We start from the raw sequence: 60,948 nt of genomic DNA on the forward strand, positions 1-60,948 counted from the left end.
TTCTGTTTTAAACCCTTCAAGACTAGCCATAATAATAGAATTAACTTACAAGTTCCTTGACTTGACACACGATGGTCTCCGAGACCTGTCCTCCTTTTAGCTTCAGCTCTCAGCACTCTGTCTTGCAGCTTACACTCCAGGTCACTCAGTTGTTTACCTTCCACTTTGGGTGCATTTGCAATTCTCATCTCTCTGTGTTTGCTATGTATAACACCTGCCTGAAATGTCTTTCTCTCCAGTGTCACCTGCTCTTTCTTGAAGATTTCATTCAAGCACCTTCTTCTCCAGGAAAGTTTCTTTAATCCTCAGGGTTATGATCCTCTCTTTGGTGATCCCATATCCCTGTGAACTCCTGTGAATAGCTCTATCTCCCCCATTGCTACCATGTGCCAGGTACTGTGCTAAATAATTACCCCATTATTTCATTTAGATCTGCCATGTTAGTCATTTACCTATTTAGAAAAGAGGAATCTGGGGCTAAGAGAAGTTAAATTACACACCAAATATTATAGGGGCTTGTAAGTAACAGAGTCTGGACATGAATGCAGGTCTAACTGCAGACTAAAGCCACTAAAATCTCTGAATCTTCCTAAAAAACATTAAAACCCCAATATAATTTAAAAGTACAACACTATTAAGAATTAGAGTATGTGGCATATTTAAAATACACCTTCAAAATCCTCTTTTACATATCTAAGATAACAGGATAAAAGTGTTACAATACCAAAACCAAAAAGGAAAAGTATTAAATGAAATGACTGACAATGTTAAGAAGCCATAATTCAGATGCTCCCTGACAGCTATGAATATTGTAGCCAGTACTAACTAGCTTCAATTCTGAGAGTCCCCTGCACCTCCCCAAAGGACAGGTAGGGCAGCCCCTACGCTCATATCAAAGGGCTTCTCCACTTGCCTGACGTTTTCATGAGTATGTCCCATAAGAAGCCATGCCTGAGGGTTGGCACAGAGTAAATATCTGTCTTTAAATTATACATTGTGGAGACTTGGTGGTTTAAATGAGAGGATTGTAAATTAAGAAGGTTTTCCTAAATAATATCTACGGTCCCTAATAATTCTATGATTATATAAATCTGAACATTTTAATTTGCCATTAGTGTGACGCCTAGAGCATCATGATTAGTAAAGGTCAAAAGGGATAAAAATCTGAGCATATACTCGACAAAGGAAACCAGCATTCTTTTTTTATTTTTTTTTATTTTTTATTTTTTATTTTTTTTATTAGTTTCTGCTTTATAACAAAGTGAATCAGTCATACATATACATCTGTTCCCACATCCCCTCCCTCATGCATCTCCCTCCCTCCCACCCTCCCCATCCCACCCCTCCAGGCGGTCACAAAGCACCGAGCTGATCTCCCTGTGCTCTGCGGCTGCTTCCCACTATCTATCTACCTTACGTTTGGTAGTGTATATATGTCCATGCCTCTCTTTCCCTTTGTCACAGCTTACCCTTCCCCTTCCCCATATCCTCAAGTCCATTCTCAAGTAGGTCTGTGTCTTTATTCCCGTTTTACCCCTAGGTTCTTCATGACATTTTTTTTTTTTTAATTCCATATATATGTGTTAGCATACGGTATTTGTTTTTCTCTTTCTGACTTACTTCACTCTGTATGACAGACTCTAGGTCTATCCACCTCATTACAAATAGCTCAGTTTCATTTCTTTTTATGGCTGAGTAATATTCCATTGTATATATGTGCCACATCTTCTTTATCCATTCATCCGATGATGGACACTTAGGTTGTTTCCAGCTCCGGGCTATTGTGAATAGAGCTGCAATGAACATTTTGGTACATGTCTCTTTTTGAATTATGGTTTTCTCAGGGTATATGCCTAGTAGTGGGATTGCTGGGTCATATGGTAGTTCTATTTTTAGTTTTTTAAGGAACCTCCATACTGTTCTCCATAGTGGCTGTACCAATTCACATTTCCACCAGCAGTGCAAGAGTGAGGAAACCAGCATTCTTAATTATGAAAAACAGAAGACATTGGTCTCACTTTTTTTGTTTGTTTGTTTTTTTTGTTTGTTTTTTTTTTGTTTTTGCGGTATGTGGGCCTCTCACTGTTGTGGCCTCTCCCGCCGCGGAGCACAGGCTCCGGACGCGCAGGCTCAACGGCCATGGCTCACGGGCCCAGCCGCTCCGCGGCACGTGGGATCTTCCCGGACCGGGGCACGAACCTGCGTCCCCTGCATCGGCAGGCGAACCCTCAACCACTGCACCACCAGGGAAGCCCTGGTCCCACTTTTATACTGTTAAGTGTGATACTTTCTCTCATCCATCTTTTTTTTTTTTTTTTTTTTTTTTTGCGGTACGCGGGCCTTTCACTGTTGTGGCCTCTCCCATCGCGGAGCACAGGCTCCGGACACGCAGGCTCAGCGGCCATGGCTCACAGGCCCAGCCGCTCCGTGGCATGTGGGATTTTCCCGGACCGGGGCACGAACCCGTGTCCCCTGCATCAGCAGGCGGACTCTCAACCACTGCGCCACCAGGGAAGCCCTCTCTCATCCATCTTTTAAGAACCATTCAGAAATAAGCTGAACAATCAGAGGTCATGATATGAGAAGTGAGAAGGTGGTCAGCCTAAGGACCTTCAAACTTTGTACTGGAGATCCTGTGACTCTATGATTAATTTCAGGTTAATTTAGGAAATGTGTTCTATTTGCAACCAGAAGCAATTTTGTCTTCTGTATTTTGTCTATTTTATTCTGGTATTTCGGTCTTCCCCATGGCACCCCCTACCTCCGCATCTGTTTTTTGGTTTACTTTTTGCTGCAATAAATGGACCAAAAATAACATCCCTGTTTAGGTAAGAGAGGCAGGGAAAGTCCTTTGAAGATAACGTCAACAGTAGCGTTTCATTATTGAATGTCAGGTGGCGCAATAAGTATACACAGATTAATTTTCTGTTAACTTATTTTCAATACTAAACTTAAGTATCACCAAGAACTAAACTAAACAAACTTTACGCAACCACCAAAAACCTTCCCTTTTAATATTTTTTCAAGTAAATTTATGGTGGATTACATCTTGTAGCAGAGAAATATTGAACTATCATTTGAAGCTATGGGAATCCTACTAGAGCAAGTAGTGTGTTGGTTCATATAAATAATGGGGATTTTAGGTCAAAATACAGAATAGGACAGCTGAGATTGATTTTCCATAAAAACAATCCCTAGGGGGAAAATAATGTTCTAAAGTATTGCTTCACAGGTGTACAAATAAAGAGGAAACAATGGGCCAAAGACTGACTCACATAAGAAAATAAGCAAAAATGGTTATACTCAAGATCATAAATAAAATGCAATGTGGTATTTTCCCTGGCAAGATTTTTATTCTATTTGAGCATAACTGCTGGTGATTAAAGGATGTGCTGAAAGACATTTTCTTTGTGCCTGGAGCTTTGCAGCAGGTGATTTTCTTTCTTGCCCCACAGTGGTGAAGAGTGGATGGCTCAGGGTGAAGGAGGAGGAAGCCACAGTGCTGGATCCCCAAGGGGGTCATCTGCCCTGGACTCTTCCCACTTATCAAAACCGCAGAGAAAACTGATGGGCCCTGCTGTGGCCCCACCAACTCAACTGTCAGAAATTCTGTGTGGGGCTAAGGTGGTCCCTGCCCACTGGGTCCAGGATATCCAGCATCACCCAAGGGGCAAAAGGAGGGGAGCCCGAGCTCTGCCATCGGAGGCCTGTTTAGCATCCTGGTTGGCTGGAAACCCAACGTTTCAGAGGCAGATGAGCACAAAGAAGGAGCAGTCTCGAGAACAAACACAAAGAGCCTCACCCAGATGGAAGCAAGCCTGTCAGGAAGGAGAGCATACGGTGTGTGGAAGGGCGGGTAGGGCAAGTCCAGGGAACACCCAGACTCCAGAAGCCTGGGTGCAAGACTACATTCTAGAAGGGACTTTCAGGTTATGCTGCTCTGACCAGGAACCACCATACAATACATAATACAGGACATAAAGAGGCAGCTCCCAGCAAAGGGTCGTGAACAATCAGTCTATCTCTAGTTCCTTCTGCCTTGCAGAAATATTCAGATTTATAAAACCATTATCAACCGTGAGCCATAAGTCAGGCACTTTCTCTTGTGTTATCTCATGTAGCTTAATTTGAGTTAATTATTATGATTCTCAGTTTTTAGATGAGGAGGCAGAGCCTCCATGTACCACCTCCCAAGGTCTCGAAAGCCTTCAAAGACTTCCTAGAAAACAGGTTTGGAGACAGAAACATCTTGCTGCTGTACTAGGCTTAGATTAAGCGTTGTTCCATGAAGATGCCAGATTGGACAGACCATGGAATTCCAAACAGGGACAGACCTGAGAGGTTTTGTTCAAGGACAGGGAGCCCCTCCTAAGCCACTCCCGAGTTTAATCCAGCCCACATCCTCCAGACCTTCGCTGCCAACCCACCTCTTCCTGGGTTCGCAGAGTGGCTCTAGGGTGGAAATGTGCTCTTGTTTCCCCTCTCCCAGGTTACCTCACCCCGCACAGGCTGTTTGGGGCTGTCCTAGGTAATTTCTTCGCTGTGTTGAACCAAATCATTCATAGTCTGCCTAATGGATCCTGCTTCACAGTTATATTTCACACCACTCAGATGTGCGAAATGGTCATTTTATTTCTTTTTAACTAAACTTAATTTCTAATTGCATGCTTACCATACCTACTGTCTGATGTAACCATTTGATCTGGTTCTTTGCAGATGGATTTGGTCAATTCACTCTTTTCTCCATCATTTCAGCGTTAGACTCTGTGGGTTCAGGGCTCAGCCCTGCTGCCTCCCAGAGTGGCACCTAAAGGCCAGTAGGTTCCAGGGAATCGCTAAGGAGGGAGTCTGTCCACAGCTCCCAGCTGGAGCTGGCTGACGTCGTGGACCCTCTGGTCTGGTCCCCGCCTCTGTCCCTGTTGCTCGCCGGTGACTTCAGTTGTCAGGCCTTGCAGCACGCCCGCCTCTGATTCTGCTCCCTGCTCAGCCCTTGGCAGCTCACTTTACTCTCACTGAGAATCAGCAGTAATTTCCTGAAAGACCCCGCAGCGTGACCCTGAAGGGGCTTGGTATCCTGCTTCCATGGGGAAGCCACAGTGGTGCCCACCTCCCTCACCACCTGAGAGGCCAGAGGACGGGCCCCCAGGCCCACCGTGAAGCCACAACCCCCATCTCCACCGTCTCTGGGTCTCAAGGCCTCCCATTCAAACAAGACAGGCAAGCCACGTCTGGCAATGAAATCCCTCTGCATTCCTTCCAAATGCCGTTATTACCACCATTACTGATTTGATACAATTTTCCAGCTGACATTTACAGCAAACATTATCCAGTGAGCCAACTATTCTCAGTACCTTGTCTACGACTGTTCTCAGTACCTTGTCTACACGGCTTTGCCACTTGGATTACGCACCTGAGCAACAGTTGCACTTATCCCTGGCCTCTGTGTGAGGCTCACTGCAGACTCTCTAACAACTTCAGTCTGCTTTGCTCCCTGGGGAGAAGCAGGCCAGTCACGATTACCAGCTCATCCCACCCACTCACCACACTGGACCCACGGGGAGAGCCATCCAGATAAAACCCAGTGGATCACTTGGAACCGGGAAGCGAAGCCATCCGGCTTTAACTGGGACACACATCGTCTGTCTGTTCCTGCCTTCCTGCGCCTTGAATGTCAAGCCTGGGATGACTGGACCTGACCAAATCATTTGCTGATGAACTACAGTGTCTGGAATCCTTGCTATAATATCCATCAATTCAGAGTTTTCTACATATCAAGCTCTTTCAGATTTTACTGTATTTAACACCTACAATGACAGAGGAGAAACTATTTTACAGTGTAAGAAACTGCATTTATCTTACAGATGAGAAAACTCAAGCTCAGGAAACCTTTGCCAAGTGCACGAGGTCTTAGGGCTGGCGGGTGGTGGGTGTGGAGTCTCCTTCATGGCAGCATTTGGACCCCAGGGAGACCAGCTTTCCCTGGATTGTTTCTTTGTTATTGTTTTGTTTTTTCCCTACAAATTCAAGGGAGTGTATTCAATCTTCTACCTTCTATGCTACGTTTTAAAAACTGTGTTTCAGGGCTTCCCTGGTGGCGCAGTGGTTAAGATTCCACCTGCCAATGCAGGGGACATGGGTTCGAGCCCTGGCCCGGGAAGATCCCACATGCCACGGAGCAACTAAGCCTGTGCCCCACGACTACTGAGCCTGTGCTCTGGCACGGTAGCCACAACTATTGAGCCCACGTGCCACAGCTACTGAAGCCTGTGCGCTCTAGGGCCCGTGCTCCACAACAAGAGAAGCCACTGCAATGAGAAGCCCACGCACGACAAGGAAGAGTAGCCCCTGCTCTCCACAACTAGAGAAAGCCCGTGTGCAGCAATGAAGACCCAGCACAGCCAAAAATAAATAAAATAAATTTGTTAAAAAAAAAAAAGGGACTTCCCTGGTGGCACAGTGGTTAAGAATCCACCTGCCAGTGCAGGGGACACGGGTTCTATCCCTGCTCTGGGAAGATCCCACATGCCATGGAGCAACTAAGCCTGTGAGTCACAACTACTGAGCCCACGTGCCACAGCTACTGAAGCCCTTGCACCTAGAGCCCGTGCTCCACAACAAAAGAAGCCACCACAATGAGAAGCCCACGCACCACAACGAAGAGTAGCTCCCACTCGCCGCAACTAGAGAAAGCCCACGCGCAGCAACGTAGCCAAAAAATAAATTAATTAATTAAAATAATTAAATAAATAAAAGAAAAAAAAAGAAGGAAGGGAGGGTGAATGAGAAGGGATGGGACAGACACAGCAAGTTGGGATCTGAAAGATCTCTGGAAAAGGACAGTAAGAGTTACAACCAATCGGAGGCCAAAAACCCTGACGTAATCTCATCGAACATAATGTAGGCAGATAGAAGCAATCAGAGAGACCCCCTCCTTCAGTCTGATTACCTGCTCACACCTCGTCCAGGCCCTCAGGCCTGCACCCCGCCCAACGGTGACGGCTGTGTCCCACCTCTCCAGGCAGTCACTCAAATTTGTCAGCAAACTGATTGAAACACACAAATTTTATTGGATCATGGCCATATGTTTTAAAATAGAGAAGAAAAAAAAGAAAAACTTTCAGTGTCTCTCTAGTTTCTATAAACCAAGCGTAAAACAGATTCTTCTCCTGGGCTCTCAAGTCCCACATAATCTCACCTCTATAATTTCCAGCACATTGGAGTGATTTTCCACTTTTGCCCCAGCTTATACCCTTGGCTCTAGCCAGGCTGTTTCAACGCTTACTCGAGTACTTTCCCCTCCTGTGCTGCCCTATCCTCCACAGCTGTGCAGACCCAGCCCATCCCGCAAGGCTCTATGTAACACGCACATGGATCATCTCCCTTGACTTTATGAGTTCTCATATTCCCTCTCTCAAATGTTACACAACACTGAGTCTCAATGGGGAAGGAGGAAGGGGCCTAACCCCCTCAGGAGCTTTTCCAAACTCACCCCTCATGTGTCCCATGTGCCCCACAGCCGCCTGTGGGTGTCAGCACTGCTGAGGGGAGAGCACAGCCCCGCCCCACACAGCTGATTCTGACACCAAGTACCATGTGGGTATGTTTTCACACAGCACCAAGCAGCTCTCTGACACCAGCTAGGTGCCCTACAATTCAACCCGATCCTGACATGATGGACCTGGAGGTAGCCTCAGAGCCCACAGGGTGAGGACTCAGTTCTGCAAGACTGCCCTCCCCAACTTCAGATACAAATTGAAAGTCCAGTTGTCACCTGTGCTTCTGACCCAGCGGCTGTAAATCAGAGGTTCCCAGTGACATCCCCTGTCTAGAAAATTAATTGAATTGAATTTTCTAGAAAGTCTCACAGAACTCAGAGGAACATTTTACTTACTAGATTGTAAGCTTATTATAAAAGGATACGACCCAGGAACAGCCAGACAGAGGAGACGCCCAGGACAAGGTGTGTGGGAAGGGGCATAGCTTCTGTACCCTCCAGATGCCACCAAATCTCCACATGTCCTCCAGCCCAGGAGCTCTCTGACCCTGTCCTTTTTATGGAGGGTTTATGGGTTTTATGGAGGCTTCCTGACACAGGCATGATTGATTTAAACCTTGGCCATTGGCAATTGAACTCCATCTCCAGCCGCTCTCTACTCCCTGATGGTGGGAGTGGGGGATGGGGGGATGGGGCTGAAAGTTCCAACCCTCTAATCATGTGGTTGGTTCCTCTGGTGACAAGCCAGGTCCTCAGGTGATTCCAACTCCTTTAGGGGCATTCCAAAGGTCCTCTCATTAACATAACAAAAGACACCTTTATTGATCTCCTGACTTAGTAAATTCCAAGGGTTGGAAGAGCCCTGTGCCAGGACTGGTGACAAAGGCCAGATATATATTTCATATTATACATCACAATATAACTTCGTGCCACACAAGTTCATTTGTAGTTACACGGAGTGTACTTGCCCACGGACATGCCTGCTATAGTGGTTCTTGGCCTGTTAGCTCAAGGACAGGGCACTGAGAGGCCACATTCCTGGCATCGTGAAAGGTGCTGCTAACCCCTGTCCAGTTCACCCCCTTCCAGCAGAGCCACAGTAGGGTTGATTTCTCCAACTCACTTTGATGTTAGATCACAGACAATGAGCATGTGAGTAGAAATAGAAACTCACAGGTAAGTATGTGTCAGAAAGGGGGTTCCATCATCCTGGGTCCCTGAGTAACTATGAGACTCCCTGCTAATTCGTGCTGAGCATGTAACATGATGAAAACTAAACTTTTGTTAAGTCGCTGAGACTTGGGAGCTGTTTGTTTCTATAGGATAACCTTGGTTCTCTAATTGGGGCCCTTTGACCAACAGTGTCTGGGAGCTTGTTCAAAATGCAAAATCTCAGTTCTTGCTCCAGACCCACCAGATCTGAATCCGAATTTTAACAAGCTCACCTCATGTTTCATGTAGCTATTCCAGATTGAGAAGCCCTGGCCTAGACCATCCTGACAAGTACAGAAATTGTTACTTAAAAGTGGCTGAATCAATACCGGAAATGGGTGCTCAGAGAGCACAGAGGGCAGTGCCTGTTATGTGGGGAGAGAGCTTGGCTGACAGGTCATCTATGTAGTTATACAGGGAAAGGTCGGAACAGCTGTCGTGTGTGCTGGCTATTGTTGGCTGCATTTAATGAGATCCTACAAGAAAGAGATGAGCAAAGGAAAGAGGGACCTGAATGGCAGCAGGAGTGAAAGAGATTCAAGATGGTAGCACAACAACGTGAATGCACCTGACACCCCGAACTGCAGGCTTAAAAATAGTTAAGATGGTAAATTTTATGTCATGTGTATTTTACCACAATTTTATAAATAAACAAATATGATTCTTCAGTGATACAATTGAAACGATCATTAAAAAAATTTTTTTTCAAGAAAATCCAGTCAGGGGCTTCAGAGGGGGAAGATACAGCTCTTCTCAACCCAATAAGTAAAAGATAAAATTAAGAAAGTTGAATAATGTAGATCAATTAAAACTCAGATTTGGCACAGGATCAAATCAAGGGGGCGGATTTCACCACCATCGCAAATCCTCTGAGTGGCTCCAAGGAAGCTGTCTCAGTGTGAAGTCCTAAGGGTTTATCAGAAGGATCTAGTGAATCCTTTCAATTGCGCAAAATGGTTCCGGGAAAAGAAACTGAAAGCATGACTCTTCCCCTGAGTTGGATAGACTCAAGCATACATATTTAAGATGAGAGCAAGAAAAAGTCTTGGGGGCAAAAAGGAGAAATGCACAGCAAGCCTAGGAAATAAACAGGCTGAGGCCTGCCTTGAATGACATGGCAGCACCGGCTGTGTGGCCCCCTGTTCCACTGTCGTTATATTGGGGAAAATATCAGGTAAGTTGGCCTTTTCGTTTATTGGTCTCCAGATCAAGAGAAGCCACATCTGGGCCTGATGTAGAAACTACCTACTGTTTCAAAGTTATCCCCTCCCTGGAAAGCTCCAATACGCACCCGCCACCCACCTGTGAGAACTGCAGTTACAGCCCTTGTTCTACAACATGTATATTCTGTGCCGCCTAAATTTGTATTTAATTGTATGTAGCAACTTGAACTTTGGAGATTGTTTCCACACACCTTGAAATATTCACGTCTTGAAATAATTCATGCTCCAAAAGCTCTTTTATGGCAGAGATCCTCTAATGGCACTGCCTCTAGCCCCTACTGAGTACAAAGAGTATCCCCAAAATACTTGCTTACTGAAAGACAAAATTTGGGACAGGATATAATGTCAAGTGTACAATTTTATTTTATTACCAGTGTAAGGTCGGATCTTAACAAACGGCATCGCGAAACAGAGGAAAGCTTCAAGTGAGCTTTCTTAGGGGGCGCTCCCGGGCGAGGTTCACTGGTCCGAGAGAAAGGGGCCAGAGAAGTCGCACCCGGGCGAGGATTGGGCAAGATTTTATAGGGGAAGAAGGGAAAGGGGTGTGGTGAATCTGGGAGGGCGCAGGGTATTCCTTATTTGGTGGTCTCTTCGGGTATCATGGCAATATCTAGTGCCGGTTGCATCAGTCTTGGGACCGCTAGTCCCGCCCCTCGAAAGGCGGGAAGGCTGGGCCGGGTGAAAGGTCCCCAGGTCGGTTCCTGGAACTGGGTGGTCCGGAAAGTCTCCAGGTCAGTTTCTGGAACTGGGTAGTTTCTGGAACAGTTTCCGGAGAGTTTCGGTCTGATGCAACCTGTGAATCTGATTGTGTTCCCCTGCCTCGGGCCAGTTGGCCTTACATCCAGGAGTTAAATCATTTTGAACTGATAAATGGCCATCCTATAGGTGATAAATACCGTCAAGAAAACATCATCCTGATTCACCAATGAATGTACCTCCTTATTTTGCAGCAGCTGCTGACAAATTGGCCAGAAGACCAAAGACCCTATGAATATCACAGGTCAGAATGACCAGTTCAAATGGGTCGTCTCGTCTTTCCATTTTATTAACCATTTTTTGAACACATATGTTTACATCAAATACAGTTTCTACAGAAGGAGAAAGGGTTAATATACAATACCGTACAACAGTTTTTGGATTTGTTTTGCAGGGGAGCTTTGTGTTGGGTTTCCAGGGGTCAGCTTATTTACAGATATTTACCGAGTCTCTGTATACAGGTACTACTTCTAAGTGAGGACTTGTCAGAACACTTAGGCTTTTTCTGCAATAGTTATATAGAGATTAAAAGACCTTTGAGCATTTCCTTAAGGACCTTTGTAGAGAAGGTCAGACCTTATCTGCATTCAGGACACACAAAGAGCAGTGAGTCAGCCTGATAAGAGTGAGGCCCCAGGTGGAGCCAGCACAAACCATGAGGGCTGAAGTGTGATTCTGCCCGTGGGATCTCGGCCCTGGTGACCTCAGTCAGCACTCAGAGAGTGCTGTCGGGCAGCAGGCTAAGTACACATTTGGTTAGCAACAGCGACAAACCTCAGCCGAGCACCAGAAATTGCTGTGGCAACAGGGCCACCGAGGAGAGCCGGGAAGCGAGAGGCCAGCTTTCACAGAGCCGGATTCCTGACATGACACACATACCTCGGACTGTGCTTCCCATCACAGTTACGTGGAGCTCACTCATGCCCATGGATACACATGGGAATGTCAGCTAAAAGGTCAGAAAACATTTGAAGGGCTAGCTGCCCCTTTAAACCTCAACCATCAACAACCTGCCAATTTGCCATTTCCCAAAGTTTCGGATGTCTTATTCACTTTCCTGCTCATGCCGGCACCATTTTTTTTGGACTCTGAGCTGCCGGGTGGGGGTCGTGTCTATAAGTTGTGCCTGTGCAAGGCACCCAGGAAGGACCTTCCACACTCATCACTGTGTGACCCTAATGGGCCACTGCTCTGTTTATGTGTTTTCCTTCATTGGGAGCTGTCTAGACATGAATATCCAAAACAAAAGAACCATCCACATGGGGACATCCAGTGGCCACTGGACATAGAGGTCTCCGCAGAGAGATGAAGGATGAGGAGAGCGCGAGTCGTCACAGGAGGGGCCTCTGACTCTAAAGAGGAGCCAGGGGAGGAGCAGAGGCCTGGGGCCAGCCCCTTGAAGAATGCCGATGTTTACCATGGGGGCAAAACGGGGGAGAGAAGTTAGGAAAATGAGGAGAAGCCAGGAGAAGGAGGTGTCACGGAAGAGGGAAGGCTCACAGACCAACCCCCCAAAAGGTCAGCAGGATGCAACCAAGAAGGCGCTGCTGGTTTTGACAGAGCACTTTCTGTGGCACATGCAGGGGAAACCAGGCTATGTGGCTGAGACATGGATGGAGGCATGGCACAACATGTGCGGCCAAATCCCACACCTTCCCTTCCTTCCCTCTTTATTAACAGAGACCAATTTTATTCATGCAGCAAGTTCTGTCCACAACTCTTGGCGATAAAGGAAAGGAAGTGATTGAACGAGAGCAGGGTGGATCTGTGTGGCCGAGATGAACTGCCACGGGTAGGGACGGCACGAAGAGGTTGTCTGTCTGGGTTTATTGTGTGGGGATCAAGGAGTCTTGAGGGATGAAGGTTGACAGCATCACGTACTAAAACCCATTCGGGAAACTGGCGAATACTAGGTGGGTGTTCTGCAAACTCGGTGGGTCCCTCACCTTTGACCACTGTCTGGTGTGCTGATAGGAACCCCTCTTTCCTGTGTGGGGAAATATAGTTCCTGTTCCTTTGTGACCCTTTGAAAAAAATCATTGCAAAAAGACTGACTCTCCTGTCTGAAACCTCCATGCTATCGTCTTGCCTGTACATTATGAAAAACAAATTTATGTCGCTTCAGTGAAACAGCTTCAGAATGCATAGTCTCTGCTGGTTAACTGGACTGTATCCAAGGAACTGATGTAAATATCCCCCCATTCCTCTCCTTTCAGACACATGCAATGGTTTAAATATGTTGAGCATTTCCTGCCCGCAAGCCTCAATAAGCTGCATGCTAACCAGAGCATTCCATGAAGGCAGGAGAGACATACCTGGATAATTAATATTTATTTTTCATTTCACTAGATAAAAAATACTTATTTCTCCCGTGGTAGGCAAAAATTTCCAAAAGTCCTGAAAAAACACATGTGCAGTGAGGCTTCTCTATTCAAATATTCAAACGTCTTTTTAAATTATAAAGAGAAATGAATGGATTTATACAGCTTAGAAGTCTCCCTAGAATTGGTAAAAATTTTGACATAGAAAAGCGCCCTCCTCCCCCCACTCCCAATCTGACATTTTCCAGACTAAACCATTTCTGTTACTAGTTCAGGTCTGCGCAGTAAACTTGGCACGAGGTCAGGTCTGGGCATGATGCTCCCCTGGTGGGGGCAGGGGATGAGAAACAGCACATGATTACATGCATCAAATGTGTATTGATCATGTAAAGCATTGTTCTAGGAACAGCAGTAAAATAAACAAGAGTTCCTGACCTCATGAAACTCTCATGCTATTGCAGAGACAATTAACTATGCCATATACTGACAAATCTCAGAAGAAAGCCAGTACTAGAGAGTGGAGGTAGAGTTCCACCTTATAAAATCGCAATTAAGGAGTGAGGAAGGACCATGCAGACCAAATAGCCTATTCACAAGAAATCCTGCTTGTAATCTGAGGAGGGTCACAGATCAGGCGGAAGATTCTCCCTGGATTCACAGGTCAAAAACATCTCTTTAGGATTGACCTCAAACATTTCCTTGCACTTCAGCAGTCTAAAGAGCTCTTGTGTTCCATAGCTATTCTTATTCATTTGTCAAGATTTATTAAATGTCAAATTAAAAGGCCAGGCACTAGAGTCACACAAAATAATGTATACCCCCAACTCCCTCAAGGAGCACACAGTCTAATGAGAAAGATACACAAGTAAACAAACAAATCACACACACACACACACACACACGTGCATACAATCATACAGTTCCATGAGTACTAAGACGGAGCTTAGTCTCTAAATTGGAGATCAACACCCCCAGGAAGAGTTGACTTTTATGCTTGAAGAAAAGGAAGTAGTTAGCAAGTCAACAGAAGAAAATACTAATTCCATGAGATTTAACAAGTGGTTTTTAAAAAGAATTCTTTCTTCAAATAATTTTCTTAAGCAGAGGGTTAAACAAACTTTCTTTAATGTAAAATTTCATTGATTTTTAATAGGTAATGTATTCTGTGAATCTCTAAATGGAAAATTTAATGTATAGTATTTCCCAAACTTGTTAGACTGAGAATACTTTCTTCACAGGGCACTTATATTTATTAGGATGTGTTTGGTAGCAAGTAAAAAACAAGCCAAATAAATATAGGTTAAACAATAAGAGATTTGTTATTTCATGTAAAATGAACACTACATTCTAGGAATAAGGATAAACTAGAAAGAAATAGACCAGCAAGATCTTAAACTCACACTTGAATCATCTCAAATCCTTATTGGATTAAGAAGATTTGGAATTCTTAGTGCCCCTAGACAAATAGACCATCAGAAGCAAAAATAAGTTTTCTCTGGAGGAAGATAACATCATCAGGAGCCTTGAATTATTTCTGTAATTTTTCATACACAATGTCCAACACTCAATCAAAAATATCCAGCAGACAATGGAAACAGTCCAGATGGGATCCAATGGTGGAGTTATCAAACAAAGACTTAACACAGGAAATACATTAAGTGTAAATTAAGCAAATGCTTCAATTAAAGGCTAAGATTGTCAGACAAGATTTTGAAAATATACTGCTTAGAAGAGACACACCTTAAATATAAGGGCAGAGGAAAGTTGAAAGTAAAAGAATGGAATAAATTATACCACGGTAAATATAAAGTAAAAGAGCTGGGATACTTTAAGGCAAAAAGCATAATTAGAGATAAAGAGATTTACTTTATAATTATAAAAGTTCAATTCATGGAAAATACATAACAGTTCTAAATGTGCATATACTTATACACACGCACACACAGATTCTTCACTGGCAAATTCTATTACATTTAAAAAAAATTATTTATTTACTTTTGGCTGCTTTGGGTCTTCGTTACTGTGCGCGGGTTTTTCTCTAGTTGCGGCGAGTGGGGGCTACTCTTCATTGTGGTGTGTGGGCTTCTCACTGTGGTGGCTTCTCTTGTTGCGGAGCACAGGCTCTAGACGCGTGGGCTTCAGTAGTTGTAGCATGTGGGCTCAGTAGTTGTGGCTCACGGGCTCTAGAGAGCAGGCTCAGTAGTTGTGGTGCATGGGCTTAGTTGCTCCGCGGCATGTGAGATCTTTCCGGACCAGGGCTCGACCCATGTCACCTGCATTGGCAGGCAGATTCTTAACCACTGTGCCACCAGGGAATTCCCTCTATCACATTTAAAGAAGTTATAATGCCAATGTTTCATAAATCTTAAGGATGATATAATGCCAATCTCTCACAAACTTTTCCACCAAATAGAAAAAGAAAACTTCCCTGTGAGTTTTATAGAGCATGTATAACCTTGATACCAAACTTGAAAGATGTTACAAGAAAGGAAAACTACAAATCAATATCAGGTATGAACAAAGATGCAAAAATCCTAAACAAAATATTAACAAACTGAATCCAATAATATATAAAAATGATAATACATTATGTAAGTTGGGTTTATCTCACAAATGAAAGATTCATTTAATATACAAAAATTAGTAAATGGAATTCACTACATTTACAAACTAGAGCAGGAAACTCCTATGATTATCTCAGTAGATCAAAAAGTACACTTGATAAAATTTAACACAAATTCGTGATGAAAACTTTTAGGGAACAAGAACTAGGAAACAAAAACTAGAAAAATTCCTTAACCTCATATCTTACATAATGGTGAAATATAAACTGTTATATGCTCTCACCACTTTTGTGCAGCATTGTACTGTGCACCCTAGATGGTATAATAGGGTGAGAAAAAGAAATAAAGATCAGAAAAAAATAAAAGTGTCATTATTCCCAGATAGTTACTCCTGGTAGTGTGTAAATCTGTACAATCACTAAAGTTAAATATATAATATTTTTAATAAGAAAGTTGAATATATCTATGTACCTATATCTATCTATACATATGTATAACAGAGATCGCATGGACCACACAGCTTGTAATATTTACTACACTGCTCTTTACCGAAAAGGTTTGCTGACCTCTTCTCTACAGAGGTCATTCAGGTACATGGAATCAGACAATATATAATCTTTTGAATCTGACTTCTTTCATTTAGCATACTATTTCTGAGGTTCATTTATCTTGTATCATGTATAAGAAGTTCATTTCTTTTTGTTGCTGAATATTCAATTGTAAGGATAGACCACATTTTATTTATCCATTCGCCAGTTGATAGACATGCGGATTGTTTCCATATTTTAGCTGCTACAAATAATGCTGTGAACATTCACATACAAGTCTTTGTGTGGACATATGCTTTCATTTCTCTTGGGTGGACAGAAGTTCTGGGTCATAGGGTGAATTTATGTTTAAATTTTAAGAAAATGTCAAACTGTTTTCCAAAGTGGCTGCACTGTTTCACATCCTCACCAGCGACGTTTGAGACTCCATTTTCACCACATCCTCCCCAACACTTGTTATATTCTGTTCATTTTGGTCATGCCATTTTAGTGGATGAAAAGTGGTATTGTGTTGTGGTTTTAATTTGGATTTCTGAATGACTAATTATGATCAGTTTTTTCCCTGTGCTTTTTAGCCATTTGTCTGTCTTCTCTTGTAAATGTCTATTCAAATATTTTCCCATTTGTAAACTGGATTGTTTGCCTTATTTTTGAGTTTTAAGAGCTCTTTGTATATTCTGGATACACGTCCTTTATCACAAATATGATTTGCAAATATTTTTTCCCATTCTGTATGTTGTCTATCCATTTTCTTAATGGTGTCTTTTAATGCACAAAGTTTTTAATTTTGACAAAGTCCAATTTATCAATTTTTTAAATGGATGCTTTTGGTATCATATCTAAGAAATCTGACTAACCCAAGGTCATGAAGACTTTTCCCTATGTTTTCTTCTAAAAGTGTTATAGTTTCCGTTCTTAAATTAGGTCTTGAATCCATTTTAATTTTTGCATATTGTGTAAGGTAAGGGTCAAAATTGTCCCATCACCATTTGTCAAAAAGACTCTTTTCCCTGTATATCTTGGCACCCTTCTTGAAAATCAATGGACTTAAATATGAGTTTATTTTTGTACTCTACATTCTGTTCCATTGATCTGTATGTCTATCTTTAGGCTAATATCACCCTGTTTTGGTTACTGTAGATTTATTGAAAGTTTTGAAATCAAGAAGTGTTAAGTCCTCCCATGTTGTTCTTTTAAAAAATTGCTTGATACTGGATCCTTTGCATTAATATATAAATTTTAGGATCAGTTTGTCAATTTCTACAAAAAAACTTGCTGTAATTCTACAGGGACTGTGTTGAATCTATAGATCAATTTGGGAGAGGTGACATCTTAACAGTAGAGTGTCCCAATCCATGACATGGAATGTCTCTCTACTTAGATCTTTAATTTCCCTCAGCAATATTTTATAGTTTTCAGTGTACAAAACCTATGCTTTTTTTTGTTAGATTTATTCCTAGGCATTTTATTATATTTTTTCTTAAGATCATTTTTGAATTGTTTAGTACTAGCACATAGAAATATAACTGTTTGGACTCCGGCACGATGGCCACGATCAGAGAACAGAGGCAACACTGGTTCTCCAGGGCTGAGGTCAACCGACAGGAGCGTGGTCTGACTATGGGGGTGTGAACTTGAAATCAACGCCTGGCTCTGGCTCAAGGGGCGTGGCCCTTCCCTTAAGGGCGTGACAGTCCAATAGAGGGCTGGGCTCATGGGTGAGGTCAACAAACGGGGGCGTGGTCAGACAATAGAGGCGAGTCTAGGCCTGAGGAGCTCATCCAACGTTCCAGGTATCCGGCCTGGGCTGGAGATCAGAACTGTTTGGATTTAACAGTCCGTGGACGGCCAGAGTCTTGAGAGTCAGGTGACCGGGCTGTGGTCTAGTATAAAGGCGGGTCCCAGAAGAAGGGGCGGGGCGTGGGAGAAGCCTCCCGGCCGGCCCCACAATGTGGCACCCACTGGTCTTGTTGCTGCTGCTCCCCTCTGCCTTGATGCCCCCCTCCACTGCAGCCCCGATCCGCGATGGTGACGCCCAGGAGAGCTCCTCGGGTTTTCTAGGTCTCGAGAGTCTGCTCCAAGGCTTCATCCGGCTTTTCCTGAAACCCCAGGATGACCTGCTGTGGGTCATGGACAGCTTCTTCTCTGCTCCTATGGACTTCCAGGGCCTCCCTAGGAACTACCACTATGAAGAGAACCAGAAGCACAGGCTGGGAGACAAAACTCTCTCCGGCCACCTCCAGACTGACAAGGTGACCAACAACGAGACAGGAGAGGTGCTGATCTCTGAGAAGGTGGTGGCATCCATTGAGCCAGGAGAGGGGAGCTTGCAGGGTGACTGGAAGGTACCCAAGAAAGAGGAGAAGGAGGCCCTTGTGCCTGTCCCAAAGGCCGTGGACAGCTTCCACCTGGAACCCCACCCTCGAATGGCCTTCTGGATCAGGAAGCTGCCACGGCGGAGGTCCCACCAGGATGCCCAGGAGAGCGACCACTGGCTCAGTGAGAAGCGACACCACCTGCAGGCCATCCGGGATGGGCTCCGAAAGGGTACCCGCGAGGACGTCCTCGAAGAGGGGACCCAGAGCTCCTCTCATGCCAGGCTGCCTGCCCGCAAGACCTACTTCCTGTATATCCTCAGGCCCGCCCAGCAGTTATAGGGGTGGGGACCGGGGAACACCGGCATGTACCCCCCGACCAGACCCCACCCCAGGCACCATATGGAAATTAAACATTTTCTTACATCCAGCAAAAAAAAAAAGTAACTGTTTTTTGTACATTGATCATGTATTATGTAACTTTGCTGAACTCATAGTTTTTTGATGGATTTTTTAGAATTTTCTATATATAGTTATCTGCAAGTAAAAGACAGTTTCACTTATTCTTTTCCATCTGAATGCCTTTTATTTCTTTTTCTTGCATGATTACACTGGCTAGAACCTATGTAGCAAGAGTGAACATCAGTGCCTTATTCTCAATTTTCTTTCAACAAGCATGATGTTAGCTGTAGGTTTTGGTAGATGCCTTTTTTTGTGTGTGTGTGTGTGTGCAGTACACGGGCTTCTCACTACTGTGGCCTCTCCTGTTGTGGAGCACAGGCTCCAGATGCACAGGCTCAGTGGCCATGGCTCACGGGCCCAGCCGCTCCACGGCATGCGGGATCCTCCTGGACCGGGGCACGAACCCGTGTCCCCCACATCGGCAGGCAGACTCTCAACCACTGCGCCACCAGGGAAGCCCTTTGTAGATGCCTTTTTGATCACAGTGAAGTTTCCCTTCTATCCCAAGTTTGTTGAGAGTTTTATCACGAAGGGATGTTGGATTTAAAATACTTTATCTATTGAAATGTTCACGCTGTTTTCTCCTTTATTCTATTAATACAGTGTTATATTGATTTTCAGATATTAAAACTTCCTTGCATTACTGGAATAAATCCTACTTAATCATGGTGTATAATCCTTTTTATATGCTGCTAGATTCTGTTTATTAGTATTTTGTTGAGGATTTTAATCACTATATTCATAAGAGATATTGGTCTGTAGTTTTCTTTTCTTGTGATGTCTTTTCCTGGCTTTGGGTGGTATCAGGGAAATACTGGCCTCAAAGAATGAGCTGGGAAGTATTCCCTCCTCCTCTTTTTTTTAAAATATTGATTTATTTGGCTGCACCAGGTCTTAGTTGCAGCATGCAGGACCTTCGTTGCAGCATGTGGGATCTAGTTCCCTGACCAGGGATCGAACCCAGGCCCCCTGCATTGTGAGCTCAGAGTCTTAACCACTGGACCACCAGGGAAGTCCCTCCTTTGTGTTCTGTAAGAGTTTGTGAAGGACTGGCATTATTTCTTCTTTAAATATTTGATAGAAATCACCAGTAAAGTCATCTGGGCCTGAGTTTTTCTTTGTGGAAGATTTTTAAGTATTAATTCAATTTCTTTACTATTCAGATTCTCTATTTCTTCTTGAGTGTTTCAGTATTTGGGGTCCTTTTGTCTTTGTAGGAATTGGTCTATTTCATTTGTCTGATTTGTTGACATAAAATTGTTCATATTATTCCCTTATAATCCATTTATATATTGTAAATTTGATAGTAAATTCCTTTCATTCCTCATTTTGGTAACTTTTCTTTTTTTCTTGGTCAAGTGTGTCAATTTTGTTGATCTTTATAAAGGATTTATTTCACTGATATTCTCTCTTGTTTCTCTGTTTTCTATTTCATTTATTTTCCCCTCTAATCTTTATTTCCATCCTTCTTACTTTGGGTTTAGTTCTCCCACCTCCTCATTATTTAAGTGGAATCTTAGGTTATTGACTTGAGATCTTTGTTTTCTTTCCCAATATAGGTGTTTACAGACAAAAATTTTCCTCTAAGCAATGCTTTGGCTTCATCCCACACATCCTGATGTGTTTTGATTTTCATTCAGTGAAAAATATTTTCCTATCTTCCTTGTGATTTCTTCTTTGACCTACAAGTTATTAAAATCTTTTTTGGTTTAATTTCCAAATATTTGTGGATTTCCCAAATTTTCTTCTGCTGTTGACTTCTAATTAAATTCTACTGTGGTACGAAAAATACTTTGTATGGTTTTTTTTTTTTTTTTTTTTTTTTTTTTGCGGTACGTGGGCCTCTCGCTGTTGTGGCCTCTCCTGTTGCGGAGCACAGGCTCCGGACGCGCAGGCCCAGCGGCCATGGCTCACGGGCCCAGCTGCTCCACGGCATGTGGGATCCTCCCGGACCGGGGCACAAACCCATGTCCCCTGCATCAGCAGGCGGACTCTCAACCACTGAGCCACCAAGGAAGCCCCTTTGTATGGTTTTAATCCTTTTAATTGTATTGACATTAGTTCTATGGTCTATTCTGGAGAATACTTCATATACACCTAAGAAGAATGTACATTTTGCTGTTGTTGGGTGAAGTGTTCTATAGATGACATTTAGTTTAAGCTGGTTGATAGGGTTGTTCCAAGTCTTTTATATCCTTGCTGGATCAGGGTTATCTTTTAAAAACATAAAATAAATGACCTCATTCGTATAATCCTCTTGTGGCTTTCTACTGACTTTAGAATAACAGATTTCTCCCACTCCTACCTATCTCTATGCATTCATCATGTACCACTCTCCACTTTGCTCAATTAACTCAATTAGCAAGCTAAAGCTATCCTTGTATTCTGTTATTGATAAGATCCATTATAAAGATACAATTAAAATGGTGTGGTACTGGTACAAGGAAAAATAAACTGATCAGTGAAACAGAATAGAGTCTAGAAACAAAATCACACATATATGATCACCTTTTACATGACAAAGGTGGAAAACTGGTATCGTAAGAGAAGGATGGTTTTTCTCAATAAATAATGCTGGGACAACTGGAAATCCATAAGAGAAAACTTCTACCTTAAATCCTATTTCACATTATTAACAAAAATAAATTCAGTAAGATTTCTGATTTAAAAGTGAAAGGTAAAACAAAAAAGATTTTAGAAGAAAACACAGAAGAACATCTTCATGATCCTGGTTGGAATATGCAAAGACTTCTTAAACAAAATATGCCGACTATAAAGGAGAACATTGGTAAATTGTATAGTAAAATTAAGAGCTTCTTTTCACCAAATATATTCTCACAATACGATACATTCAACAATGGATTCATATCCAGAATAAACATATTTTAAAAACCAACAAGTCAATACAAAAAAGATAGTCTACCCAATATAAAAATGGGCAAAACTTGAACAGATATTTCACAAGAGGACAAAGCCCAATAAGCATATGAAAAGTGCTCAGTCATTAAGAATCAGTAAAATGAAAACTAAAGCCACAATGAGATACCACTATGTGACACTACTGAGTGTTGGTGAAAAGTGGGACAACTGGAACTTGGAAAACCTGTTGGGTAGAGTCCAATAAAGCTAAGCATGATGTCTGTACTATGACCCTGCAATTCTACTCCTAGGCAGAGAGGAGTACCTGTGCCCCAAAGTTCACGGACTAGAATATTTGAAGCAGTACTATTAATAGTATTTCCCAAACTGGGAATGAACCAAACATCCATTGGATAAATAACACGTGGTTTATTCACGCAATGGAATACTATACAGCCATGAAAAAGAACCATGTACAAATACATGCAACAAAATTCTCATATACTGTCGACCAAATAAGCCAGTACAAAAGAATACATACTGTTTGATTCTTTTCATATAACATCCAAAAACAGACAAAAGTAACCTATGCTCTTAGAAGTTGAGATAGTGGTTACCCTTGGGAGGCAGCTACTGGAAGGGAGCAGGAGGAGCTTCTGTATTGTTTGATATGGGTGCTGACTATATGCGTGTTTTCCGTTTGCGAAAAACACCAACTTTTTAATATATGTGTTACTCTTCAATAAAAAGTTAAAATAATGTGCCTCTGCCTGGATAATCAGCTCAGACTGAAGAGATGATTCCTCTCGCCATCCTCTCAACTATTTGCCAATCCCAAAGTGTCAGCCCCTAACATACAAACTAGATTTGCTCTAGGTCTGGCTGCCAAAGGAGTAGGCCTACCAAAATGTGAAATCCCAGTTTAAACCTTTGCCTTCCTGCCTATGAATTCTTCACTTACCCTCCTCCCTAGTACACTCAAGGGCCCTCCTGCTCTCTCTGCCCCAAATCCTTACTCAGGAGGAAATGCTCCTCTTAGGGAACATTTAAATAAGTATCAAAGTTTTGCACCCAAAGGATGGAGCTCCAATAGTTAATGTTTCCAGTTGCAGGTAGCGGATGAGCAAGGAGTCCTCTAGGCCTAACACCCTGGAGGCATGTAACGTGCAACTGGAGTGCAGGCCCGACCTGGGGGTTATGGGGTGTTCAAATCTTGGTTTTGCCTTGGGCAACTTTGTGTCCTCTCTGTCTCTCGACTTCTCATCATTAAAACAGGGATAATAGTGCTTACCTCATACAGTTGTTCTAAGGATCACATATAATACATTTAGAAAAGTGACTGACATAAGGGAAGAACTTAGTAAATGTTAGCTGTCAACATGGCTTTACCCAGGGTATACTGTCCCCAAGAACACATGGCCTGGGGTAAGTCTAGGTAGCAGAGGGCTTTGGAGCTCACCCAAGTCTTGCCAGGCAAACCCAGGAGAGTACTCCTGTGTGCCCTATACTTGTTAGGTAGTGCAGTGAGAAGCAGGCACACATGCTCCACGGCTAAATGGGAATGGAGCAGGAATTGGGAAGGACATGAGGTGGAAGAGTTGGCTGTCCCCCAGCCCCAGTCCCACGTATATCTGCTAAATAAGTTTATCATTAAATAAATGCATGCATCAGTCACTGTTATCGACTGCCTTCAAAGAATCAGAAATGCTGTTGTCAGAGGGTGAGAAATGAAGAAACTTCCTATCAGGTGTGTAGCATTTGATGTAACATCGACCAGGGAGGTGGTGATATCATACATCCATGCTTCCTGTTTGACCAAACGGCCATGGGCATTATGGTACAACTGTTATTACAGGGCCGTGGTCCCTGGGTCTGGCCTCTACTTTGAAAACCTGAGGTAGACAACAAAAAATCAGTTCCTATTAATCATGTTCAGTAGCTAGAATATTTACACTGGCAGTTCTTCCCCACAGGCAGATTTGCACAAGAAGCCAAATCCTCATTAGGATACTTGAAGACTTACCAAAATAACATAATGCAATAAACTAAGACAGGCTGAATAAATACCCAGAAGAGCTAAAGGGACTGCAGATCTGGACAGCTGACAGCTGACAGCTGACAATGCTTCTGTGGTCTCTCCTCTGCTGATCCACATCACTCCCACCTCCAAGCCCATCTCACTTGTACCCCTCTGCTCTGATGCCCTATAAATACTATCAATGTGAATTTAGGGAGCAATCATACTTCCTCAATTTCCAAGTTTGGGGAGGGGTAGGCTAGGAAACCCTGTACTAATAATCTACCTTTCAGAGTCATCACAAAGATTAGTTAATTTAAGTCACAGTCTCTAATCAATCCTTCTCTCTCTGAAGGCAAATTCCTCTGGGGAGTCACAGTGGAGTGGAGGCTTGGTGGCCCAAGTGCACAGTCACCACCCGCAGGTTAGGACACTCCCCTTAGAATGCAGTGGGAAACGGCCAGGTTCTCTCCCTTGTTTTATTGGATTCCAGGCCCAAAGAGTTCCATTTGTGTGCTCTCAGTTACACCACAACCAGCCAGGTTCCCAGCCCATTCCTCACGATTTCTTTCCACAAATGCTGTAGCTGATTCTCACTTCTACTTTCATCCTCAGAGGACAAACTGGAAATGCCCTTGAGCCACTTCCAAGAGCAGCTTACATCACTGGCTTGACAATGAAAAGCCATCCTACCTCTCCTAACAGTTTCCACTAGTCTTGGATAGAAAATCACCAAATATTTAGACTGCAGATGTGTGTGGAGGAATCCCACAAGCTTTTACCCTGGTGATGGCAGTTCTTCTTCAATCACTGCCCAGACACCTAACTGCAGCAGGAGACGTCAGGGAGGAAGGGCAGAGAAGGCAACAAGGCCACCAAAGCTCGAAGGGCAATGGCTGGGATGCCGCACCCTCTGGTGAGGCTCCACCCACCCCTCCACACATGCCAGCCCACTCAGACCAAGAGCCCACTCCAGCTCTCTGTGCACCTTTCTATCCACTAAAGGTCTGGGGACCCCACCTTCCTTTCGTCTTGGTTTTGCCATCACAAATTACTCCACCATTTGGGGATTCTTCTCTCTCCCAAATTACCCATGGAGTGGACAGAGCAGAAGGAGGTTAAAAATATGCCTTATGACTTGCTTAGAATAAACTAAGACCATTACATGAGGACAGTGGTAGGAAATAACAGAGAAGTTTTTCATACTCTACCCAAACTATCACAATACTTTCTGGCACCTCCCCCAGAACTGAAATGAACCTAGGCATGTAACACCAAGAGCTCACCACCCCTACCTCCCCAGCACCAGCACCAAACCGCAGCTGGCGAATGGCAGCCACCAGGCCGAAGTGCTACTACTTATTTTCCCCAATGACTTATGGTGAACCACCACTAAGGCAAATTACCATTTTTGTAAACTAGTAACAGTCTGGAGATGGACAGATTGTGGAAGGAACAGAAGTTAGGTAACCTGTGTTGGTCTGCTAGAAGGTCTGCTACTCTAACACCATGAACAATCAACACACATAAACAAATTAAGAGACTACAGTTTTTTAACAAGTTCTCTGGATAATTATAGAAAGAAATGTCTTTTAAAACCATGCATGAAATAAGTGATTTTTAAAGGAGCATGTATAAATTGCTCTGCTTTGCTCTTAAAATTTTTCACTACATATAAAAAACTGGCAAGTTTTCTAAACGGTGATAAATTAAGGACAATTCACACTGGTGTCAGTTTCCGAAGAGTCACACAAGAAGCCAGAGCTGACAACTTTAAGGGTTCTAAAATGGCACATGCAAATTGTGAATGGGGACGAGACGCCAGACCCATTGTGCCAAGTACAACGTGGTGACAGAGGAGCAGGTACTGGTTGTTTCTGGGCCAAAGCGGGTAACGGATCTACAGCATGCAGCACCCGTAACCCAGACCCATCATCAGGGTGAATTCCTACGAAGTCTCTCAGTCAGCTTCCTTTACCACTGCGTTGCCGCCCGCTCCTCATCCGCCACCCCAACTGCAGTTCCATATATAAAGCTGAAGAAAATGTGCAAACAGGTTCACATGGGAGAGGTTCACCAAATGTTGAGAAAAGCACCTATGGCATTTTGGTTCAGTAAATATATGAATTACATCCTTGATAATTAGAAACATTAATTGCTATTGTAAGAAACTCTTAAGAGAAAGCTCCCCAAATCCAAAACAATTTTATGCTGGAATTTGAAATGTTCTATCTAATTCTAAAACTGCATCATATTGGCAAATAAAGTAGTTATTATTTATAATGAAATTTAATAACTGGTTAAATTTCTAGGTAATTAACTTTTATGACCATCTAAAATTTAGTTTTAAACTTATAATTTTAGCAATATATATTGAACACTTACATTCAATTGTACAGAACGCAATTAATTTAATCTTGAAAAACACTAACAAAACTAAGGAAATAAGCACACACACCTCCGAATCAGTACACTCTCTCACCAATTCTACAACTGCAATAAATTTAATACTGTAAATAAACACTGGACAAAGCAGATCACTGGCGAAAGAACTCAGAGGCTTTAACAAGTCATTTTATAATTTTTATGAGCTAAGAGAGTGGAGGCAAATGGAATTCTTAGAACATTACTTAAAAATAGATTTTTAAAGACAAAGGTCCTGACTCACTCTTATATACACACACAAAGTTCATCTGTCACAGACAGCAAATGTTGAATTTATACACTGTAGTTTCCAGCAGCATCCTGCACGTTGAGAATAATTAAATTAAACAAGGATGTCAGATCTATGGAAGATGGACCATTCAAATCTGTACAAGAAAGAACACAGCTGTTCTGGTGCTACTGCATATGTGATGTGCTCACTGCTGCTTCTCAAACGCAAAAACCAAGTAAATACCTGAAAAGAAAACAAATAAAATTTAGAGCTTGGTTTCTCACATCCTCAGGGCAACAATCTCGGTCTTGTTCATAATTTGGTGAAAATTCTCAAGCAGCTTTTGAAAAGGAAAAATTCCATTATTTCTAGGAGTTCTTCAATAATTTTGAGTCATACTTAGGCAGATATGGGATCATATCTGCTTACTTGAAAACAAATATCCACTTACTGTAATAGTGACATCACAGCCCTGGAGAAAACTAATTTAACAGCTCTAAAAATCTCTACTGACCGTTTGAGGAAAAAAAAAAGTATAAAAGCAAAGAAAATGAAAACTGGAAAACCTTATGATTTAATTCTTTTTACCTGGAATAACTGCACTACTATGAGTGCAGAGGTAATCTAAGTTTGCTACTCAGGAGGGGAAAAAAACCCTAATAAAAATGGTAAGGAACACATATAATGTGCATGTTAAAATTCATCCCATTATCCAGTTGTTGTGTTGTAGGGCCTGGTAAGGAAAGTGAGCCAAAAGACACATGATAATCAATAGTCCCAGCCCCAAGAGCACGCTCCCTTAAGTAAGGTTTCCGGCTTTGATGTGTGTTCACTCAAAGACATCTAAATGCATCTATGGTTCCCCATTCTGAACCACACTGAAGTTCAAACTTATTATATCTTCTTTTAAGATACTGATAGATTTTATGATTATGAAAACGACTGAGAAGACAAATCCTCAAAACATCACAAAAATGTTCAGGGTGTTCACTAGAACATTCACCCAGCAAGTCGAGATAAGAAGCCATGTGACGAGGAGGCGTCGTCCCTTGGGTCAACTGTAGAACAGGGGACGGATGAAGGACAGCAGACCACATAAGGGCCTCCCAATCCTCAAGTCCTCGGCCTCTCCAACCCAGCCTGCACAGGAGCACCACGGCAGTCTCCCCTAACATCATTCTGGTCATGCTATTCTTTACTCATTCTCTAGCTCCCGAGTCTTTTAGGAGAAATAAATATGGCTGGCAGCAGAATACACAGATGGGGGGAAAATAGGCAGGGTGATCATCAACACTGGATTCTTCTTGAGCGGAAGGAAGCAGAGCAGCCTAAAGCACTCACTGGCAAGTCCTGAGGCTCAGGACAAGCCGGCATTGCTGAGCTTGCCGTACAGTCCAAGTGCTCTTTCTGCAGCAAACCCTGCCAAACCCACCCCAAACACATCTATACCCACTGCAGATAACCTGGCAGTCCTGACCTGCCCGGATCTAGGGTCATATAAAACCAGTGCTTAATTCCAGATCAGCAATGAATAACTTTCTCTCCTTTCTAGCTCAAAAATTCTGGAAGTCTCACTAATTATATAAAATACCTTCTGTGCCAGCATTTCAACTGGGATTTAAACAAAAGAAACTTAAACCACTTCTAAAAGCAGATCAGCAACAATTCTCTTTTCTTCCACATTTAAAGCATCTTCTAGAGGAGCAGCAGGCTCTGGTAATACGAGCTAAATGATTAGACCAGTAGGAGTCTAAAATATAGCTTCTTAGACTGTGGCACCAGCCCACAAAGCCCTCCAGGTTAGAAAAATGTAATTCATCACAGAGCAGATGGACCCTGACACACTAATCCTGGCTGCCCTTTGGCCATTGTTCCTTTCCTATTGCTTTTCTCCTCTCTAACCCACCTCTTCTTCAACTGCCTGGGGGCATCTAATTCTTCACTTGTATATTACTGCTAAAGTCCATGTTTAATATAAAAATACAGTGCTGATCTGCAGCCAGCACCACCATCACGACCTTTGACCAAGGTCGTTCGGTTACACGGCACTTTGGGATTGGTGGGACATCTAAGGTAGCTGGCATATCTCCACTCCAGGGAAACCAAAGAAATGTGTCGGTTTCTGCACATATTTCTACGTTTGTCAGAGATTACGTCTCTAATATCTTCCAATCCCATTTCTACCAAGGTCACCAATATTCTGCAACTGGCTCAAAGTGTGCCTTCTTCCCTTTTCCTCTCTCTCCAATTCAGCAAGTCCTAAGAATTTTCCTTTCCGTGGGTGTCCATGAGGCCATGGCTGCGAGTGTGGAGCACCTGGGCTAGCTCTCTGACCTCGGCCAAGCTACTTGCCTGCTTTCCTATCTGTGAAAAGAAGACAGAATTAATAGCAGTCTACTGACAAAGCTGTGAGGATTAAATGAGGCATAACACAGGAAAAGTTACGAACAGCGACTGGGCCCAAGCTAAACACTCAGTAATACCAACTATTATTATTTTCCAGATTTCACTAGTTTTTATTAAGCTCTCCTTCATCTGTTTTCCCCATTACAGGAACTTCAGCATGTAAAACAGTGTGCCCAGAAGTCACTTATTTATATCTGTTTCTTCTACTGGATAGTACACTTCTGGAAGGCAGAGAGGTAACATTTTTTTTTTTTTATCCTCCAAAGCCCTTTCATAGATCTTTATGTAAGTTAATATTCAAAATGTTTATCAAATGGGTTATCTCTGATTACCTTTGATTTTTCCTTCAACATAATCAACAAATATTTAACCAAGGAGTGGGAACTACCTTTTAAGTTGTCAGGGCAACCATATAAGGGTATCACCATCCTGGCAGGGAGGCTCTGGGACTTCACAGACTGGCCAGGCCTCTGACCTCTCCTCCAAAGACAGGTGCCTCACTTCAGAATGTCTCCACATCATGGCTGTTCCCAACCACACACCCTCTAAAACATCCTGCTCAGTGCTGCTTCACTAAATGTTCTAGTATTTATTATGACTTCACTGTCAACGCCAGAGAGGCCAGAACCAAATAAAATATACGGAACTGCTCCATAAGCCAAAATTTCCAGCAGAAATGTAAGGTAAAGACATCAAATACAGATGGCTTCATAGTAACAAGCAGACAATGAAAATGTTTAAGAATGCTCGTCAAAGTTTACGTTAAGGAACATCCTGCATATATTTTCTCTTGGCACTAAATAGCCGTGCAAGACGGGGAATTAGACATTTATAGGAATTTTGTGTATAACACAATCACCTCCTCACACAAATTAATATGTGTCAGAAAAATTCTGAAGTTTTCAGATTTTAACAATCACTTTGAAGCAATTTTTGAAAATGTCAGTAAATCTACACTGATGATATACTCACTTGTAGCTTCCCATTCTGATTTACTTAAGGTTCCCTAAAATTTTTAAAAAAGAAAGAAAATTTCAGATTGAATATGCAAGTACATATATACTTATTTTTCAATAATGGACAGAGGTCTCCAAAACCCTAACTTCATTATAAATACACATACAATTTACTGTTAATATTATTGTGATCTGAATATAAAATAAATCAATGAGATTAACCTTTAATGCCATCTTCTCACCACTTTTGAGCTCCTGCCAATTCTCTAAACCACTGATTCTCAACCAAAGGGTGAATCTGCATAAAAAGGGTATTCATGTGTAACTGGAAAAATTATCTAGCTTACATTTTTAACTTGGAAAATGGAAAAAGAAAAAAAGAGGCCTATCTTGAAACATCAAATAATATTGCAGGAGGGAGTAAGATTTTTGTGTTTTTACAAAGGAAATCACAAAATAAAGTATGTATCATACAAAGGAAATAAATTGTATTTAGTGGTGTACTTGCTACTTTGCAAAGGCACTGAGTAACAAGATATACAGTGGTAAGTTTAGTAACTAATATAATTTTGAAGAAGTGATAATTATGTAGCATTCATAATTAAGGAAAATGTGAACTTCCACGTAGAAGTCAGAGAAAATGAAGATGTAATTTTTCCCCATCTAAGTTCATAAGCCCCTGAATTTTATCTATGGAACACCACGAGTCAGTAGTGTCCAGGTAAAGATACAATGGTATAGCAAGAAAACTCTCAAGCCAAGCCTATAACTTTTCTCCCATCCTTATTTCCTCCATTCTCAGTTCATTAGAGTACATTTTATTCTATATTCTACAGTTATAAAAAGTTATCACAACTTAGGGGAAACAGACTACTGTGTATCTGATTTGTAACTCAGTGAACTCAAGTATTATAAACCAGTGAAATAATTTCCTAAGTTTCCATTTTTCTATAAAGCATGTTAAAAAATAAAAACTTACCAATGGCAACCTCACTTGACTGTTCTTCATGTACTTTGCTGCATGTTCATAGTCATCTGCCTTCTCAGATGCAAGTTTGGAATTCTCATTTGCAGGATATGGCTAGGGAAGCAAGTGAAATTCCTAGTTGAGACATTACACTGAAATTTACAATTCAGAATTAAACACACAATCACTGAAATAAAATAATTAAGACAGTAATCTTTAAGTATTACTTCAGGAATACAAACTACACATACTTTTGGAATATGAAAAAAAAGGAGTGAAGGGAATCCTCTCTGAACAAAGCAGCTGCCATGGTCAACACTGAGCATGATCAGAGTATCTACAATCACAGACAGTCTACACAGGGACTGAATAGCATCCTGAATTGCCACCAAGGACCACTGGCTGCAAACACCTTTACCCCCCTGACTCCTGGTCAAAGGCTTTTTCTGTTATGACTCTAAGCTGAAGGAAGTTATCAGAAGAGCTAAACATTCATTTGAACATTATGGTGACTTAGCAGCCATGGAAGTATGAACAGCAACTGGAAATAATACAAACAAAATGCTCAGTCAACAGAACCTTGGGAGTTCCAGAAGAGAAGGAAAATATCCAGCCTCCAATACAGGTCGTCTCCATATTTATATAAAATCTGAAGAAGGGCCTCAAAAAAATGCTGTTTTTAAAGGTATGCTGGACAAATGTTTATTCAAATTACTTTGAGCACTATTTTTAATCAATTTTAACATCTCTTTATACTATAAAGTGCTTTGTAACGCATGTAAATAAAAACAATGAATTACACACTCATGTAGTAACCATCTACTCTGTAAAGGTTATATACTCTTTTAATTCCTTTCTTTGCCCTGTTACAACAAACTAGCTAGCAAGGAACCACTTTAGATGTACATCTTCCTGAAGAATTTTTAAGAAACTGATCCAGGAATGTTTACTTTGCTATCTTCTTTTTCCCCTTTGTAAGTATCCTACAGTAAGATCAGACATTAGAAATTTAGCTATGTGTTTGCTGTTTAAAAAAGTATTTAGTTTTTTGGACTTCCATAGTGGGGAGAGGCCAGGGTTCTGCTGAACATCCTACAGGGCACAGAGCAGCCCCAAATGCCAACAGTCCTGAGGCTGAGAACTCTCATGTTAAAGCTCTGTCCTAGGTGCTAAAGAGTCTAGAGTTGGCACCAATAAGCTGTGTAATTTATATAAATACTGAGTGTGTACATGGCCTTGAAAGAAATCTCAGAGACAGCCAAACAAGTTTACTATGACCTGGAATTTTTACACCTTTTCTAAATACTCACCTCCAGGGCCTGCATTCGTTTTAACAGCATTTTATTTTCACTGTTCTTAATCTTTTCCTCATAGAATTCCAGAAATGTTTTTTTGTAGACTAGTTTCATATTGTACTTCTTCGCCATTCTGTCCAAAAAAGATTATTTAATGAAAAGGCTTCCAAAATATTTGTAATTCCACACACAACAGTAACATCTTCTGGGCTTAACTAAAAACATTTACAAATTCACAAGAGGACCATGGAAAATGAGTGAAGGGCAATACACCACTGACCTGAAGGAAATGTGCAGTTAAATCTCACTGGGTCACAGGGAACTCCAGTAACGTAACAGACAGGCCAGGAAATGAAATGAAAGGCTGTGAGATGGGGACCACAGGCTGTAAGGAACACTTTTCTACCAACTACATTTCATTTGACTCGATCCCTCACGGTGGCATTGAAAATAGTGGCCAACTTCCTTCTTAAAATAGTCTCTTTCATCTACTGGATTCCCTGGCAAGACACACTATTAATTTTTGTTGTTGTTGTTGTTTGCAGTACGCGGGCCTCTCACTGTTGTGGCCTCTCCCGTTGCGGAGCACAGGCTCCGGACGCGCAGGCTCAGGGGCCATGGCTCACGGGCCCAGCCTCTCCGTGGCACGTGGGATCCTCCCAGACCGGGGCATGAACCCGTGTCCCCTGCATTGGCAGGCGGACTCCCAACCACTGCGCCACCAGGGAAGCCCCACACTATTAATTTTTATCCTACATCTTGAACTGCTTCTTCACAGTTTGTTTTACAGGTTTCTTTTCCCAACTTCCAAATGTCAGGGTTCTGAAAAGGGTGGCCCAGAACCTTGCTCGCTGTCACTCCCTGACATATACAGCTTGCCAACAGCAACGGTAGCTCAGTCCTGGCCTCTGTCACTGCACTGCTCCCTAGAAATCTCCACCAGGACTGTCACAGGCGTGCTCTAACTCTCCACCTCCAGGGCTGAATCCCACTAGCCTGTTCTTCTGCCAATCTCTGCTATTTCAGTAAATCCATCTAACGATCCACGCCTCCCCCTCTCTATGCCCAGTGTTCAGCACACCACCATGTCCTCTCCGTTTACCTATACAACATACTTCAAACAGGCCCACTTTTGACCACATCACTCACCACCATCCTGCTCCAACACCATCACCACACAGCTGTACCACTTCGCTCATCTCGCTGCTATTCTTACCCTCCCTCAACCAATTTTCCAACTGCAGCCAGATTATGCTTTTAGCAGTGCACAAGTCACATCCCTCCTTCACATCCTTCACTGGCTCTCCAGCACACTTAGGGCACAATTCAAAAGCCTTTAACATGGGCTCTAAGGCACTCATTTATATAGGAGTGCTGCCTCATCTTGAGCCAGCTGGGCCCTGATTTCTTAAGGCCCAGTCACAATGGCTTTCCTTCAGCTCCCTGAACTAGCCAAGCTCTGTCCGTCGCACTTCGGGGCCTTCACCCATATCGGCCCTTACGCCTGGAACACTCTCCCTTCTGGTCTCCAACTGGCCAACTAGACAGCCTTTAGATGTTGACTTAAACATCACTTTTTCCAAGGTGGCTTCCTTAAATCCTCAGTGACATTAGGTCTCCCTGTTATGCTTTGCGTGTGTATTTTTTCCCAGTGCATTTGCTGAAGTTGATTACTATGTAGCTGTAGACAACAAAAGGGAACCTGAGGATGATTTCAGGTAGCACAAAAGGAGGAGAGGAAGAAAGGGAAAAAGTCTGAAAGGGGACTTGTGAAGTGACAGATGAGGGGACAGAGTGAAGGAAACATTTGAGGGCCACTTGGATTTGCATGTAAGAGGCATACATAAGGCAGGAGTCCCTGTAATTAGCATTAGCCCTCCTTGGAAAGACCACATGAGTAAATATAAAAGCCTCTTCTATTCCAGGCAGTTCATTTTCTATCATAAATATCCAAAATGAGCCTTTACAAATGAAACCAAGCTTTAACCCTAAGAAATACCATAATTACAAAGAACTGAGACTCAATTTGACCAATCTGAATAGGTTTGCCATGTAAAATCTAATTAACGAAATGGCAGAAGGGCATCTCAAAATCCCCATGCATTTTCTGATTGTCTCCCTGAATGAATACCTGTCTTAATAAATAATTTTAAAAATTTAAAAATATTAAAGTGATACTTTATGACTTTATATGTTTATAACCATTAGGCAATATAAGCAGAAAAAATTGTTAGTGTTTGCCTAGAATTTTTTTTAAAAAACTTCCATTTTATTCTTTATCTTTTGGCGTATACTCAAATCACCAACTTTGTCAACCCAAAACACCAAGCTAACATACCAAACATATAAAACAACATACTAAAAACGCTTATTTTTTTCTTTCATAAAGTTGAAGAGTATAACATTTCCCCAAAGTTTGCTAATTATAAGGAAAATGTGATATAATTTTAATTTTATAGTTCATATTTATAAATTGTGCATAGTATTTTCCATGTTTAGTCACATGCTACTTCATTTTCTCATATTATTGTATATAATTTTTATATATTGTAGAACTCCTGAAAATCCTACACCCATAATTTTACAAGCTGCCTGAGACACAATTCAAATAATCACCAGCCAAAAATAAGTAAAAAAATAAAGCTCTTCCTCTTCCTCAGTTAATAAAGGCTTTGTTTTAAAAAGAAGGAAATGCAGTTTGGTCAGCTGTGACATGGCCTGCATTTAACTGGACTCTTCCACGTTCCCTATCAGGGAGACAACCAAGACCAAGAAAAGGCCTTGGGGCCTTACCTGAAACCCCAGTTTTCCCTGTGCCTGTGGTGTGCCAGGACTCCTAGGAATTCAGGTGCATGAGTGAATACATTCCTGAATCAGTACTTTATTATTGCCAATGCCCGTGAGACAGAGGCAATTTCATAAGCTATAGCGAAATATAAAACAACTTTTAATACCTATCCCTGTGAAAAGGAGGATCTCTACTTTGGGAAGACTCATTTTATGTTACCAAAGTACCAGCAGTTACTTAAAAATAAGTCTTTTGCTATTTATAGTGTCAGTTATTTTCTTCCACAACTTGCAGGCAACAGGCTCCCTTTCTTGCCTACAGGATGAAATAATTCCAGGAATAAAAGAAACTAAATGAGTAAGGCTGCAAGAGACCTATGCCACCAACCCTGGGTTTGAAGTTATTCTTTTTTTTTTTTTTTTTTTTTTAAATAAGGCTATACTTCTTCTTAGGATCCCACTTAAAATAAGAAACAAACATAAATACTGATTTTTTTTCCTTTTCTTTCTCTCTTACACAAAAAGAGAATAGTTAACAGATTAATGACATTCTTACTCATTTAGCAATGGAAAATAGACCAAGAATTCAGGGACATCCACAACACCTTCCAAGTTGAAGTCATATTTGCAGCCAAATAAAGGATAAGCTCCTTTCTTCTGAAATTTCACAGTATATATTTCATTTCCAAATGATTCTGTTTCTGAAGCTTCAAGGCGTCTTCTATAAAAGTTATCCCCAAACCAAAACAAAAAGATTAAATTTGTTATTAGGTCAAATTTATTTTGATCAGATTAAATATGGGAGGCGGACACACACGATGCAATTTTATAAAGATTAGCTTTTAATTGGATTTGAGCTACTTTTAAGAAGCAATACACTAAAAGGTCATTAACAATCTCACTAATAAAATTATGCTGGAAGTAGGTTTCACTATCATGACAGCTGGTTAAGTCCCAATGCCTCACATCTGATCTGGAGTTTGTCTAGCAATACCACCTCTGGCTTTTTGGCTGGAAGTAACATCAGTCTCCAACTTACACAGAAAGATGTTTTAAAGGTTCATCTGCAAATCTGACTTTTTAACTTAAAATTTGAGTATCTACTCAAATACATTATCAAAGTGCTCAGCCCTTATAAGATCAACACGGCATGTTCTATAAACTTTACTCCTAATAAACACTTGCTATTCTAAAATAAGCTTACTTTTGAGTATTTTATAAACCACAACATATAAAAGTACTTACATCAATTCAAAGCTATTGGGAGTGGTACCAATAAAATAGCCTCCAGGGCTCAGTCTCTCACATGCATTTCTGAGCATGACGTCAGCCTGCTCATAGGACTCGAATGAGTAATGGCAGACAAACTGACAACTGCAGATGTCAAAGCACATTTCTGGGTCACGAAACTTATCAATCAAAAGTTCCTGAAACAAATTAAAATGGGTCAAGACTTTGAAGTTGGCTGTGACATAAAAATTTAGTGAATTAATTTCTAGAATTAGGATCCTTAAAATAAAAGTACACATGACCTCCCACCAACCTACCCTTTCTCATTACATATCATAAAGATCATAATAAAAACGTTCTTTCTTTCTGATTCAATAGAATTTGATTCCCATTTTCATAGTAATTTTAAAAACTAGAGATTCTGAAATAATACTAAAAAATATATCAAACATGACATTTAAAGGAGTTGAACCTTTAACTGGCTTTACTTGAAAACTAAAGTAAAATGATGTTGAACAGTAACTTGGGTTTAAAAAAAACCACAAAGCTGGTCTTTGGGACATTTTTTACTTTTTAGGCTGTGCCATGCAGCTTGCGGGATCTTTAGTTCCCTGACCAGGGACTGAACCCAGGCTATGGCAGTGAAAGTACTGAGTCCTAACCACTGGACCACCAGGAAACTCCCTGGGACATCTTTTTAAAACGCAAAAGTGTTTTTTTTTTGTTTTTTGTTTTTTTTTTTTGTGGTACGCGGGCCTCTCCCTGCCGTGGCCTCTCCCGTTGTGGAGCACAGGCTCCAGACGCACAGGCCCAGCGACCATGGCTCACGGGCCCAGCCGCTCCACGGCATGTGGGATCCTCCCAGACTGGGGCACGAACCCATGTCCCCTGCATCGGCAGGCGGACTCTCAACCACTGCGCCACCAGGGAAGCCCGCAAAAGTGTTTTTAAAGGTTTCCAACTTTCTAGCACTTTTCCTTCCCCTTTCACAACTGCAAACAAAATGTGTAGGGTTACAGGTATCGGTAATAGTTCAATGAGCTAAGGAGTCAGAAAAGAAATGTTCAAGGGGGAACTTCCAACATTTCGAGTGCCTCTATAGTCTTGAACTTCAGCTGTTAAAGAGATTCGGAAACAGGTGTCACCAGACTCTGATATGTTGGGAAACCACCCAAACAAATTACAAGGTAAACAAAATGAAGTGCAGATCTATTTCAAAATACTAGAAAATAAATCGTGTCCAAACAGAGAAGCAACAAATGATTTCCAAAGTAAAAGTATAAAAAGCTAAAAATTCCCAGAAGTATTCACTGGGTCATTTAAGGAAATTTATCATTAATGGAATTTCTAGTTGAAACTGAAAATCCACATCCTAAAGATTTTTAATGTTTCAAAGCAAATTTTTAAAAAAATGAGCTGATTTTTAAAGCAAACCATTTACTCATACTAAGAATATAAAAACAGACAAATTAAAAAAATACATACCTTTGAACAATCAGCAGTTATAAATTCTGCACTGAAAATATATTCATTATCACGACAACGATTTTTCATGTCCTCATACCGTTGCTGACACTGTTTGACAGAAACATCAGCAATATCTGGAAGGGGGACGGGTATTAGTAATGTCAACAAAGGCCCACAGAGTTAAGACGGAAATGCAAATATGGCACAAATCTAGACTTCATCTCAACTTTTAAACTTTGGCAGGGAATCTAGCCTTAGAAAAGCAAAAAGGTTCTATTTCCTTCAAAACAAAAGACAAGAAAGCCTTTTGTTCCAATGGAAATGCCCTCTTATTTTTCAAAAAGAATTAACCACCTTTTCAATAGGTACTGACAACAGAAAAGTTCTACCATGATTTTTAAATGCTTATTCAAAGTTAAAAGCACAAAGTTTAAATTCCAATTTGGATTATAAAACCTAACACTATACGCCCAGCTCTTTATAGTTTCTTAATAAAATGTTATTTGCCTTTTCCCAGTGTTGAGATTTGCACTGCAGGTACAAAAGCAACGGTGGGTACCTTGTCATGAATACAAGGTAGAGGCACCACTGGTACTCGTAATACTTGATATATTTTTCACTGCTATAAGCCAGCACAGAAAGAAAATAGGGGGAAAAAATCCAATTTCATTTAAGAATGTCCTTGATAAGCAGTAAAAATTAATTTTATGAAATCTTCAAAACATTTCTGCTACATAACAAAGTCTGCCTGAACAGGACTGGTGTGACAGCACTGTAAGCTGTACTGCCCATTTTTTCACACAAAATTGTTTCACTTAAAGAACCACTGACAGACAAACTGGTTATTCAGACTTCGTAATTTGGCAGACCTTTTCTTCATAGTGAAAAAAATGAGCCTGCCATTTCATGAAAACTACGGACTGTATTTGTTACCAATGATAAATTTGAGCTTTCAAGTGAAAGTTACAACTCTGACAAACTTGTATCTACCACCACCGGCTGGGCATCTTCCCAATACTTAAGACTTTTCTGATCGATGGTGATATTAAACAAATGTGATTTCCTGATGTCAACATTTAGAAGATTTGCATAACTTTAGTGAACATTATTTTCCAAATATTACAAAATCTTGCAGGACGAAGTGCAAGATAGACCAATGGATTTAAATATAACAGAACACAAAAAGTTCACCAATGTGGTTTCAGATTCCACGCTGTAACTACCTTTAAAGGAACTACCACTTGTCGAATTTTGATGAATATCCTCAATTATCTGAAAAGGCTATTAAAATACTCCATTTCACAACTACTCATCAAATACAATAACACATCAAAACATATTGATGCAGAAACAGATGTGAGAGTCCAGTTGTGTTCTATTATTCCAGACTCTAAAGGAATTTGCAAAAGTACTTTTAAAATGCCAGTCTCCTCACTACATTTTATCTGTAATAAATATTTTTTAAATTCTCGGTTTTAATTTCTATAATCAACAGATATAACCACATATGCAAAAGCTTTCTGGGGTCCTCAATCATTTTTAAGAATGTATTGTGGTCATAAAACCAAAAACTTTGACAAGTGCCGATTTAGGCAATACTACAACACAGGTGGTGCTGGGCACTTCCCACAGGAAGGAACATGACATCATCTTGTCCCTCTTCAGGGTTAAGACTGACCAGCAGATTCAGGCACTTGACTCATCCAGTTAAGTTCCTATCAACTTTTCACCTAATAGCTTAGATCTATTATTTTACCAAGCGTGGAAAAATTTATTCATCATGATTTTTCAATAAAGAGGAGTTTCTCTTTTCAACCATTTGGTTACGTTGAAACATGGTTTATACGGGGTTAGAGAAGATAAATACTCACCACCTCCTCCCTTAGTTTATGAATTTCAGAATAATGAGTAAGTTTCCTTGCTCCCTCCATGTGTGAACAACGAGATTTTTTCCTTTATTTCATGTTTCAATCCACTGTAATCACTGTCTTTTTAAAATAATTAATTAATTAATTAATTAATTAATCAATCTTGGCTGCGTTGGATCTTTGTTGCTGTGCGTGGGCTTTCTCTAGTTGCGGCGAGTGGGGGCTACTCTCCGTTGCAGTGCACAGGATTGTCATTGAGGTGGCTTCTCTTGTTGCGGAGCATGGGCTCTAGGTGTGCGGGGTTCAGTAGTTGTGGCGCACGGGCTTAGTTTTACTTTGTCTGCAGCATGTGGGATCTTACCAGACCAGGGCTAAAACCCGTGTCCCCTGCATCGGCAGGAGGATTCTTAACCACTGTGCCACCAGGGAAGTCCCCTGTAATCATTCTCTTTTTTAATGAAGAAACTATCCTATCTTTGACCAGTGAAAGCCTTTCCAAGTTTGTGCTTCAAACATGGAGTCCGACATGACTCCAATCATCCTTGTTTTTAACACCATCAGTAAAGTCTCATTACTCATTTTAGAAAACACCCATCTCATGCCTAGCCCCCAGACATCTTGTGGTGAGGTATTTTGTATTATGTCCATAATGAGATCTTTCTTATTTACATTTACCTGACAGACCACAAATTATTCTTTCCCATGCCATTATCTGTCTTACCAGTACAAACTAGCTTGTCAATTCTTCCCTTTTTCCACTTGAGCAAATCTCCACCTTTACCACATCCCAGGTCCAAAACAGTGATATCACGTTTTTTTTTCAGTCGCACCTTTTCTAAAAATTCTCCTAAAAGAGAAAATTAAGTCATAATAAATTATCTCTTCTCCATTTTTACTAAAGCATAAACTGTTACCCCTAATAACCTACTAACTTCTGCCTGACACATACAGTAAGTCTCCTACATATAAACTAGACAACTTTCAAAGATGTGAATATGTGTTCATTATGTCCAATCACGTAAGTTAGTTCATGTGTCTGGCATACATTGTCACATGCACGCTCTACAAGTGGTTGTGCTTTTGTGTATTTTACGGTACAGTACTGTACAGAGTACAGTAGTACAGTATTATTTCAAGCCCCGAAGGTCCAGAAGCTAGTGTAAAAGCAGTGGTGATGTAGCTGGTACTGCTAAGAAGTGTGGGTTGTTGTAATGTACTACTGTACTTTTCAAGGAACTGTACTGTAAGATTAAAAATATTTTATTTTGTGTTTGTTTTTTATGTATTATATGTGTGAAAAGTTATTATACCTATTACAGTATAGTACTATAAAGCAATCGTGTTAGTTGGGTACCCAGGCTAACTTTGCTGACCTTACAAACAAATTGGACTTACGTACGTGCTCTCAGAACAAAACTCATTCTTGTGTAGGGGACTTAGTGTAATATAAACACATTCACTTATGTAATTAATTCATAACTTCTAGAAAATATTTCAAAATTTGACTAAGAGTTAATTAACTTGGTCCTTCAGCATTAAAGATGAAAGAGTATGTGTCTGGTATTTTAGAAGCTAAGACAGGTTTTTGAAGGTTATTTTCAGAATTGGATTCAACATTAAATAGCAAACATTTTATTTTTTCTCTCTCATTTTATTAAAAAGAAGTTTAATAGTACAAAAAAGCCACATGACCTTGGTGGGTCAATAGCTAACATTTTAAAATTCTAATTAATACAAGAATACCCAACACTTGCTCATGATAAGAAAAAAATTATTCATGATTTTTTGTAGTTCTCTTTCCAAAGCTAAGTGTTTAGCTTATTATACACGTAATAATTATGGGATTACAAGAGACCTTGATTTTGATAAAAGATGCCAAGCTTACCTCTAAACTAGTCAAAAAACTATACATAGCTCTTAATTTTACCATCAACAGAATTCTTAAAAACTCTGAAATAAAAATGCAGTCTTTTATCCCAATCTACCAAATCACATTAAGATCCAACGAATAACATTAGCATGTCCCTTACATCAATAGCCAAATGGTTCAAACATCAGTTAAAGGCATATTAATATTCTTAGACAATGAAATATTCAGCAATTCTAAAATTGGATGAAATACTGAATCCTAGATCTACTCCTCCTGTCTTTATCATTCTGAGTTTAATGTTTTCTATTTCTTATGTGTACTATTTTGACTGCTAGAATATTCTGTATAAATACTTCTGCCTTTCACTGTCACAGAAGTACAAGTGTTCCATATTCAACTTTCTGCTATGAATCTTAAAAAAAAAACAGCATAAAATACGGAAAGAGTGAAAATAAGAATTATAAAATCTCTTTATTTTCACATAAGATTAATGAGAGGGAAAATCTTCATGAAACATTATTCAAAGATATCTTTATCACATTCAAGCATCGTACTCAACTATCACTTAGCTATAAGCAGCAACAAGGAAGCGAAAATGAATGACAAAGAATGGGTGTTGAGAAGAAAAAGAAATAAGGCAGCAAGGGAATTTGGCACAGACCACACTGATTACAGCAGGACCAGAAAGACAGGTGCAGATAGCAAAGCACCCATTGAGAGAGTTGCTGGAACAGCTGAAGAACAAATACTATCATAAATATGCTGAGAGATAAATTTTTGCTAAGTCTGACATACATGTTTTTAAAAACTACTCGTTTCCCTGTTTATAAAAATAATACAACTAACGATGTGAAAAATAGTGCTGAACTTAAAAATATTTATTCAATGAATAAATACATGAGTAAACAACACATTAGGAAAAATACTCAATGATAACTTATCTGCATTACTGAGGATGAGGAAAGGAAGAGAAAAACTGAAAAGAAATTAGGAACAGCATCCAAAGATTACGAGTATAGAGTAAAAATGCCATAATAAGTAACCTAAAAAAATAAAAAAATAAATAAATAAAAAGAAGTTCATTTATTCATTTACCCTGGTTGACAAGTAGCAGTCAAATAAGTCTTATTTTTATAACAAAACAAAGAAAAATATTAAAATGTGTTCAAAATAATGAGTCTAGTTCCCACTCCTGACTTCTCAGAATGGATAATTTATCTTTTAAAATTACTAAATTATCGTTAAAACTAGTAGAAAGTAGCCATAATTAGCACTTTATTCTTTTCAGTGTAAATATGAAAGCATTCTCACTTTTTCTGAGGTTGGCTTTTAAAAAAACAAAAACAGAAACCAAAATTTTAAAAAAACCTTTTTATGAAAAACTTCAAAATCTACTGGCTTTTAAAAATTCTCTAATCTCAGGTAAGTGACTATTTAATGTACTTGATACACAAAGCAATAAATATATTCTGAATCATATTTCCTCCACTGACTTCCATTTTAATATCAAAGGTGAGTTTCCATAGATAAAATGCTGTCTATAAAGCTGAATGTCTTCATCAATCCTCAAAGTAAAGTTTATTTCTCCCCAGAAGAAAAAACAAGTTCAATGGACAATCAATACACATGATGACCTTTGCCAACTCATTAAAGGCCTAGAGATAAAAAATCATGGCACTGCCCATTTTCTTGACCTAATGGAACCCAAATGTTTAATTCAACAATATATCATTGCTCCAAAACTATTAGAGTAAAATAGATTATTTAATAGCACTAGGTTAGCTTGATTCTAAATGTAAAAGCACACTGCCTTCTGAAAGCCTGATTAACTCATCAACTTAATATTAATTAAACACTCATTGCTATCTTATGTAGTCAATCGTAAGTAAATATGAAACGAATTTACCTAAAAGGCTTAGTTTCAGTTTTGGCTCCAGTTTTATAAAGCCAAGCTTTGATGATTAAATGAATAGTAACTAAAGACCTAGTAGCTTTGTGTATGATTAACCATATGGGGAGTAAAAAATGAGACATAAGCTGAAATTAAAAATTCAAAACTATAAATCAAAAAACAAACATACCAATGAGGACACTTTTCATCCAATTATTAAAGTTTCTTAGGTAAAAAATTCTACTTTGGCTACGCTTCTCCAAACCAACTTCCTGGAGTTCATTGTAGTGAGCGGCCACTGCTGAGCTGTGTCCTTCTTCCAAGTTCTGAAAATAAAAGAATGGAATAAAATTAAGAAGCTGAACATGAAAAAAATTAGTCTAAAAGATCATCTGACCTATATACGGATAAAATACTACTGAAATTGGTAAACTTCATTAAGCAATGGCATAACCACAGAAATCCTAATTATAATCACATGGAAGATTTTCCCCTGTTCCCTATTTTTAAGAACATCTCCTGATTTAAAAAATTTTCATCTTGATTTTCATCTATAGAATTTTGGTGTTAATGTATTAGTAAAATCAGTACTCTTCCAGAGTTCTGATTTATTCAATTCAGTAAATGTCAGTCAGTGGATGAAGTTCCTACAAGAATATAAAATAGAAATAATACATTTATTATATTACTATAAAATTGTTGGGGGCATTAAGTGAGATAATATACACAAAGAGATGGGAACTCAACAGGCTATGTTCAGTGTCAGTGATTTCTATTATTTGCTATTAACCTAATCCAAGTTTCAATTTGTGCTCTCTATCTAAGACCCTAAGCATTCTGCAAAAATGCCAGGAAGGTAAAGGGCTTCAGATCCCCCCACTCCCCTGCTCAACCAAAGTGTTTCATCTGACATGTAAAATAGGTAAAAGGTTTAAGATTTTCACTTGAAAAAAGGGTTCCACTGCTAGTAAAAGTTTAAAAACTACATTTATGATACAAGCTCCTCTCTGTTACAAAGATTTGCATTCCACCAATGACAAACATGTTGGCTTATCTGCCACTTTCTTCCTGAGGAGTGATGGCAGAATTTTACTCATTCATTGAGTAATCCAGATCCCAACTCAGATCCCGCCACAATATAGTATTCCCAGATGAAAATGACTTGCTATCCCTTGCTTTATAATATTCTTGCTAAATACCAGGCTTAGCTAAAATTGTATGTAACTACCTTAATAAGAAGTGGAAACACCATAGTTTAAGGAGTTACATTAAGAAAAGAATGTAAAGCTGGGTATCATCTTGATATTTATCATTGTTAGTGATAATCTCAAATACTTCAGACACAAAAGAGATGAACACCTAATTACAAAGGAAAAAAAGAGGATGAACACCTAACTAAAAGAAAAAAAAAGAGATGAACACCTAATTAAAAAGGGAAAAAAATGAACACCTAGTTAAAAGGGAAACAAAATTTAAAAATTAATTAGGAACACCTAATTAAATCTTCTGGACCTTACACTGTTGTGTTTTTGAAAGTACTAAGAAAAAGCAAACTATAAAAACTACCTTTCAAGTTTCTAGTCAAATAAGATAAAAATTATCTCATTAGCAGAAGTTGTACCTACATAGAAAATAACTAAATTACAAGAGTTAAAACCCTACTCTATCTTAAGACGATGTCTATTAAAAATAGAACATTCCTACAGATGGTCAAAAAGCACATGAAAAGATGCTCAACATCACTAATTATTAGAGAAATGCAAATCAAAACTACAATGAGGTATCACCTTACACAGGTCAGAATGGCCATCATCAAAAAGTCTACAAACAATAAATGCTGGAGAAGGTGTGGAGCAAAGGGAATCCTCGTACACTGTTGGTGGGAATGTAAACTGGTACAAACTGTACAACAACTATGGAGGTTCTTTAAAAAACTAAAGATAGAACTACCATATGATCCAGCAATCCCACTGCTGGGTATATATCCAAAGAAAACCAGATTTCGAAAAGATACATGCACCCTAATGTTCACTGCAGCACTATTTACAATAGCCAAGACATGGAAGCAACCTAAATGTCCATGACAGAGGAATGGATAAAGAAGATGTGGTACACATATACAGTGGAAAATTACTCAGCCATAAAAAAAAAAAAGAAATAACGCCACTTGCAGCAATGTGGATGGACCTAGAGGTTATCATACTAAGTGAAGTCAGAGAAAGACAAATATGATATCACTTATATGTGGAATCTAAAAAATGATACAAATGAACTTATTTACAACACAGAAATAGACTCACAGACTTGGAAAACAAATTTATGGTTACTGAAGGGGTAAGGTGGGAGGGAGGGATAAATTAGGAGTTTGGGATTAACATATACACACTACTATATATAAAATAGACAATCAACAAGGACCTACTGTACAGCACAGGGAACTCTACTCAATATTCTGTAATAACCTATATGGGAAAAGAATCTGAAAAAGAATGGATATATGTATATGTATAACTGAATCACTTTGCTGTATACCTGAAACTAACACAACATTGTAAATCAACTATACTCCAATATAAACTAAAAATCAAATAAAAAAATAGAACACTCTTAAGTTATTAAAATTATGTAAAAAAAAAGGTACTATTTCACAACTGCTCCAGATTTCAATCTGACATATTCCATTATGAATAAAAGAAAATACACTCAAAATACCTTTTGCTTTTCAGGAACATCTTCAAGTTCTATTTTTCTCCTTTTCTGAGTGCCATCTCCAGTAGGTTCATCTTCTGGAAAACCATCAGTTTCCATTCTTCTTTTCCTTGAAATGCCTTCATCATCACCAGAACCTTTTTCCTCTGGGGCAATATCAGCATCAAGTTTTCTTTTCTTGGATGGAGTGTCTTTCCCACAACTAGAACTTTCCTTTACAAGATCATCTTCAAACTCCATTTTTCTCTTTTTTGGTGTGTCTAATTGCCCGCAAGTAGGAGCCTTTTCAGAAAGCCCAGTCCCAGGAGAGGTTGTGTTTTCATTAACAATGAATGAAGATTCTGTTTCTGAATCTACTGATGTTTTTGCCTCTTCATGAGAGATCTTTTCACATTCCTCTGCTTTTGCAGAATTTTCCATTTTTGATTACTTAAATAGATGGTAAAACTTCATGAACTAACACTGGAATGGCAAAAATTTCATATTACTTGTAAACGTAATGCTAAGACTTTAAAAACAATTTAAACCAGAAACTAGCCATTTAATTTCAGCGATCAACTAAGAGTTTAAAAAACCTCATTAAAGAATATTGAAAACAATATTGATATATATTGCATATGAATTTCTGAAAATGCTAATGTGGAAGTACTAATTATAATCCCGGAACACTTCTACAATCTTGTCCATAAAAGTCACCATTGGCATTAAAACTAACAAATTAAGTCGTGGTAAATGAAGTCGGTTCCATTTCTATCCTGATCCTTACCCTACAGCCTTGGTTCCCCATATGTGCGCTGGACACTGTAACAAACTGATATGGGCACAGGAGAATATTTCAAAATTTAAGGCAAAGGTAGTGACATCTGACATCTGGAAGATATCACCGATACAGCTTCAAGTAGAGCATAGTTTTAACTGAGTAGATTGCACTACATTTCTTTAAATGACACCAGAACCTTGTGAAGCTGAGACTGGTGGTACCACAGAAAATCAGTGTAAAACAGGAAACGAAGTTGGTGTCAAATCCGATCTCAAGGCTTGAGAAGATATCCAGTACTCAACAGATGTACATATTCCACTAGTATGCATTCGTGGTTAGCTGAGAATTAAACACAATTTTTTTTTCAATCTGTGCATTATTTTTAAAAACAAAGTTGTTAGGACACACTTATTAAATTTTCTGGACTAAGCTATTTAGTAAGGGAAACTGCTAGGTATTTCTTTTGGCCTAGGGACACTGAAAACCAAGAAGAGGAGAAGTCTGGGAACCTACAGTTGACTTCTAAAATCCTTACTTGGTAATGGGTGTCAGAATTAGGTAGAAAGTGAAGAAAGTAGAAATGGGTGGACAAGAAGTTTCAAGACCCAGCCTGCAACTTAATGACCATTAGTCTCTTTCGAATGTTCTTAGGCCTATGTGTGAAATGGGAGGGGGAGAAAAATAAGTGAGTTATTTATTGGACAGGAATTTATTAAGTCATTCAACAAGTTGAGTGAACGCCTACTACAGAGAAGCTCAATAAGACACTATGTGAATTAGTCTTCAAGAAGTTTATAGCCGATATACTATTTAAATGTTAGGCTGTGTTATTCAAACCAAATGGGAAAGAAAAAGCAAAAGTCCAAAAACCAGTGAGATTCAGCAAATTCAGAACCTGAAAATTATGAAGGCGGGGAGTGTTCCCTGTAAAGAAACAGAGTAAGAAATAAAGTCGCTTAATGGAATGGGTAAAAAACAAGTCACTCTAAACCGGGAAGGGTTTCAAGGGATATTAACTTTCACTACCCAAGGTTTGAGGTAACAAAATACCAAGACGTGCCAAAACAGGAAGAAATGAATCAGACAGAAAAAAATTACCCAGAAATGTAATTTTCTGAATACCGCTTAAAATGATTATCTAGTAAAACTATCCACCAAATTATCAAGTCCCTATCCTCTCCTCCCTACCATTTATTTCTTAATAAGGAAATAGAAACTGGTTTTAATTTCAAATAAACCAATGTAACCTATCCTTAGCTATAAATAATTTTAGCTGTAAATGTAATATCTAAATTCACTATTGGGAATAAAAATTAATTTTATTTATATTTGTCTGTGACATTTCCACAGATGAGATGGTCTAAAGACAAGTCGGTCAGAATAAACGACACGGATTTCCAAACGAACCCAGAGATGGATAAGACTGAGGCCGAGCGTCTAAGAGTAAGGTCCAGATCCAAGAGGGCTGTCCTTCGGAACCCTCGAGGAAGAACTCAGGTACAGAGTCGACAGATACACAGATGCGCATGAACGACCACACCTGCATCTCGGTGACCTGCGCGGCAGTCACACCCGAGGTTTCACGGGAACCGCCGGCCCGGGGACTCGAGCTCAAGCCGGTGAGCTCCACGAACCCGCCGGCGGGCCGGGTCTCCTCGAGCCCGAGGACGCACTGATCTGCCCCGGCGCCGCCCGGCTCAGGTTCCAGTCCACTACGCAGGCCAGGCGGCCGGCCGCTCCGGCTCCGGCAGCCCGGCGGGCCTGAAGCCGCTCTAGGGCCTCTCGATCCCGGTCTGGCTCTGCGCGGAGGGGCGTCAGCGCCCACGGACCCGGTACGGCCAGCGGTCGAAGGGCCTCTTCCACCGGGGCGGGCGCGGCTACACACAAAGAGTACGAAACCCAGAGTTGCAACTACACACTCACCGTCCAGCCATCCGCGACTCTGTTTGCGGAAGCGGCTCCGCGCCACGCGCACGCTGTGACGCCACTTCCGGAGAGCGTGTGTCACGCGGCCCGGAACGCCGAGTCCCGGCGTGCCGCGCGCGCCGTGCTGAGGGCGCCGACAAGAGCGGGTGCGAGCCAGTGGTAGGTGGTGCTGGTGTGTTGGGCGGGCGGGCCGGAGGCCGGGTCGCCTGAGCACGCGGCTTTCGGCACCCTGACCCACGGTCGGCTGGTGGCTCTGCGGAGGGACACGGCGGGGGCTCCAAGCGGCCGCACGGCGGGGAGCGGCGGCCTCAGGTCCTGAGGTATCCTGGGTCGAGGCCTCTGGGGGCGGGGCCGGGCAGTCGGCGGGGCCTCCTCAACGTGGTACGCAGCGGTGAGCGCCCCCGGGGCGGACAGAGGTCACCCAGCCCTTCGCTGTGCGACGGTGTCATGCAAACCCTGTCTGTGGGGCGGTTTTCCAGCCTCCGCTCTGCCACCTTCACCCTTTGCTCTGCCCTTCCTTGGACGCTGGCCGGGAGGGGCCTGGGAGCCCCCGCGCTCGGACTTGCTTCGGAAACGCGCGGCGCCCTACTTCTCCTCGGGGACCGCGGGTCGCTCCCTCCCGCCGCATTCGGGAGGTCCAGCCAGACTTCTCTCGAGAGTGCCGTTCTTATCTGTCAGCTCTGAAGGAAGGGGCAACCCACACCTGTTTAGGAGAAACGCCTCACTGGTAGTGTCTTGTGTTTTCTGGATTTTGGTATGGGATGGCTGGGGAGTCAACACGCTTTGTTCGTCCTTTCCCTTAAATTTCTACTGGAGAGTCGCAGGTACCTGCTTGCCACCCCAGACTAGGGTCACAACTGTGCCTGTGGACCTAAAATTGTTGATGCTTTGTGCCTCAGCACCTCCCACCTGAAGGGTGTAAAACGTGATCAGAAATACGTTTTCCATTATTCTTTACCAAAATTGATCCGTTTAAAAGCAGCTTTGGAAATAGGTTCACTAGCCTGCTTACTTGTCAGTAGACGCAGTTATATATTAGCCAGTAGACTTCGCCTGGGGGAAAGCAACATTCGCAGCATGTACTTTACAATCGAGTCGAAATTCTAAATTGTGGGCACTAAACTTTCTGAGGTTGTTGACCAGTTATAAACTTTGGACCAAGGATGAAGTCTGTTTTTTTTTTTTTTTTTTTGCGGTACGCGGGCCTCTTACTGCCGTGGCCTCTCCCGTTGCGGAGCACAGGCTCCGGACGCGCAGGCCCAGCGGCCATGGCTCACGGGCCCAGCCGCTCCGCGGCACGTGGGATCCTCCCGGACCGGGGCACGAACCCCCGTCCCCTGCATCGGCAGGCGGACCCTCAACCACCGCGCCACCAGGGAAGCCCTGAAGTCTGTTTTTTTTTTTTTTTTTTTTTTTGCGGTACGCGGGCCTCTCACTGCTGTGGCCTCTCCCGTTGCGGAGCACAGGCTCCGGACGCGCAGGCCCAGCAGCCATGGCTCACAGGCCCAGCCGCTCCGCGGCATGTGGGATCTTCCCAGACCGGGGCACGAACCCGTGTCCCCTGCATCGGCAGGCGGACCCCCAACCACTGCGCCACCAGGGAAGCCCCCTGAAGTCTGTTTTTAATGAATGAGGATGAGCCATCCATTTCAGATGACTGTACTTGTATTTTTTTTTATTATATGCAGTGAGCTAAGTTGAGAATTAACTTCAATTCATTATTTTTTTTTTTGAGGTTGATTTTTTTTTTTTACCATAGTGATGCATGCACCTTTGATACTTACCGCCCTCATAACACAAGTAAGACTACTTGAGTATGTGTCTGTAAATACTCTTTATGCATACAAAATAGCCAGTGATCCTTCCAAGAAAGTTTAAGCATCAAACCTAAAAATTCAACTAAACGTATTCTTATTTCTCTAAACATAAATTAGTGGCCTGCCACAGCTGACATGTGTAGAAAATCACTATGACGAAATGTCTCTTCCTCAGTGTGATTTAGTGGTACTTGTTACTTTTCACAGCGTATTGGGAAAATATATTTTTCCACACGGCATATTTTTACTTTTCTCTTTGTTGTTTATTTTTATAGTAGGTTGTTTTGCTCTCCACCTGAGTTCATTATTATTGACAACTGCAAAGGTTGTCCTAGAGATTGAATGTGTTATTGCGTATCCATGCATTTAGAACTGGCTAATTACATATCTATATATGCTGGTTCCAATGCTCAAGTTTCTTAAGATAGTTGCTGTTGTAATTTTATGGAAAAGGAATCTAATTTTGACTTTTTAAGAAATTTTCTCATTAGATTAAAAGCCTCCTAACTATATGCTTATACAAACTCTACCGTGAATTGATGTTGTGCATGAGATATAGAGAGATCACATTTTGTAGTTTTTATAAAAGTTAATTAGAAGTCAAGTAAATTCAGTTGAGAATATTTCTGAACCAGGTTCGTTTTGCCCAACTCCCAGCAAGCCAAACACTGAGATGCTCAGGTTTGCAGCAAAGAGAGGGTTTATTCACAAGGCAGGCAAGTGAGGAGACAGGAAAACTAGTCCATCTATCCTAAAGCGAAGGGCTCTGGGTATTTATGGGATAAAGAATAAAGAAGTAGGGCGGTCTGAGGCTGGGGGAGTGTGGGGAAAGGTGATTGGAAAAGGGTGTAAGGCAGGTTACAGGTGAAATGGATTTAATGATTACCCACTGGTTTCAAGAATAGAGGAAGAACTTTTGAAGGTAGTAGTGATGGAGAGAGTAAATGGGCTAGATAAGAATATTTTAAAAGTTTCCATTGGTGTTATTTTTCCCCACCATTGCCTGAGTAATAAATGGTTTTCTGGAAGTTGAATTATAATAATAGTTGATAGTTTAGTACCTTCTGTGTGCCAAATTAAATGCTTTATACATTTGAACTCATTTAACTCTTACATTTTCAGTGGGATAGTTGTTATATGATTATTTTTGTTTGTAAGTAACTTGTCCAACGTTATGCAGCTGGGAAGTAGTGGCAGGCTAGGTTTTGGATCCAGGCAGCCTGACTCCAGAGACCAGACTCTATGCTAATGATGAAACAGTGCCAGTTTAAGGCCAGACTCAGAACTGGAAGTTGACTGAAACATAGTAGATTTTCAGAAAATGTTTTGATACTTCTTCTTTTTTTTTTTTTTTTCTCGGTACGCGGGCCTCTCACTGTTGTGGCCTCTCCCCTTGCGGAGCACAGGCTCCGGACGCGCAGGCTAAGCGGCCATGGCTCATGGGCCCAGCCGCTCCACGGCATGTGGGATCCTCCCGGACCGGGGCACAAACCCGTGTCCCCTGCATCGGCAGGTGGACTCTCAACCACTGAGCCACCAGGGAAGCCCTTGATACTTCTTAATGCTTGGGTTATTATGTTCAGAGAGAAAATAGCTGGATAAGGATGTTGTCTTGCTAGCATATGAACTCTAGCAAGACAGGGATCATCATTTTGTTCAGTGGTTTAACCCAGGTGCCTTGAACAGTGCCTGGCACATAGTGGGGTGGTAATGAATGAATGAATAGCCTAGAAAGGTTTTTTAAAATCCCATTTTTTTTTGAAAGGACATACAGGATTTATTTCAGCCCGTTTATAAGATTTCTTTATGTGATGTTTTGATTATTTGGTCCATTATTCACCCAGACTGGTTTGGATTTCTCCTGGTTTCTCCTGGGTTGGCCAAAAGTTCGTTTGGGTTTTTCCATAAGATGTTACACTTTTGTCAGTGAGAGAAAATGAAGTAGTAATTTGTAAGTTTTCTGGTCAGACTAAAGGCAAGCAACAGATTCAATAGATACCATCCCTTAAAGTGAGAGCACTCAGAGGTGGGTAATTTTAAGGTGTCATTTCTGTTGTGGAGTTGAAGATCACATTTTTGAAACATAAAAATTGTTTTTAAAATGTAGATACAGGGCTTCCCTGGTGGCGCAGTGGTTGGGAGTCCGCCTGCCGATGCAGGGGACATGGGTTCGTGCCCCGGTCTGGGAAGATCCCACATGCCGTGGAGCGGCTGGCCCCGTGAGCTATGGCCGCTGAGCCTGCGCGTCCGGAGCCTGCGCTCCGCAACGGGAGAGGCCACAACAGTGAGAGGCCCATTACAGCAAAAAAAAAAAAAAAAAAAAAAAAAAAAAAAAAAAAATGTAGATACAATGTTATAGCTTCCTAGGAATGATAGTGTTTTTGGAGGTAGGAAAGAGAGGTGGTTGTAGAAGCTGTGTTTCTCCAGATAGTTTTGGAAGAACTGTTCATTCCGCCAGTCCACTCAGCCGAAGTGCCCCTACTGAAGTTTTATTGCCTTTTTTGAACACATAAGATATTATTGTTTAAAAGGTTTTTCCTGTAATAGAAAGTAAAGATTGCTTGAGAAATCTGTAAGTTTATATGTGTGATGATTAGTTTTATATGTCAACTAGACATGGCTATAGTACCTGTTTATCTAAGTGATACTGTGATGGTATTTTGAAAATGTGTTAACATCTGTAATCAATTGACTTTAAGGAGATTACCCTCCATAATATGTGTGGGCCTCATTCAATCAGTTGAAAGCCTAAATTTCAAACTGAGGTGCCTCAAGAAGAAAAAAATCTCAAGGCTGTGGCATCAGTTCTTTTTTTTTTTAATTTATTAATTTAATTTATTTATTTTTCGCTGTGTTGGGTCTTCATTGCTGCACGCGGGCTTTCTCTAGTTGCGGTGAGCTGGGGCCACTCTTCGTTGTGGTGCGCAGCTTCTTACTGTGGTGGCTTCTCTTGTTGTGGAGCATGGGCTCTAGGCGCACAGGCTTCGGTAGCTGTAGCATGCAGGCTCAGTAGTTGTGGCTCATGGGCTCTAGAGCACAGGCTCAGTAGTTGTGGTGCACGGGCTTAGTTGCTCCGTGGCATGTGGGATCTTCCCGAACCAGGGATGGAACCCGTGTCCCCTGCACTGGCAGGCAGATTCTCAACCACTGCATGTGGTGCCAGTTCTTGTCTGAGTTTCCAGCCTGCAAATCCACTCTACACATTTCAGATGTGTAGCCCTCACAATTGTGTGAGCCAGTTCCTTAAAATAAATATATCTATTTAAATAAACAATCTAATAATAGATTTCCAATAGGTAGACATAGATATATGTATATGTTTTTTCCTGTTGGTTCTGTATCTCTGGAGAACCCTGTCTGATTCAGATTTTGGTACTGAGAGTGGTTCTAGAGGAACAGAATCTTAAGGATGAATTTTCTGGATTGGTTATGGCATTCCTGAAATTGGTTCTCTAATCTGATTAGATTTAAAGGCACTGTTGACTATTTTCAGTGGTAAAGAAGGCAGGCACTGTAGCCCACGATGTGATATGACAATAGAGATATGCAAAATACCACCATTGGATACTACTACTCAGATACTTATTGAAAGACCAGGTTCTGGATGATCATGTATTTGAAGATTTAAAACATTTTTGCCAGATGATGAAGAAGTATGATGAGACTGACTGGTTGCTCTGTTTTCGGAGAAAGGGGGGTGGGAGGTGGAGAATTATGAGCTCAGGTCTTGAAATTCCCAGCTCAAGCTCTGTATAAATGACCAGAAAGTTTCTATGTCTGCCCTTCTCACATAGATGCAGAGCTCAGATTGCTGAAAACCAAACTCTTATCCTGCAGAGTGGCTGGATTACGATGCAAAATGAATTCCCATTCTAACAGGGTGTCTGCTGTTAAAATGAGAGCATTGACTGGGGAAGGTTGAGATCCTCAAATTTGGAATGGAGTATTGAACCCCTAAATTTTCATTAGTCTTCTTTGGCGGTAGAAGCAGCCCTTCCACTCCTGTTTGAGGAAGTTAACCTGTAATGACCTTCCCTGAAGGCTAGACATTGCTGATTGATTCTCCTCAAGAACTACCTCTACCACACTTCTTTGCTTCTAGACGTATAACTAGTTTCCCACCCTAACAAGCCCTCAAGGGTCAGCTACAAAGTGTGACCTGAGGGGGTGTGCCATACTCTTAAAAAATGGCAGGAATGTTTATTTGTTTATACACATGGAAATCTGGGGGATATGTTTAGGAATGGATATTAAGGATGTGGGATAATGGTGGAAGGAACATAAAGTTGGGCCGGGCTAAATGAATTGGTATAGGCCCACTAAGCAGAGATTCTTGATTCACTTTTATAGTTTGAGGGGTTAGAAAGGGCTCTCAACAGTTTGATTGGTTGGCTGAAGCATGGACCAAAAGGTGACCCACGCTAAATGAAGTTGAAATGCCAGACCTGCCTTGGTACACTAAAGAGGAAGGGGTCCAAAGGCTTAGGGAGACTGGAATGGTAGAGTGGATTTAACACATAAGACCAGCTCACCCACTCTGGGGGAGTCCAGAAGAGATACTTTTCACCATGACTGGGAGAATTAAGTTTGTGAGGGGAGCCCCAGCATCCATGAAGAGCTCTGTGATTGCTCTTCTCTGTGGGTCAGAAATTACAGTGACTGCTGCCACTAAACTGGGGATCCTTAAATGCAGTGAAGGTAATTGGAAATTGGGCAGATACTATAGAGAGACATATTTTCTTAATCGCCTATGTATATGCTGAAGGAAAGAAGCCAGAGGAGAGGGCAGTTGGAGTACAGGAAAAGGAATAGCAGTAGAAAAATACAAGGAAAACTTGGTTGAGCAGAATTCTTGGAAAGCACAGGAAGAGTTTAGATCTAGAACACAGATGGAGGAATGGGCTTTGAATGGAGGGATAGTTCATTTTCTGAGGAGGCAGTTAACTGACCCTGAGATGGGTGTGGATGCAGGTAACTGGAAGGGAGAAGGCTGAAGTTGAGAAAATTCATCCCCTAATAATTTTGGTTCATTTTTAAGGGGAAGTGGGGGATAGCTTTATCTAATTATTCATTTAACAAATATTAGGTGCCTCCTATGTGCCAGCTAACCTTTGTTGTCGGCACCTGAGATGCAGCAGTGAACAAAACGGGAAAAAAATTCTGTCCTTGTCAGTCCTTAAATGGACTTAAATGATAATAATAAGTGAATAATAATTATCCTTAAACAATAATAAATAAGTGAGTCATATAGGGTGTTAGACAATAAGTGCTATGGAAAAAGAAACAAATAGAGCAAGATAAGGAATATTGGGATGACAGGGCTGGAAGAGAAAGGATTGGGAGCAGTGACCCCATGGAGCGGGTACCATTTGAACAAAGACTTGTAGGAAGTGAAGGAGTTAGTCATGCAGATATCTGGAGAAAGACTCTTCCAAGCAGAGGGAACAGTTAATGCAGAGTTCTTAAAGCAGGGGCCTTTTTAGCATGTTGGAAGAGCTGCAGGGGGGCTAGTGTGGCTGGAGCAGAGTGAGCAAGGCACAGACTGAGAGTAGGTGATGTATTCAGAGAGGGAAAGGTAGAAGCTTGTGTAAGGCAGGGGTCCCCAACTCCCTGGCCTCGGACCATTACCGGTCCACGGCCTGTTAGGAACTGGGCCACACAGCAGGAGGTAGCGGCGGCGCAAAGCTTCATCTGCCGCTCCCCATCGCTCGCATTACCACCTGCACCTATCCCCACCCCCGACGCCCCGCCCCCAGTCCGTGGAAAAATTGTCTTCCACGAAACTGGTCCCTGGTGCCAAAAGGGTTGGGGACTGCTGGTGTAAGGCATTGTAGGCAGTTGTAAGGACTTACCTTGGGAGAAACTGGGGAGCTTTAAACAGAGGAGAGACACGATCTGATGTATACTTTATATTTTACCATCTGAAAGTGAAGTATGAGGCTTGAAGAGATTGGGAAAAGTGAGGTATGGTGGAGGAAGCTCATCTGATCGGAAACCATCATCGGTTGTCACAGCATTCAGAGCCTTTCTGCGATAGAATGATGTACCACCAATGTCTGCTAGTACTAATTTACTCAGTTATGTGGCTTTTGTTAGTGCTCAGCTATGATTGTGGGATGTAGTTGTGGGAAAAACAGATGGTTGGACTGGCTCTGGATTAGATTTTGTGGTCTGGTGTTGCAGAAGGACAAAGTAGTAATTCAAGTAATGCACTGTAGAATCCAGGCTGGATAAAGACTTCAGAGTGAAACCAGGAGGAGCTGTTGGATTTGAAGGAAAAGGGGGGTAGAGTGGGACAAGGTCCTGGAACTAGAGTCCAGAGAGAGCAAAGGAGTGGAAGCTGGAAGAAAAAGAGGCTGAAGAGAGTGAGATCGTATAGTTTGAGGTCTTCAGTTGTGGGTCAGTAACAGATTATTTCAGTGACAAAGGTATGACCAGTGGAGTGTATTGCTAGAGAGGCTGGGATTTTGCATGGGTCAAACAAATGAAATAATGGCAGAAGTTTAGATGAAGGAAGACTATGAGCTTGGTTTGACCAGGTCAGTAGATGAGACGACGAAGAAAGAAAGCTAGAATTAATTATTGACCCAGCATATTAAGTGCTAGATACTATACTTTATCTCATTTAATCATATAAATACAATATGATAAAAGTGTATTTAACCCCATTTTAGGAATGAGGAAAAGAGCTAAGTAAAGTAATTCCAGAAAGGGTCAGAACTAGTCTTTCTGATTGTAAACTTGGATTCTTCTTATTGCAATGGGATAACACCTGCCACAGCCCAAAAGGAAGTGGGTGGAAGTCTGGAACCACGTGGATTCTGGACCAGTGTTACCATAACAAATCACCCAGACTTGCCTTGTTGAACTTAGAGCCTCTGAAAAGAGATAAAAAAGAGAAACATTTTGTGTAAATTAATATATTTGTGTAGTAATTTTGGAAAATTTGATTTTCTTTACAAGCTGGGGAAATCAATGAGTCATTAATGAAATTCCTTGGGAATTCACTAGGGGGCATAATTTAACCTTTTCTGAAGATTAGAAATTTAACAATGGCTTCATCATTGCCTCAGCTTTAGTGGCTCAATTTTGGTAATAGAAAGCTTAAAAGCAGAATAGATTGAAGAAGATGGATTATATAATAGAAATTAAGTTGAAGCCATCCCGTGCCTTAGGGAGCAGGAAAGTAACAGCCCAGAAAGTGCTGCAAATAAATTTGCATACTGTTACTTTTTCTAAACAGCAAACTAAATTTGATTTGAAACAGCAGTCAAGGTGTGATTAAGAGAGAGATCAAAATGAATAAATTAGAATATTAATCTGTTGGCAGGAGAAAATTTGAATTTCCTCCTGTTTGGTGGTAATTGAGGACTTTGTTTAAGTAGAGGCAATTCTTTCCTTCATTTATCCTTTTTATTATGTTTCAACCTGATGAGTTCTGTGTTTATCCTGTCCTCATACCTGTACTTCAAGTTAAGGTTATACTATGTATCAGTTGTATTGGGTTAGGCCACAGTGTACTGTCTTTAAAGAAATTAATGAATGGACTATTTTAGCGAAGTTTAGGTTTATAGAAACATGGCGCAGAGATAGTACAGAGAATTCCCCTCTTATCCACCCCACCCACCCACACACTGTTTCCCCTATTATTGACATCTTGTATTAGTGTGGTACGTTTTTTAGAATTGACGAACAATATCAATACATTATTAACTAAAGTTCATAGTTCACATTAGGGCTCACTCTTTGTGTTGTATATTTATTTTTGTGGGTTTTAGCAATTGCATAATGACATTTATCCACCATTACAGTATCATACAGAATGTTTCACTGCCCTAAAAATGTCCGGTGCTCATCCCTTCCCTCCCCCACCCTGGAAATCACTGATCTTTTTACCACTGATCTCTATAGTTTCACCTCTTCCAGAATGTCACACCTCTTCCAGAATGTTGGAATCATACAGTATATCAGTTTGTTTATCCACTCATCTATTCAAGGACTTCTTGGTTATGTCCAGTTTTTGGCAATTATGAATTAAGCTGCTGTAAACATTTGTGTGCAGGTTTTTGTGTGGATGTAAATTTTCAGCTCATTTTGGTTAAGTACCTAGGAGTGCTATTGCTGACTCATTGTAAGCCTATGTTTAGCTTGTACGAAACTGCCAAACTGTCTTCCAAAGTGACTGTACCATTTTGCATTCCCACCAGCAATGAATGACCGTTGCTGTTGTTCCACAACCTCCGCAGCATTTGGTGTTGTCAGTGTTTTGGATATTAGTCATTCTAATAGATGTGTAGTGGTATCTTGTTTTAATTTGCAATTCTCTGGAGACATGCTGATGAGCATGAACATCTTTTTTTTCGATTGAGATATAATTGACATGTAACATTGTATTAGTTTCAGCTGTATAACATAATGATTCAGATATTTGTATATATTGCAAAATGATCACCACAGTCTAGTTAATATCCATCATCTCACATAGTTACAGAACTTTTTTCTTGTGATAAGAACTTTTAAGATCTACTTTCCTAGTAACTTTCAAATATACAATGCAATATTAATTATAGTCACCATGCTGTGCGTTGCATCCTCATGACTACTTATGTATTTTATAACTGGAAGCTTGTACCTTTTGAACACCTTCATCCATTTCACCATGCCTTCTTCCCTCACCCCCCTGCCCTCCCCAGCAACCACCACTCCATTCTCTGTATGTACAAATTTGAGTTTGGGTTTTTGTTGTTGTTGTTTTTAAGATTCCACATATAAGTGAGATCATGCAATATTTTTCTTTTCCTTTCTGACTGACTTTGTTTAACATAAAGCCCTCAAGGTTTTATCCATGTTGTTGCAAATGGGAAGATTTCCTTCTTTTTTTTTTTTTAAATTGAGGTATAGTTGATGTAGTGTGTAAGTTTTAGGTGTACAACATAGTGATTCATAATTTGTAAGGTTACATTCCATCTATAGTTGTTATAAAATATTTGCTATATTCCCTGTGTTGTACAGGATATCCTTGTAGTTTATTTATTTTATCCATTGTAGTTTGTACCTCTTAATCCTCTACCCCTACCTTTCCCCTCCTCCCTTCCCTCTCCCAACTAGTAACCACTAGTTTGTTCTCTGTGGGTGTTTCTTTTTTGTCATATTCACTAGTTTGTTCTTTTTAGATTCCACATATAAGTGATACCATACAGTATTAGTCTTTCTGTGATTTATTTCACTTAACCTGATATCCTGCAAGTCCATCCATGTTGTTGCATATGACAAAATTTTGTTCTTTTATGACTGAGTAGTATTCCATTTATATATACCACATCTTCTTTATCCATTCATCTGTTGATAGACATTTAGGTTGCTTCCATATCTTAGCAGTTGTAAAGCTGCAGTGAATGTTGGGGTGCATGTATCTTTTTGAATTTTTTCAATATTTTTCATGTTTCATGTTTTCATTTTTTTCAGATATATACCTAGGAGTGGGATTGCTGGGTCATATGGTAGTTCAATTTTAGTTTTTTTTATTTTTTTATTATTTTTTTATTATTATTATTTTTTTTGCGGTAGGCGGGCCTCTCACTGTTGTGGCCTCTCCCCTTGCGGAGCACAGGCTCCGGATGCGCAGGCTCAGCGCCATGGCTCACGGGCCTAGCCGCTCTGCGGCATGGGGGATCTTCCCAGACCGGGGCACGAACCCGTGTCCCCTGCATCGGCAGGCGGACTCTTAACCACTGCGCCACCAGGGAAGCCCTCAATTTTAGTTTTTTTGAGAAGCCTCCCATACTGTTTTCCACATTGGCTGCACCAATTTACATTCCCACCAGCAGTGTACAAGGGTTCCATTTTCTCCATATCCTCGCCAACCTTTGTGCATTTGTCTGATGATTAACAGTGTTGAGCATCTTTTCATGTGCCTGTTGGCCATCTGTATGTCTTCTTTGGAAAAATGTCTGTTCAGGTCTTGTGCCCATTTTGTAATTGGGTTGTGGTAGTTTTTGTTGTTGTTGTTTGATATTGAGTTTTATGAGCTATTTATATATTTTGGATATAACGCCTTATCGGTCACATCATTTGCAAATATTTTCTCCCATTCAGGAGGTTGTCTTGTTCATTTTACTGATGGTTTCCTTTGCTGTGCAAAAGCTTTAAGTTTAATTAGGTCGCATTTGTTTATTTTGTGTTTTTTTTCTTTTTTTGCGGTACGTGGGCCTCTCACTGTTGTGGCCTCTCCCGTTACGACATGCAGGCTCAGTGGCCATGGCTCACGGGCCCAGCCGCTCCGCGGCACGTGGGATCCTCCTGGACCGGGGCACGAACCCATGTTCTCTGCATCGGCAGGCAGATTCTCAACCACTGTGCCACCAGGGAAGCCCCCATTTGTTTATTTTGCTTTTATTTCCTGTGCTTTAGGAGATGGAGCCAAAAAAATAATGCTGCAATTTATGTCAAAGAGTGTTCTGCCTGTGTTTTCCTCTAAGAGTTTTATAATATCTGGTCTTACATTTGGGTATTTAATCCATTTTGAGTTTATTTTTGTATATGGTGTTAGAGAATGTTTTAATTCTTTTACA

General features: G+C 40.9%; 2 protein-coding genes across 2 annotated transcripts; one reads left to right on the top strand and one right to left on the bottom strand.

Moving 5' to 3' along the window:
• Positions 1–18,068: 18,068 nt before the first annotated feature.
• LOC307062522 (dickkopf-like protein 1) lies at positions 18,069–18,776 on the top strand (the record flags this gene model as incomplete). The annotated part of the gene is made up of 1 exon (XM_079718246.1): positions 18,069–18,776. The coding sequence occupies one exon, from the start codon at positions 18,069–18,071 to the stop codon at positions 18,774–18,776; it is 708 nt and encodes a 235-aa protein (XP_079574372.1).
• Positions 18,777–26,324: 7,548 nt separating this feature from the next.
• On the bottom strand, positions 26,325–48,582 carry RNMT (RNA guanine-7 methyltransferase). The gene is made up of 11 exons (XM_079717135.1): positions 48,558–48,582; positions 45,878–46,336; positions 43,356–43,491; positions 40,126–40,251; positions 37,555–37,670; positions 36,085–36,266; positions 35,396–35,560; positions 32,068–32,185; positions 30,770–30,871; positions 29,807–29,840; positions 26,325–26,671 (listed from the first exon to the last, which is right to left on the bottom strand). Exons 2-11 carry the CDS (start codon positions 46,292–46,294, stop codon positions 26,634–26,636), a joined length of 1,434 nt encoding a protein of 477 aa, XP_079573261.1. The 5' UTR covers positions 46,295–46,336; positions 48,558–48,582; the 3' UTR covers positions 26,325–26,633.
• Between the last annotated feature and the right edge of the window lie 12,366 nt (positions 48,583–60,948).

Source organism: Hyperoodon ampullatus, assembly GCF_949752795.1.
Source record: "Hyperoodon ampullatus genome assembly, chromosome: 13".
Classification (NCBI taxonomy): domain Eukaryota; kingdom Metazoa; phylum Chordata; class Mammalia; order Artiodactyla; family Ziphiidae; genus Hyperoodon; species Hyperoodon ampullatus.

Excerpts from the sequence above, each read along its gene's own strand:
- RNMT (XM_079717135.1), bottom strand. The coding sequence starts at position 46,294 with ATGGAAAATTCTGCAAAAGCAGAGGAATGTGAAAAGATCTCTCATGAA. Across the intron at positions 37,671-40,125 it reads TGACAAGCTAGTTTGTACTG|ATATTGCTGATGTTTCTGTC; the intron begins GTAAGACAGATA and ends TCCCCCTTCCAG. Across the intron at positions 36,267-37,554 it reads TAACTGCTGATTGTTCAAAG|GAACTTTTGATTGATAAGTT; the intron begins GTATGTATTTTT and ends AATTTGTTTCAG.